This window comes from Nomascus leucogenys, chromosome X (assembly GCF_006542625.1).
Source record: "Nomascus leucogenys isolate Asia chromosome X, Asia_NLE_v1, whole genome shotgun sequence".
Classification (NCBI taxonomy): Eukaryota; Metazoa; Chordata; class Mammalia; order Primates; family Hylobatidae; genus Nomascus; species Nomascus leucogenys.
In genome coordinates this window covers 35,659,193-35,729,960 of record NC_044406.1, presented here as the reverse complement: position 1 = coordinate 35,729,960, position 70,768 = coordinate 35,659,193, and the positions used below count along the sequence as shown (strand labels likewise).

General features: G+C 38.5%; 1 long non-coding RNA gene across 1 annotated transcript; it reads right to left on the bottom strand.

Annotated features, from left to right (window-relative positions):
* Positions 1-54,478: 54,478 nt before the first annotated feature.
* LOC115833340 lies at positions 54,479-68,608 on the bottom strand. The gene is made up of 3 exons (XR_004028789.1): positions 68,598-68,608; positions 67,439-67,441; positions 54,479-54,578 (listed from the first exon to the last, which is right to left on the bottom strand). It is a non-coding gene; the product is annotated as an uncharacterized LOC115833340 (long non-coding RNA).
* Between the last annotated feature and the right edge of the window lie 2,160 nt (positions 68,609-70,768).

The following is a 70,768-nucleotide window of genomic DNA, read 5'->3' as shown; positions in this document are numbered from 1 at the left end:
CTTATACAATAAACGGTGCTGGGAAAACTGGCTAGCCATATGCAGAAAACTGAAACTGGACGCCTTCCTTACACCTTATACAAAAATTAACTCAAGATGGATTGAAGACTTAAACATAAAATCTAAAACCATAAAAACCCTAGAAGAAAACCTAGGCAATACCATTCAGGACATAGGCATGGGCAAAGAATTCATGACTCAAACACCAAAAGCAAAGGCAACAAAAGCCAAAATTGACAAATGAGATCTAATTTAAAGAGCTTCAGCACAGCAAAAGAAACTATCATCAGAGTGAACAGGCAACCTACAGAATGGGAGAAAATTTTTGCAATCTGTCCATCTGACAAATGGCTAATATCCAGAATCTACAAGGAATTTAAACAAATTTACAAGAAAAATAAAACAATCCCATCAAAAAGTGGGTGAAATATATTAACAGACACGTCTCAAAAGAAGACATTTATGCAGCTAACAAACATGAAACAAAGCTCATCATCACTGGTCATTGGAGAAATGCAAATCAAAACCACAATGAAATACCATCACATGCCAGTTAGAATGGTGATCATTAAAAAGTCAGGAAACAACAGATGCTGGAGAGGATGTAGAGAAATAGCAATGCTTTTACACTGTTGGTGGGAGTGTAAATTAGCTCAGCCATTGTAGAAAACAGTATGGCAATTCATCAAGGATCTTGAACCAGAAATACCATTTGACCCAGCAATCCCATTACTGGGTGTATACCCAAAGGATTATAAATCATTCTACTATAAAGACACATGCACACATATGTTTATTACAGCACTATTTACAATAGCAAAGACTTGAAACCAACCCAAATGCCCATCAATGATAGACTGGATAAAGAAAATGTGGCACATATACACCATGGAATACTATGCAGCCATAAAAAAGGATGAGTTCATGTCCTTTGTAGGGACATGAATGAAGCTGGAAACCATCATTCTCAGCAAACTAACACAAGAACAGAAAATGAAACACCGCGTGTTCTCACTTGTAAGCAGGAGTTGAACAATGAGAAAACGGGGATACAAGGAGGGGAACATCACACACCAGGGCCTTTGGGGGGATGAGAGCTAGAGGAGGGACAGCATTAGGAGAAATACCTAATGTAGATGACAGGTTAACGGGTGCAGGAAACCACCAGGCCATGTGTATACCTATGTAACAAACCTGCAGTTTCTTCACATGTATCCCAGAACTTAAATTATAACAACAACAACAACAAAGAACTATTGTGGCTATCCACACCACTCCTCCACATCCCTATGTGGCAAACTACCTCTAAGCTCTTATGGAACAAATGGACATCTAGTGTTTTAGAATAACCTTTTCAACTACTACACATCACCTGCTTGTACCTTACTTTGTTATCTATGTAACATTCTTTGTTTAATACCAACCTGGTGTCCAGTCATACTTAGCTTTGTTTATTTTGATGCATGTGTCTACTACTTTCCAGCCCTTAACCTTATCACAGTCCACTAAACTTGTGTTATACCGAATTTATTTCAAAAATGCTGACCTAAATAATCTAGTTTTCTCATGTGTGGTAGGCAAAATAATGCCTCTCTCTCCCACGTGACCTGAAGATGTCCACACCCTAATCCCTGGAACCTATAAACATGCTACCTTACATGGCAAAAGAGACTTTGCAGGTGTGTTAAAGTTATGTATTTTGAGATGGAAAGATTGCCCTGGGTTATCCCTGTGAGTTCAATCTAATCATAGGTATCAGGAGAAGCTTTCTTAACTGAAGTCGGAGAGATGGTACTGAAGAAGATGTAAGGAAGATTGGAAGCATGAAAGAGACTTAACTTGCATTTGTTAGCTTTGAAGATTGAGAAGAGGGGCACAATCCAAGGAATATAGGTGACCACTAGCAATTGGGAAAAGCCCTCGGCTGACAGCCAGCAAGGAAACAGAAACTTCAGTTATACAACCACATGAATTAGATTCTTTAAAATCCCAAATGAGCAAAGTAACAGATTCTCTCCCAGAGCTTCCATAAAAGAAAACACTCTTGCAAACAACTTGATATTAACCTAGCGAGGCCTGTGCTGGACTTCTGACGTCCAAAATTGTTACTTTAAGCCAATAAATTTGTGGTAATTTTCTATGGCAGCAATAGAAAACTGCTACATTATTTTACAGATAAGGAGACAGACCCAGTGAACAGGAATGACTTCCCCAGGGTTACATTACTTGACAAAAGCAGATCTGGGAGTAAAACATTTGAAATGTTTTCTACTTAATAGATATTGCTGTATTTCAACCACGGCAAATCTGTTTCACATATTGACTATTGCAATTCTCATCTAAGGTAATAATTTATGGTCATTTATAATGATAAAGGTCTTTAAACAGGAATTTAAATCAAGGATTGTAACACTGACTCTACAAATTGTTCAAACAATTTAAAGAACTAAGTTGAGCTAAACTTAACATGCAGCACTGAGCTTGCTGGAATTTGGTGGGAACCCCTCAAATTATGCCTGTTAATAGCCTCAATGCTAGGCAGAAATCAGGAATATGCTAATATTCCTGGTCTCAATTAGTTGTCATTTCATTGGCCAATTAGAAACAACTAAAGAGTCTTTTGAGTGTCCATAGAAATTCATACAGATGTGTGCTTCATGTGTTCAGGGACTACAGGACAACAAGATAATGCACAGATACATTCCTAAGGCAATACAGGCTTGTGCATAATGTCTCCATTTTTTTATGTAAACAATTGCAAATACATACATAAGTACACATTTAATGCTGCAAACATTGGCGTGGGAACACAAGAGCTGAGCTGATAATCAGGATTCATTGACTCAGTACATGCATGTGGGCACTCATTCATTCCCCAATACTGGTTCTACCCATGTACACATACTGTAAGCTTAGGGTTCCTTGCTCACATCAGCTGTGGGGTTTAAGCATTTCAGAGGGAATAAATGTTCAGCAATAGCATGGGAAGTTCTCTCAGAATGAAGACCAATCTCTAAATAAAAGTTTTCTTCCTTAGTAAAAAATAATTACATTTTTACTACCAGTCGTTAGGATCATTACTTGGCATTTTCTATTCAGGAAGGTAAAACTATAACACATAAAATGATTCAGGACATCAGGATTTAAATTCAGTGTGTCCAAGACCTACAAGTGGACATGTCCCTTCTAAATAGCATTACAACTCCTTAAAGACATTAACAAATGTTTAAATTAAAAAAAAAATAGCAAATTCCCATAGAAGTTATTGTTATCAGCAGATAAGCAGCCTAGGTAAGATCAGCCTCAGCAAGGCTTAGTTGGCAATCAGGAAGCTGATCTCACACATTCAAAAATAAAAGAGCTTTCCACTGCTTCTACACCTCTCTTTTTCTCAAGATATGATGGCAGAGCAACCTCAAACAATGGAACTAATTGGCATTGACCCCTGAGAGGTGGGCAAAAGAGAGCTGTATTACATAATTAACCTCATACTAGTGTAGACACATGGGTGGTTCAGCAGAGATTAACTTCTGGTCCCTAACAATAATAAAATTGAAGGTCATAGGGGCTTTTCCCAGGAATAAAGGCAGGGCTTTTCTGGTCTTTCTGTATCCAATGATTAAGAGATGACTATTCTAGCTTGGACTCAGGAGAATTGGCAATTATTAGAACAACGATGAGAGTAATTAACTTTCATTAAACTTTTTCTATGTGCCAGATACTGTACTAAGTACCTTACATAGATTATCTCATGTAATAATCACAATACTGTATGATGTAGATACTACTAGTATCCAGATTATACTGATAGTGAAACTGAGCCACAGAGAGGTCCAAACACTCACAACACGTAAACTGTTCAGAATTCAAAACCAGAAATTTGATTCCACTAAATATGTGCCTCTCAATCCAACCTCTCAACATATGATTATACTACAACTTTATAATGATACTGATTGATGGTGATGATGACAATAATAAATTTTTATCTTGGCACAAAACTCTTCAGTTTACAAAGGTTTTTTTTTTATTTGTTTTTGTTGCTTTATTGTTTTACTTTCTCAACAACCCTAGGGTTTAGGGGCTATTATCCTCATTCATTTCACAAATGAAAAAAAAAATGTTCAGGAAGGTTAAGTACTTTACCCGAAATCATATAGCTAGGCAAGGGCCAAGATAAACTTTGAACTCAAATTGTCTGCCTCCCTAACCTGCCTTCTTAACCACTATGCTCTCTGAGCTGAGAAATTTTTATCATTGTTACTCTTCTCTCCTGAAGCTGCACCACTGTGCTGCTTCCCATGTAGAAGTAAAATTGGGTAGATTTGGGATCAGCATATTTAAACTCAGAGAGCAAGACAATCTTTAAATGAGAGCGGCAGGAGGAAGACAAATGCCCAGGCAAACAGGGGCAAGTCCTCAGTGAAAGCCCACCTTCAAGTTGAAGACAATTTAAAGCACAGCTACAAGCCCCAGGTAAATTTATGGACCAGATAGCGAACTTGTCTTTTCATTTGGCACACTTTCCTCTAACTGATCCCCACCCTTTACCTATTTTATATATACCTATCTTTCCCCAATTTTTTTACACTGCCCTGCCCACTTTTCAGTGGTGCCTTTGTTTTAACTTTTTTTACATACTCACAAACCAGTCAGTACACACTCCCCTAATCTCAACCCATAAAATCCCCAGACCTAGCCACACTGGGAGAGAAACTACCCGACTTTGGGTGGGGTCCTCCCCTGCATCTCTTCTCTGCTGAGAGCTGTTCTGTCACTCAATGAAATTCGTCTCTGCCCTCCTCACCCTTCAATTGTCAGTGTATCCTCATTCTTCTTGGGTGTGGGACAAGAACTTGGAAACCACGAAACGTGGGTGTGAGCTATAACACAGGTGGGCTGGGGCATGCCAAGCTGTGGGCTGAGCTGGCATGCAAGCCAGGCATGACCCAGCTGGGCTGAGTGGATGGGCCATCTTCTGCAGCAGGTAGTGTGCCCAAGCGAGGCTCAGGCAGAGGTGTCACCAACCAGAGGTCCCCAGCTGGCAGGGTGACCAAGAAAAATCCTGTGTCACATCTATGTGCTTGTCCAGGATTCATCAGTGAGTGTGGACTTAAAACTTCTTTTACTTTTGTTTCCAAGCCTTCTTATCCTCAGACTTTTTCTGAAAACAGATAGAGCACCAGGTCTCTCTTAGCCAATTAAGAGCAAATGGCACAGCTGCACCAGAGGCCACCACTCGTCCCCCATCACTGTCAGGAGTTGAAAATGTCAGCTTTGTTCCATTCCAGTATTTTTTAATGGCATTTTTATTCTTTCTTTTATGGCACTTATATTTTCTTTATATACAATATTAGGGGTGTTGTTGCAAACTACAGAAATATTACTGTGTAGGATGGGCACTTTGCCCAGTCCTCAGAAATGTAATTCAGAACAATGTGGTTTCTGTCTATTCTTAGAAGTGGGGAGGATGTAGTGATTACAAGGCTTTTTTACCCCATTAAAGGAACCCATTTGCATAGAGCAAGTGGCTTTTTACCCCAGGTGGCTACCCCTCCTCTGCACCTAAGCTGTTTTTTTCTCTTTATTCCACCATGTCAGGAGTTCATATAGACTTGCAAATACAGGGAGCTTTTTAATGAGGTTTTTTTTTTTTCTCTTTGGGAGGCACCTTACCAGGTCCCAAATTTACAGGACTTCCTTTCTCTCCCTAGTTTGAGGAGGGTCTGGTTCCGCAGCTTCACCTTAGCACTCTTATTATGAAAAGGAAGCAATGGAGGAGAAGCCATGCTGGCTGCTGGCTGCAAATCTGGTGAGGGCAACCTGGGACTTAATTTAAATGAATCCGTGCACCCTGTAGAGGCACCTTTTTGTCCCAAACTCACTTCCAAGATTCATGTTTAAGCCTTAGTAAGGAAAACTAGATCTGAGGGATCCAAAGGCAGGCAACAACGGAAGTCAAAGGGCACAGAATAGGTGAGTATATTAGTTTGTTATCACGCTGCTAATAAAGACATAACCAAGACTGGGTAATTAATAAAGAAAAAGATGTTCAGTGGACTCACAGTTCCACATGGCTAAGGAGGTCTCATAATCATAGTAGAAGGTGAAGGAGAAGCAAAGGCATGTCTTGCGTGGTGGCAGGCAAGAGAGCATGTGCAGTGGAACTGTGCTTTTATAAAGCCATCAGTTCTCATGAGACTTATTTACTATCACAAGAACAGCATGGGAAAAACCTGCACCCATGATTCAATTACCTCCCACCAGGTCCCTCCCACAACACATGAGGATTTGGGGAGCTACAATTCAAGATGAGATTTAGGTGGTGACACAGACAAACCATATTAGGTGATACAGGGAATGAGCAAGACTAATTTCTGCTGATTGTGTTCCCACTTCATGGAGGAAGGCCACGATCATGTTCATGGCATAGATGAAGTCTAGGAAACTCAAAGGTTACTTGTAGAAGAGAGGATAGGCCAACGTGTAAGAGAGTGCAGATATTTCTGACTTATACCCCTCTGTGTTACATGGGCGAAGGCTGCATTGTCACCCATCGTTGGCACCTGCCAAGGTCGCTGGGACTCAGAGATACAAGGACAGAAGAAAAAAGGGAATGCCTTTTTTCTCTCCCTCGTACACCCTGCGTATTTTCTGGGAAGGGAAAGGAACTAAGGGACATCTTTTTTTTCCCTCTTTCCAGATGGGTAACCAGCCATCTTCAGTCTGTACTTCTCTCAAATGTATTCTGAATCACCAGGACACCTTTGGGGAAAAAAAAAAAGCACGTTGTTTTTCCTGTTTTATTCCTCCCTCTGTCCTATCTTTGTGAATGGATAATTGAGCCTCCATACCGCAGGACACTCCCCTCGAATGCATCCCCCAAACTGGGAAAGTTTAATTTTCCCAAACTTTAAAATGCTTGGCTTAAAATTGAAGTGGGAAGAAATTACAATTCTACACGAGCAATCTCCTGAGGAAGGTATGCAGATAACCTCTTTGTCTGCTCCCACTTCACAGGACTCCAGGGTCAATAGGACTCCATAGTTCAGGGGAAGGGAACCCAGAATCCTGACATAGCAGCAAACATGTAAACATTTTTACCAGTCAGGCTTCTGGCCTCTCTCTCCCTGTGCAAGCCAATTGAATGAATGGTATAAATCACTGCTTATATCTATTACAAAGTTTGATTAATGGCATAAAAGGATTTATGAGGCTAGTCGTAAGCTGTAGCCAATCTGGTGTCCTTTGTGTGTCATTCTATATGATTCTCTTACAAGGAGAAATACCTTAGGATAGAACACAGGCTTAGGACCCCATAAGCCCACTAGCAAACTGGTCAGTAACAAACTTTGCTGAAGGTCTCTGAAACAAAAAACTGGAAGAGGTTTCCCTCTTGTATGTCCTTGGGAACGTGACCTTGTCACCACATGGTAGCACTTTCTTTTGGTCTCTGTCACTTTACAATGGTGGCCCAGGTTCAATCCTGGCTTAGGAAATGAGTACTTTCTGGTTAATAACTGTGTGACTTTTGCCATTTGCTGATTTTTTCCCCTCCATAAACAGCATTTGGCTTCCTTTTTAAAATCTTCCTTTCTTTGAGCTATCTTTAAAGATTCTAGATTTTGTAAAAACTGCTTACCACCTCTTTTCAAGTACCTTGTACCCTCATGGTTAAGTTAAAACCTTAGATGAGACTTGTTGGTTTCACCTGTATGGTTACTTTTGGTAAAGTTCAAAAGCCAGAAATATGGGCCCCTTGACATGTCCAAAGTTGGGTAATAAGGAACTTAAAAGGATGTTTTAAAGAGTGCTATGGTTAAAAGTCAGCTTAATTAAAAGGGATAACTGAGCTATAGGTATATTTAAAAGGGCTTTATGTCTTTTATCTTCTTGGATCTTTTTTGCTGGAAAAAGTTTTTTTTCTTCTCAATCGACTGAATTATTTTTCCTCATTTTGTCTTGCCACTCTTAATGCACACATGAGATAACTTCTGATAGCCCGGGGCAGATTGAGAAAAACAGAAGGTGCCATAGGCCACATTTTGGAAAAAAAAAAACCCTCCGTTTTACTCATAGAACACCAAGAATTAAAAGTGGATAGATCCCTCTCAAAAATTGTTTTTGTTTTCCATCTAAACTTGCTTATTAGGCCCTGGAAACCACATGTTTTCCTAGCCCTGTTTCTTGAAGGTCTCCACCCTGAGGCCAGTAATCCAATTAAGAGATTGGCAAACGAAAAATCTCATAACTACTGGATCTTCTGCTGTCTGTTTCTGTAGTTGTATATTTGTTATGTATGTAATGTTAATATAAAAAAGCTCTAAGCTCTAATTAATTGGCTTAGAGAAAAATAGGTGATTAGATCAAACATTTTTAAAGGAAAAATAGAAGATGCAGTGCCTTTTAGTTCACATAACTTTAATCTTTGAGAAACAAAGCAGTTTTAAAGATTATTGGTAGGGGTGGAGCCAAAATGGCCTAATAGGAACAGTTCCAGTCTACAGCTCCCAGTGTGAGCGATGCAGAAGATGGGTGATTTCTGCATTTACAATTGAGGTACCAGGTTCATCTCACTGGGGAGTGTCAGAAAGTAGATGCAGGACAGTGGGTGCAGCACACCAAGTGTGAGCTGAAGCAAGACTAGGCATTGCCTCACCCAGGAAGTGCAAGGGGTCAGGGAATTCTCTTTCCTAGTCAAAGAAAGGGGTGACAGATGGCACCCAGAAAATCGGGTCACTCCCACCCTAATACTGCACATTTTCAATGGCCTTAGCAAATGGCACACCAGGAGATTACATCCCACACCTGGCTCAGAGGGTCCTATGCCCACGGAGCCTCACCCATTGCTAGCACAACAGTCTGAGATCAAACTGCAAGGCAGCAGCAAGGCTGGGGGAGGGGTGCACACCATTGCCAAGGCTTGAATAGGTAAATAAAACAGCTGGGAAGCTAGAATTGGGTGGAGCCCACCACAGCTCATGGAGGCCTACCTGCCTCTGTAGGCTCCACTTCTGGGGGCAGGACATGGCCAAACAAAAGGCAGCAGAAACCTCTGCAGACTTAAATGTCCATGTCTGACAGCTATGAAGAGAGTAGCAGTTCTCCCAGCATGCAACTGGAGATCTAAGAATGAACAGACTGCCTCCTCAAGTGGGTCCCTGAATCCCGAGTAGCCTAACTGGAAGGCACCCCACAGTAGGGACAGACTGACACGTCACATGGCTGGGTAATGCTCTGAGACAAAACTTCCAGAGGAACAATCAGGCATCAACATTTGCTGTTCACCAATATCCGCAGTTCTGCAGACTCTACTGCTGATACCCAGGCAAAGAGGGCCTGGAGTGGACCTCCAGCTCCAACAGACCTGCAGCTGAGGGTCCTGACTGTTAGAAGGAAAACTAACAAACAGAAAGGACATCCACACAAAAACCCCATATGTATGTCACCATCACCAAAAACCAAAGGTAGATAAAACCACAAAGATGGGGAAAAAACAGAGTAGAAAAACTGGAAACTCTAAATATCAGAGCGCCTCTCCTCCAAAGGAACGCAGCTCCTCACCAGCAATGGAACAAAGCTGTACAGAGAATGACTTTGGCAAGTTGAGAGAAGAAGCCTTCAGAAGATCAAGCTACTCCGAGCTAAAGGAGGAAGTTCGAACCCATGGCAAAGAAGTTAGAAAACTTGAAAAAAAAAAACAGATGAATGGCTAACTAGAATAACCAATGCAGAAAAGTCCTTAAAGGACTTGATGGAGCTGAAAACCATGGCACCAAAACTACGTGACCAATGCACAAGCCTCAGTAGCTGATTCATTCAACTGGAAGAAAGGGTATCAGTGAGTGAAGATCAAATGAATGAAATGAAGTGAGAGGAGAAGTTTAGAAAAAAAAGAATAAAAAGAAACAAACAATGACACCAAGAAATATGGGACTATGTGAAAAGGCCAAATGTATGTCTGATTGGTGTACCTGAAAGTGACGGGGAGAATGGAACCAAGTTGGAAAACACGCTACAGGGTATTATCCAGGAGAACATCCCCAATCTAGCAAGGCAGGCCAACATTCAGATTCAGGAAATACAGAGAACGCCACAATGATACTCCACAAGAAGAGCAACTCCAAGACACATAATTTTCAGATTCACCAAAGTTGAAAAGAAGGAAAAAATGTTAAGAGCAGCCAGAGAGAAAGGTCGGGTTACACACAAAGGGAAGCCCATCAGACTAACAGCTGATATCTCAGCAGAAACTCTACAAGCAAGAAGAGAGTGGGGGACAATATTCGACATTCTTAAAGAAAACAATTTTCAACCCAGAATTTCATATCCAGCCAAACTAAGCTTCATAAGTGAAGGAGAAATAAAATACTTTACAGACAAGCAAATGCTAAGTGATTTTGTCACCACCAGGCATGCCCTAAAAGAGCTCCTGAAGGAAGCACTAAACATGGAAAGGAACAACCAGTACCAGCCACTGCAAAAACATGCCAAATTGTAAAGACCATCGAGGCTAGGAAGAAACTGCATTAACTAACAAGCAAAATAATCAGCTAAAATCATAATGACAGGATCAAATTCACACATAACAATATTAACTTTAAATGTCAATGGGCTAAATGCTCCAATTAAAAGACACAGACTAGCAAACTGGATAGGGAGTCAAGACCCATCAGTGTGCTGTATTTAGGAAACCCATCTCACGTGCAGAGACACAAATAGACTCAAAATAAAGGGATGGAGGAAGATCTATCAAGCAAATGGAAAACAAAAAAAGGCAGGGGTTGCAATCCTAGTCTCTGATAAAATAGGCTTTAAACCAACAAAGATCAAAAAAGACAAGGCCATTACATAGTGGTAAAGGGATCAATTCAACAAGAGGAGCGAACTATCCTAAATATATATGCACCCAACACAGGAGCACCCAGATTCATAAAACAAGTCCTGAGTGACCTACAAAGGGACTTAAACTCCCACACAATAATAATGGGAGATTTTAACACCCCACTGTAAACATTAGACAGATCAATGAGACAGAAACTTAACAAGGATATCCAGGAATTCAACTCAGCTCTGCACAAAGTGGACCTAATAGACATCTACAGGACTCTCCACCCCAAATCAACAGATTATACATTTTTTTCAGCACCACACCACACCTATTCCAAAATTGACCACATAGTTGGAAGTAAAGCTCTCCTCAGCAAATGTAAAAGAACAGAAATTATAACAAACTGTCTCTCAGACCACAGTGCAATCAAACTAGAACTCAAGATTAAGAAACTCACTCAAAACCGCTCAACTACATGGAAACTGAACAACCTGCTCCTGAATGGCTAGTGGGTACGTAATGAAATGAAGGCAGAAATAAAGATGCTCTTTGAAACCAACGAGAACAAAGACACAACATACCAGAATCTCTGGGACACATTCAAAGCAGTGTGTAGAGGGAAATTTATAGCACTAAATGCCCACAAGAGAAAGCAGGAAAGATCCAAAATCGACACCCTAACATCACAATGAAAAGAACTAGAAAAGCAAGAGCAAACACATTCAAAAGCTAGCAGAAGGCTAGAAATAACTAAAATCAGAGCAGAACTGAAGAAAATAGAGACACAAAAAACCCCTCAAAAAATTAATGAATCCAGGAGCTGGTTTTTTGAAAAGATCAACAAAATTGATAGACTGCTAGCAAGACTAATAAAGAAGAAAAGAGAGAAGAATCAAATAGACGCAATAAAAAATGAAAAAGGAGATATCACCACCGATCCCACAGAAATACAATCTACCACCAGAGAATACTACAAACACCTCTACGCAAATAAACTAGAAAATCCAGAAGAAATGGATAAATTCCTCGACAAATACACCCTCCAAAGACTAAACTAGGAAGAAGTTGAATCTCTGAATAGACCAATAACAGGCTCCAAAACTGTGGCAATAATCAACAGCTTACCAACCAAAAAGAGTCCAGGACCTGATGGATTCACAGCCGAATTCTACCAGAGGTACAAGGAGGAACTGGTAACATTCCTTCTGAAACTATTCCAATAGATAGAAAAAGAGGGAATCCTCCCTAACACATTTTGTGAGGCCAGCATCATCCTGATACCAAAGCCTGGCAGAGACATAACCAAAAAAGAGAATTTCAGACCAATATCCTTGATGAACATTGATGCAAAAATCCTCAATAAAATACTGGCAAACCGAGTCCAGCAGCACATCAAAAAGCTTATCCACCATGATCAAGTGGGCTTCATCCCTGGCATGCAAGGCTGTTTCAACATACGCAAATCAATAAATGTAATCCAGCATATAAGCAGAACCAAAGACAAAAACCACATGATTATCTCAATAGATGCAGAAAAGGCCTTTGACAAAATTCAACAACCCTTCATGCTAAAAACTCTCAATAAATTAGGTATTGATGGGACGTATCTCAAAATAATAAGAGCTATCTATGACAAACCCACAGCCAATATCATACTGAATGGGCAAAAACTGAAAGCATTCCCTTTGAAATCTGGCACAAGACTGGGATGCCCTCTCTCACCACTCCTATTCAACATAGTGCTGGAAGTTCTGGCCAGGGCAATCAGGCAGGAGAAGGAAATAAAGGGTATTCAATTAGGAAAAGAGGAAGTCAAATTGTCCCTTTTTGCAGATGACATGATTGTATATCTAGAAAACCCCATTGTCTCAGCCCAAAATCTCCTTAAGCTGATTAGCAACTTCAGCAAAGTCTCAGGATACAAAATCAATGTACAAAAATCACAAGCATTCTTGTACACCAATGACAGACAAACAGAGAGCCAAATCATGAGTGAACTCCCATTCACAATTGCTTCAAAGAGAATAAAATACCTAGGAATCCAACTTACAAGGGATGTGAAGGACCTCTTCAAGGAGAACTACAAACCACTGTTCAGTGAAATAAAAGAGGATACAAACAAATGGAAGAACATTCCATGCTCATGGGTTGGAAGAATCAATATCATGAAAATGGCCATACTGCCCAAGGTCATTTATAGATTCAGTGCCATCCCCATCAAGCTACCAATGACTTTCTTCACAGAATTGGAAAAAACTACTTTAAAGTTCATATGGAACCAAAAAAGAGCCCACATCACCAAGTCAATCCGAAGCCAAAAGAACAAAGCTGGAGGCATCACACTACCTGACTTCAAACTATACTACAAGGCTACAGTAACCAAAACAGCATGGTACTGGTACCACAACTGAGACATAGATCAATGGATCAGAACAGAGCCCTCAGAAATAATGCTGCATATCTACAACTATCTGATCTTTGACAAACCTGGCAGAAACAAGTAATGGGATAAGGATTCCGTATTTAACAAATGGTGCTGGGAAAACTGGCTAGCCATATGTAGAAAGCTGAAACTGGATCCCTTCCTTACACCTTATACAAAAATTAATTCAAGATGGATTAAAGACTTACATGTTAGACCTAAAACCATTAAAATCCTACAAGAAAACCTAGGCAATACAAAATTCAGGACATAGGCATGGGCAAGGACTTCACGTTTAAAACACCAAAAGCAATGGCAACAAAAGCCAAAATTGACAAATGGGATCTAATTAAACTAAAGAGCTTCTGCACAGCAAAAGAAACTACCATCAGAGTGAACAGGCAACCTACAAAATGGGAGAAAATTTTCGCAACTTACTCATCTGACAAAGGGCTAATATCCAGAATCTACAATAAACTCAAACAAATTTACAAGAAAAAAACAACCCCATCAAAAAGTGGGCGAAGGACATGAACAGACACTTCTCAAAAGAAGACATTTATGCAGCCAAAAAACACATGAAAAAATGCTCATCATCACTGGCCATCAGAGAAATGCAAATCAAAACCACAATGAGATACCATCTCACACCAGTTAGAATGGCCACCATTAAAAAGTCAGGAAACAACAGGTGCTGGAGAGGATGTGGAGAAATAGGAACACTTTTACACTGTTGGTGGGACTGTAAACTAGTTCAACCATTGTGGAAGTCAGTGTGGAGATTCCTCAGGGATCTAGAAATAGAAATACCATTTGAGCCAGCCATCCCATTACTGGGTATATACCCAAAGGACTATAAATCATGCTGCTATAAAGACACATGCACATGTATGTTTATGGCGGCACTATTCACAATAGCAAAGAGTTGGAACCAACCCAAATGTCCAACAACGATAGACTGGATTAAGAAAATGTGGCACATATACACCATGGAATACTATGCAGCCATAAAAAAATGATGAGTTCATGTCCTTTGTAGGGACATGGATGAAACTGGAAACCATCATTGTCAGTAAACTATCACAAGGACAAAATACCAAACACCGCATGTTCTCACTCATAGGTGGGAATTGAACAATGAGAACTCATGGACACAGGAAGGGGAACATCACACTCTGGGGACTGTTGTGGGGGGAGGGGGGAGGGACAGCATTAGGAGATATATCTAATGCTAAATGACGAGTTAATGGGTGCAGCAAACCAACATGGCACGTGGATACATATGTGACAAACCTGCACATTGTGCACATGTACCCTAAAACCTAAAGTATAATAATAAAATAAAATAAAATAAAAATGATGCTGTGAGACTATCTAAGAAGAAAAAAAAATTTTGTATAAGGTGCAAGGAAGGGATCCAGTTTCAGCTTTCTACATATGGCTAGCCAGTTTTCCCAGCACCATTTATTAAATAGGGAATCTTTCCCCATTGCTTGTTTTTGTCACGTTTGTCAAAGATCAGATAGTTGTAGATATGCTGCATTATTTCTGAGGGCTCTGTTCTTTTCCATTGATCTATATCTCTGTTTTGGTACCCGTACCATGCTGTTTTGGTTACTGTAGCCTTGTAGTATAGTTTGAAGTCAGGTAGCGTGATGCCTTCAGCTTTGTTCTTTTGGCTTAGGATTGACTTGGCAATGTGGACTCCTTTTAGGTTCCATATGAACTTTAAAGTAATTTTTTCCAATTCTATGAAGAAAGTCATTGGTAGCTTGATGGGGATGGCATTGAATCTATAAATTACCTTGGGCAGTGTGGCCTTTTTCAGGACATCGATTCTTCCTTTCCATTAGCATGGAATGTTCTTCCATTTGGTTCTGTCCTCTTTTATTTCCTTGAGCAGTGGTTTGTAGTTCTCCGTGAAAGGTCCTTCGCATCCCTTGTAAGTTGGATTCCTAGGTATTTATTCTCTTTGTAACAATTGTCAATGGGAGTTCACTCATGATTTGGCTCTCTGTTTTTCTGTTATCAGCATATAGGAATGCTTGTGATTTTTTCCACATTGATTTTGTGTCCTGAGGCTTTGCTGAAGTTGCTTATGAGCTTAAGGAAATTTTGGGCTGAGAAGATGGGGTTTTCTAAATATACAGTCATGTCATCTGCAAACAGGGACAATTTGACTTCCTCTTTTCCTAATGGAATACCCTTTATTTCCTTCTCCTGCCTGACTGCCCTGGCCAGAACTTCCAACACTATGTTGAATAGGAGTGGTGAGAGAGGGCATCCTTATCTTGTGCCAGTTTTCAAAAGGAATGCTTCCCGTTTTTGCCCATTCAGTATGATATTCTTTGGCTGTGGGTTTGTCATACATAGCTCTTATTATTTTGAGGTACGTTCCATAAATACCTAGTTTATTGAGATTTTTTAGCATGAAGGGCTGTTGAATTTTTTCAAAGGCCCTTTCTGCATCTATTCAGATAATCATGTCGTTTTTGTTTTTGGTTCTGTTTATGTGATGGATTACATTTATTGATTTGTGTATGTTGAAGCAGCCTTGCATCCCAGTGATGAAGCCCGCTTGATCATCGCGAATAAGCTTTATGATATGCTGCTGGATTCAGTTTGCCAGTATTTTATTGAGGATTTTCACATCAAAGTTCATCAGGGATATTGATCTAAAATTCTCTTTTTTTGTTGTGTCTTTTCCAGACTTTGGTATCAGGATGATGCTGGCCTCATAAAATGAGTTAAGGTGGATTCCCTCTTTTTCTATTGATTGAAATAGTTTCAGAAGGAATGGTACCAGCTCCTCCTTTTACCTCTGGTAGAATTCAGCTGTGAATCCATGTGGTCCTGAAGTTTTTTTGGTTGGTAAGCTATTAATTATTGCCTCAATTTCAGAGCCTGTTATTGGTCTATTCAGAGATTCAACTTCTTCCTAGTTTAGTCTTGGGAGGGTGTATGTGTCCAGGAATTTATCCATTTCTTCTAGCTTTTCTAGTTTATTTGCATAGAGGAGTTTAGATGATTCTCTGATGGTAGTTTGTATTTCTTTGGGATCAATTGTGATATCCCCTTTAATATTTTTTATTGCATCTATTTGATTCTTCTCTCTTTTCTTCTTTGTTAGTCTTGCTAGAGGTCTATCAATTTTGTTGATCTTTTCAAAAAACCAGCTCCTGGATTCATTGATTTTTTGAAAGGTTTTTTGTGTCTCTATTTCCTTCAGTTCTGCTCTGATCTTAGTTATTTGTTGCCTTCTTCTAGCTTTTGAAGTTCTTTGCTCTTCTCGTGTTCTTTCAATTGTGATGTTAGCATGTCAATTTTAGATCTTTCCTGCTTTCTCTTGTAGGCATTTAGTGCTATAAATTTCCCACTACACACTACTTCAAATGTGTCCCAGAGATTCTAGTACATTGTGTCTTTGTTCTCATTGGTCTCAAAGAACATCTTTATTTCTGCCTTCATTCCATTATTTTCCCAGTAATCATTCAGGATGAAGTTGTTCAGTTTCCATGTAGTTGTGCTGTCTTGAGGGAGTTTCTTAATCCTGAGTTTTAATTTGATTGCACTGTGGTCTGAGAGACAGTTTCCTTTGATTTCTGTTCTTTTACATTGGCTGAGGAGTGCTTTAGTTCCAATTATGTGGTCGATTTTAGAATAAGTGTGATGTGGTGCTGAGAGGAATGTATATTCTGTTGATTTGGGGTGGAGAGTTTTGTAGATGTCTGTTAGGTCTGCTCAGTGCAGAGCTCAGTTTAAGTCCTGAATATCCTTCTTAACCTTCTGTCTCATTGATCTGTCTAATGATGACAGTCAGGTGTTAAAGTCTCCCATTATTATTTTGTTGGAGTCTAAGTCTCTTGGTAGGTCTTTAAAGACTTGCTTTATGAATCTGGCTGCTCCTGTATTTGGTGCATATATATTTAGGATAGTTAGCTCTTCTTGTTGAATTGATCCCTCTACCATTATGTAATGGACTTCTTTGTCTCTTTTGATCTTTGTTGCTTTAAAGTCTGTTTTATCAGAGACTAGGATTGAAACCCCTGCATTTTTTTGCTTTCCATTTGCTTGGTAGGTCTTCCTCCATCCCTTTATTTTAAGCCCATGTGTGTCTCTGCATGTGAGATGGGTCTCCTGAATATGGCACACTGATGGGTGTTGACTCTTTATCCAATTTGCCAGTCTGTCTTTTAAATGGGGCTTTTAGCCTGTTTACATTTGAGGTTAATATTGTTATGTGTGAATTTGATCCTGTCGTGATGTTAGCTGGTTGTTTTGTCCATTAATTGATGCAGTTTCTTCCTGGCATTGATGGTCTTTACAATTTGGCATGTTTTTGCAGTGGCTGGTACTGGTTGTTCATTTCTTTGTTTAGTGCTTCCTTCAGGAGCTCTTGTAAGGCAGGCCTGGTAATGACAAAATCTCTCAGCATTTGCTTGTCTGTAAAGGATTTTATTTATCCTTCACTTGTGAAGATTTGGCTGGATATGAAATTCTGGGTTGAAAGTTCTTTTCTTTAAAAAAGTTGAATATTGGCCCCCACTCTCTTCTGGCTTGTAGAGTTTTTGCCGAGAGATCAGCTGTTAGTCTGATGGGCTTCCCGTTGTGGGTATCCCAATATTTCTCTCTGTCTGTCCTTAACATTTTTTCGTTCATTTAAACCCTGGTGAATCTGACAATTGTGTGTCTTGGGGTGACTCTTCTTGAGGAGTATCTTTGTGGTGTTCCCTGTATTTTCTGAATTTGAATATTGGCCTGCCTTGCTAGATTGGGGAAGTTCTCCTGGATAATATCCCGAAGAGTGTTTTCCAACTTGGTTCCATTCTCCCCATCACTTTCAGGTACACGAATCAAATGCAGATTTGGTCTTTTCAAATAGTCCCATATTTCTTGGAGGCTTTGTTCATTTATTTTTACTCTTTTTTCTCTAACCTTGTCTTCTAGATTTATTTCATTAATTTGATCTTCAGTCAGTGATACTTTCTTCCACTTGTTTGAATCAGCTATTGAAGCTTTTTCATACATCACGAAGTTGTTGTGCAACGGTTTTCAGCTCCATCAGGTCATTTTAGGTCTTCTTTACACTGTTTATTCTACTTAGCCATTTGTCTAACCTTTTTTCAAGGTTTTTAGTTTCCTTGAGATGGGTTCAGACATGCTCCTTTAGCTTAGAGAAGTTTGTTATAACCGACCTTCTGAAGCCTACTTCTGTCAACTCGTCAAATTCATTCTTCATCCAGCTTTGTTCCATTGCTGGTGAGGAGCTACATTCCTTTGGAGGGGAAGACACGCTCTGGTTTTTAGAATTTTCAGCTTTTGTGATCTGGTTTCTCCCCATCTTTGTGGTTTCATCTACCTTTCATCTTTGATGTTGGTGACCTAGAGATGGGGTTTTTTGGTGTAGATGTCCGTTTTATTGATGTTGATGTTATTCCTTTCTGTTTGTTAGTTTTCCTTCTAACAGTCAGGTGCCTCAGTTGCAGGTCTGTTTGAGTTTGCTGGAGGTCCACTCCAGACCATTTGCCTGAGTATCACGAGCAAAGGCTGCAGAACAGCAAATATTGCAGAACAGTAAATATTTCTGCCTGATCCTTCCTCTGGAAGATTTGTCCCAGAGGGGCACCCACATGTATGAGGTGTCTGTCAGCCCCTACTTGGATGTGTTTCTCAGTTAGGCTACATGGGGGTTAGGGACTCACTTGAGGAGGTGGTCTGTCTGTTCTCAGAGCTCAAATGCTGTGCTGGGAGAACCACTGTTCTCTTCAGAGCAATCAGACAGGGACGTTTAAGTCTGCAGAAGTTTCTGCTGCCTTTTATTCAGCTATACCCTGCCCACAGAGGTGGGCTCTATAGAGGCAGTAGGCCTTGCTGAGCTGTGGTGTGCTTCTCCCAGTTAGAGCTTGCAGGCTGCTTTGTTTACCTACTAAAGCCTCCGCAATGGCAGATGCCCCTCCCCCAGCCACGCTGCAGCCTCACAGGTTGATCTCCAACTGCTGTGCTAGCAGTGAGCAAGGATCCGTGGGCATGGGACCCACCAAGCCAGGCTTGGGAGAAAATCTCCTGCTCTGCTGGTTGCTGAGACTGTGGGAAAATCACAGTATTTGCATGAGAGTGTCCCATTTTTCCAGGTACAGTTTGTCACAGCCTCCCTTGGCTAGGAAAGGGAAATCTTCTGACCCCTTGCACTTCTCAGTTGAGGCAACTCCCCACCCTGCTTCAGCTCACCCTCTGTGAGCTGCACCCACTGTCCAACCAGTCCCAATGAGATGAATCAGGTACCTCAGTTGGAAATGCAGAAATCACCTCTCTTCTGCATCAATCATGCTGGGAGCTGCAGACCGGAGCTGTTCCTATTTGGCCATCTAGCACTTACTCTCTGCATTGCTTCTTTATCCAGCTTGCCACTCAATACCTTTTAATTGGGGCATATAGCCCATTTTACATTCAATGTTAGCATTGATATGTATGGATTTGATCCTGTCATCATGATTTTAACTGGTTTTTCTGCAGACTTGATTATGTGGTTGCTGAATAGGAGATAGTTTCCCCATTGCCTGTTTTTGTCAGATTTGTCACAGATGAGATGGTTGTAGATGTGTGGTGTTATTTCTGAGGTCTTGGTTTTGCTCCATTGGTCTATATGTCTGTTTTTGTACCAGTACCATGCTGTTTTGATTACTGTATCTTTGTACTATAGTTTGAAGTTAGGTAGCATGATGCCTCCAGCTTTGTTCTTTTTGCTTAGTGTTGTCTTGATTATATGAGGACTTCTTTGGTTTCATATAAAATTTAAAACAGTTTTTCTAATTTTTTGAAGATTGTCAATGGTAGTTTGGTGGGAATAGCATTGAATCTATAAATTCATTTGAGCCATATGGCCATTTTCACAATACTGGTTCTTCCTATCCATGAGGATGGAACATTTTTCCATTTGTTTGTGTCCTCTCTTGTTTCCTTGAGCAGTGGTTTGTAGTTTTCCTTGAAGAAGTTTTTCACATCCTGTGTTAGCCATATTCCTGGATATTTTATTCCTTTATAGTGATTGTAAATTGGAGTTCATTCATCATTTGGCTCTGCTTGCCTATTGTTGGTGTAAAGGAATGCTTGTGATTTTTGCACATTGATTTTGTATCCTGAGACTTTCCTGAAATTGCTTATCAGTTCAAAAAGTTTTTGGGGTGAGATGATGTGGTTTTCTGAATATAAAATCATGTTGTCTGCAAACAGAGACAACTTGACTTCCTCCCTTCCTATTTGAATACGCTTTATTTCTTTCTCTTGCCTGATTGCCCTGGCCAGAACTTCCAATACTATGTTGAATAGGAGCTGTGAGAGGGGACATTCTTGTCTTGTGTTGGTTTTCAAAGGGAATGCTTCCAGCTTTTGCCCATTTAATATGATCTTGGCTGTGGGATTGTCAGTAAATGTTGCTGGGAAAACTGGCTATCCATATGCATAAAACTGAAACTGGACCCCTTCTTTTCACCTAATAAAAAAATTAACTCAAGATGGATTAAAGACTTAAATATAAACCTAAAACCATAAAAACCTTAGAAGAAAACCTAGGCAATACCATTCAGGATGTAGGCATGGGTAAAGACTTCATGACAAAATGCCAAAAGCAGTTGGTAACAAAAGCCAAAAGCAATGGCAACAAAAGCCACAATTGACAAATGGGATCTAATTAAATTAAAGAGCTTCTGCACAGCAAGAGAAATTATCATCTGAGTGAAGAGGCAACCTACAGAATGGGAGAAAAATTTTGCAATTTACCTATCTGACAAAGGCCTAATATTCAGAATTTACAAGAAACTTAAAAATATTCACAAGAAAAAAACAACCCCATCAAAACTGGGCAAAGGATATGAACAGATACTTCTCAAAAGAAGACATTTATGTGGCCAACAAACATATGAAGAAAAGCGTAACATCACTGATCACCAGAGAAATGCAAATCAAAACCACAATGAGATACCATTTCATGCCAGTCAGAATGAGGATTATTAAAAAGTCAGGAAACAATAGATGCTGGAGAGGATGTGGAGAACTAGGAACACTTATACACTGCTGGTAGGAATGTAAATTGGTTCAACCATTGTGGAAGAGAGTATGGTGTTTCCTCAAGGGTCTAGAACAAGAAATACCATTTCACCCAGCAATCCCATTATTGTTGTATCCATTATTATTATATTACAAAGGAATATAAATCATTCTACTATAAAGACACATGTACACATATGTTTATGGCAGCACTACATACAATAGCAAAGACATGGACCTAACCCAAATGCCCAGCAATGATAGACTGGATAAAGAAAATATGGTAGGTATACATTATGAAATAGTATGCAGCCATAAAAAAAGGATGAGATCATGTCCTTTGCAGGGACATGAATGAAGCTGGAAGCCATCTTCCTCAGCAAACTAACACAGGAACAGAAAACCAAACACCGCATGTTCTCACTCATAAATAGGAGTTGAACATTGAGAACACATGGACACAGAGAGGGGAACAACACACACTGGGGCCTGTTGGGGAGTGGAGAGTGAAGGGGAGGAACTTAGAGAACGGGTCAATAGGTGCAGCAAACCACCATGTCACAAACATACCTATGTAACAAACCTGCACCACCTGCATATGTATCTTGTTTTTTTTTAAGAAGAAATATAAAGGAAAAAAATTAACTCAAAAGTAATCTTAGATCTAAACGTAAAACCTAAAACTATAAAACTTCTAGAAGAGAACATAAGAGAAAAATCCCTGTGACCTGGACTTACTTAAAGATTCCTCTTTTTTTGTTTTTTTTTTTGAGACGGAGTCTTGCTTTGTCACCCAGGCTGGAGTACAGTGGCACAATCTTGGCTTACTGCAAGCTCCGCCTCCTGGGTTCACGCCATTCTCCTGCCTCAGTCTCCCAAGTAGCTGGGACTACAGGCACCCACCACTTCGCCTGGCTAATTTTTTGTATTTTTAGTAGAGACCGGGTTTCACCACATTAGCCAGGATGGTCTCGATCTCCTGACCTCGTGATCCACCCGCCTCGGCCTCCCAAAGTGCTGGGATTACAGGCGTGAGCCACTGCGCCTGGCCAAGATTTCTTAAATAATGACACCAAATTATAGTCCATAAAAGAACAGATTAATAAACAATTTTATCAAATTTGAAAAAAAATTGCTCAGCCTTTGCTTGTCGAAGAAGAACCTTATTTCTTCTTCACTTAAAAAGCTTAGTTTGAACCCCATAAAAAGTGGGCAAAGGATATGAACAGACACTTCTCAAAAGAAGACATTTATGCAACCAAAAGACACATGAGAAAATGCTCATCATCACTGGCCATCAAAGAAATGCAAATCAAAACCACAATGAGATACCATCTCACACCAGTTAGAATGGCCATCATTAAAAAGTCAGAAAACAACAGGTGCTGGAGAGAATGTGGAGAAATAGGAACACTTTTACATTGTTGGTGGGACTGTAAACTAGTTCAACCATTGTGGAAGACAGTGTGGCAATTCCTCAAGGATCTAGAACTGGAAATACCATTTGACCTAGCCATCCCATTACTGGATATAATGGAAGGAAGGAAACTGAAATTCTTGTCAGATAATTCTAGTATTTGATTCATTTCACTGTTAGCATCAGTTGGTTGTCTTTTCTCACTCAAGATTTAATTTTCCTGTTCTTGTTATCATGGGTGACTTTTTAAATTGTGTCATTGATATAAGTTAGGATAATCTAAATTTTATTTAATTTTTATTTTAACTGGAAGTCACTCTGTTTAAATTTGGCATGCAGGCACCAACCTACTTTTCTGGGGTGTGGTTTCAGCAGCAGTCTGACCTGGTATTTGTTATTTCATGATACCATCTGCCAATGATAAATGGAGAGTATTTCCAGGTCTAAGGGACTACAATGCATTATTCCTTTTGCAGTTGTTTCCAGCTATGTGGTATTATTGGGTATGGAAAGTCTTCACTCATTTTTAATTTAAAAAAATGATTTTAAGTATCTTTTTTATGTATCATTTGTGGTAATATGGATGAGCCTGGAGGACATTATATTAAGTGAAGTAAGCCAAACACAGAAAGAAAAATAGCACATGGTATCACTCACATTTGGTAGCTAAAAAAGTTGCGCTCACAGAAGTAGAGAGAATTGTGCTTGGTAAAGGCAGAGAAGGGTAGCGGGGAAAAGGAATAGTGAGAAGTTGCTTAACAGACAGAAAATTGCAGCTAGATAGGGGAATAAGTTCTAGTATTCTATAGCACAGTAGAGTGACTATAGTTAACAATAATTTGTTGTATGTCTCAAAATTGCTAGAAGAGGTTGGGCATCGTGGCTCATTCCTGCAGCCCCAACACATTTGGAAGGCCAAGATAGGAGAATCCTTTTAGCCTAGGAGTTTAAAACCAGCCTGGGCAACATAGTGAGACCTCATCTCTACAAAAAAAAAACATTTTAAATTAGCTCAGCATGGTGGCACATGCCTATGGCTCCAGCTATGTGGGAGGCTGAGGCAGAAGTATTGCTTGAGTCTGGGAGGTTGAGGCTGCAGTGAGCCATGATTTTGCCACGGTACTCTAGCCTGGGTGAGACAGTGAGACCCTTTCTCAAAAAAACAAAAAAAAAATCCAGAAGATTCTGAATTATCTCAATACAAAGATTGATAAATGTTTGAGGTAATGGATATTCCAATTACTCTAATTTGATCATTACATTGTATATATGTATCAAAATATTATCTGTACTCCATTAATATGTACAAGTATTATGCATCAATTAAAAATAGAAACGAATTATGGAGGAAAATTTATTTTAAATCTTTCTGTACCAGGAAATTAACTCTTTGTTTATAATATGTGTTGCAAATATTCTTCCAAGTTAATTTATTTTTCAACCTTATTTTTGATATCATTTGTGTTGCTTTGTGTTTTTCTAAAGGCTATGAAGTTGCAATAAGTTGAGTTTACCATGTTGTAATCTATACCAGAGGGCTTCTGCCATATAATATCTATAGTACAGATAACATTATTGGAAGCATTATGTAGAGCAACTACAAATAAATTCCTTTCAGCATAACATGTAAGAAACAGAATCCTTACAACTGGATCATCCTGAGGTTTATTGTCTTGTTTTATTCAGTCATATCTTCTGAGAATTTACCATAACAGTGGTTCTTAATTAGAATATTCTCAATTATTTCTTAATTAGAAGTATTTAGACTTCTGTGGATTTTTGTAATCCTTTGAAATTGCCTGCAAAAATCTTTGTGCTTTTGCATGTAGGATATGTGCATTTTTATAGAGAGAGGTTCCCCAGCATTCATCGGATTTTTTTTTTTGAGATGAAGTTTTGCTTTTGTCCCTCAGTCTGGAGTGCAATAGCGCAATCTCAGCTCACTGCAACCTCTGCCTCCAGGGTTCAAGCAATTCTCCTGCCTCAGCCTCCTGAGTAGCTGGGACTACAGGTGTGTACCACCACGCCCAGCTAATTTTTTGTATTTTAAGTAGAGACGGGGTTTCACCATGTTGGCCAGGCTGGTCTCGAACTCCTGACCTCAGGTCATCCACAGGCCTCGGCCTCCCAAAGTGCTGGGATTATAGGCTGAGCCACCGCACCTGGCCCAGATTCTTAAATGAATCCATGGACCCCAAAGGATTAAGATCAACTGCACAAAATAGCTATCTTTCTGACCACTTCAACTGTTAAGTGGAGCAATCTTGTGAAGTAAAAAGAAAAGAGAACTTAAATTCAAAATTGAATTATAGTTCCAACTCTGCCACATATAACTGCACCACTTCCACTCTTAAAGCCTCTGTTTGCACATTTGTTAATCATAGATAAAATCCTATAAGTTCCTTTCCAGTATAGTTAGAGTTACCTGGTTCTTTCTGTACTCACTGATGTAATACAAAATGATTCTGGCAAAAAAAAAAAAAAAAAAAATCTTTCACTGATTACAAAATTCTAACCTAAGACAAGAAGAATGTTTTATATTCTATAGTATGCTGTAGTTTATTGTTAGAGTCTCTTAGTCTTTTTATTGGCTTTTTCTTGAGTGGTTAATGGGATCAAGAATCTAACTCCCTGTATTAACTGCTCTTTAGTATCATACAAGATAAAATCTGCAGTTTATGAATTGCTTGATATTTGTCAGGTGTTGTGCTGAGTGTTGTTTACTATTTCTCATTTTCATGACAGCAATGCTAAGTAGGTATTATTTCTATTTTATTTGTCCAAAGTCACAGAGCTCATGAGTACCTGAACTAATATTTAAACCAGGGTTAGTCTAGCTCAAAAGCTATTTTTTTTTCAATTACATATTAATTTAGATAGGTGATGTCTTATCACTGATGAGTCAGTGTTTCTCATTTATTTCCCTGGAAAGAAAATAAAACCCAAATGCAAGATCAGATCAAGACCTTTAGACGTTCTAGGCCAAAAAATATTTGCTGTCTGCCCATTTCATTTCTACCCAATAATGTAGTTCAATGTTTTTTAAAAAAAAAAAAAAATTCACTTTAGCCAGGTGCGGTGGCTCACGCTTGTAATCCTGTAAACCCTGTCTCTACTAAAAAAATACAAAAAATTAGCCGGGTGTGGTGGCGGGTGCCTGTAATCCCAGCTACTCGGGAGGCTGAGGCAGGAGAATGGCGTGAACCCGGGAGGTGGAGCTTGCAGTGAGCGGAGATCGCGCCACTGCACTCCAGTCTGGGTGACAGAGCGATACTCCGTCTCAAAAAAAAAAAGATCACATTAAACTAAGTGTAAAGACATTCTGTTAGCAGTTCCTTTGCTGGGACTTTTTCCGCATTATGCTTCATTAATTATATAGGAAAAAAAGAGGATATAAAATATGTTTGCAGTATCAAAGGATTGGATTAAGAGTTGTTTTTTTCTTCCCTATTTTCCTGCCACTCAGTACAATGTTTGTCAAGAGGACTTGAAAGATAATTCTGGAAACCTTTTCAATGGCAAAGAGAGGGACCAGTATTGGGATAATGATGCATGTTTATATGAGATAATTATGAGTGGGAAGCCTCAAGATTCCTGTTTATGGAGGTGGAGACAATTATTGATGGGAACAGATTAGCAGGTGGTGAAACAAGGAATAAAATCTGCAATATAAGTTATTACACCCATCATTAAAAGTAAGAATAGAGTTGTATGTCGACATACTTGTTGGAAAGGTCAAATATTGTTTAAACTGGTTATGGCACACCTCAAGTAGTGTTACTTCATTCTCAAAGTTATCATTTGGCCCTAGTCTTCACCTCCAGTTGGTTTTTAATGCAAGAATAATCTTTCTAAAACCTACCTCTGATCATTTTACCTTCCTCCTTAAATTTTTTCAGTTGTCTCAATTTCTTAGCCTGGCATTCATAACTTTCCATAATTCCACCCTCTTTACACAACTTTATTTTCTACTCTTTTACATATATACTCCACTGTACCATGTATGTTGTCACACAATTCCCAGAACACATCACACTCATTTTCACACCCTGTAACTGTTTATGTTGCTATTTTCGCCTGGAAAGCCCTCCTTCTTTCTCTGCTTTGCTAATTGAATCATCTTTATTTCTGAAGACCTAACACAAGTCCTCCATTCTCTCTGAAGCCTCTTCTAACTCCTCCAATCCATATGGATATTTATCCTTCTCTGGAAACATTATACTAAATTTATCTTAAGAGAGTCTAATTTTCTATTTGTGAATTTTATTTCTACAATTGGACAGTAAGCTCCTTGGGGATAGAAAGTATCACTTGGTCTTTTTTATTTTCTCTCACAGCACTGTGAAGAGGCAGCAGCACCCTATATATCTGTGGATTGAAACAGTAACTTAGTCTATATGTCAAAAGATTAGGACTGGTTTATAAAGGAAAAGAGGAAATTAAAGATGATATCAGCATTCTTAAGCTGAGTAACAAATAGTAATGTGCCTATCTCCCAGAAAAGGGTACAGTCAGTATATATTGAGATAAGTGGTGGTTCCTTCCAAGTAGAAGATTCTTTGGGAATGGAAATCTCACTGGAGGAAGGCAGAGCCACTTCCCCCTTCTTTTTCTCTCAATTTCCCCTTCTTTGACCTCCTTGACTATGTCCCTTCTTTCTCATGTCCTGCAGACTCAATATAAATCCATACTTAGACCCAACAAGAGCAAAATGTAAAATATGTCTTCTGCAACATTTTAGCCATAGACCTCATAGCTCTTCTTTCCACTCTATTGGAAATAATCATTTTGTTCATTGCCTGATATAATTGTTAGTGCTCACTTTTCAACTACGTTCAGCAAAAGTTTCCCAAAGAGCAACATCATGTTGAGAATGTGAATACCACTCTGGGTAGATTTAATAAAAGCTGGCCTGGGATACCTTTTTCCGTTAGAACTTGGATCTATTCTTTCCTCTTATTCTCTCTGCAGGTGAGAAGCCAATATAAATGCACATGGGATGAATGTGACTGACATGACTCTCTTTTTTCTATTATGTGCTCATTTGTCAAAAAGACAATTGAGAATATGGACTGGAAAATATAGTTTTTTCTACTCAGATGTGAATCTTCTTAGCCAGTGAAGCTTTTTTTTTAATTGCAGGCACCAATGTTTTATTTCTTCTTTGGAGAAAAACTTTCCATTTTACTTTAGGCATTATTGACCCTATTTTCCATAGCCACCAGTAATAAATTAGCCTCAAGGTAGGGTTGCTAGATTTAGCAAATGAAAATATAAGACACCCAGTTAAATTGAATTTCTGATAAATAACAATTTTTTGTATATGTGTGCCTTATGCAAGATTTTGGAAGTACCCATACTAAAATGTATTGCTTGTTTATGTGAAATTTGAATTTTACCGAGTGTCCTGCATTTTATCTGGAAACCTTACCTTAAGTGTGAGTCCAGACTGCATCTCACAGCTCATATTCTTTTGTGTGTGAATACTGGAGAAGTTCCAAATACAATAAATAGTGGCATGAAGCAGGGATATGTTCACATAGATAAATATTGAGTTGGTGTATAAGCTTTCAGTACAAGACCAGAGAAGGAAAAAGATCAGATTTACCCAAGAAGCAACTGTCATCATGGGTAATGGCATAAGAGTCAATTAAAAGCTGGTAGATTTCTATTTTAAAATGTTCAATTTTTTACCACTTACATCTGACTTCTAAATTGCTTTTCTTTTACGTTATCTGTATTTGTCAGTTGGGAAATTGCAAGGATGTAAAGAATATAAGAAGCCTTATTATAATCATCTAATGACATACACGTGGGCCAAATTGGCCCTTTGTTAAGTCTTTGCTGCTCTTAGGCTAACAGCTATTCCATTGTATTCTTCCGGTGAGACATACAGGCAGAGCAGCTAAATGCATTCCTTCTGGAGTTTGGTGACATGGGGGAGGCTGAGAAGGAAATAGGGATAAAAGTATCCCTAGATTGAAGAGTCTGGAACGTAGCCATTTATTTTACAAAGCTGGAAAACAGGTCTTGCTGAGGCCCTTCTGAATCTGTGATACTCTTTAAGATCTTGTGAGTCAGGGAGGAAATAAAAAAGGTAGGGTGGGAATTTAAACAGCTTAGATAGAAGATTCTTCTCTTTTTTATTATTATACTTTAAGTTTTAGGGTACATGTGCACAACATGCAGGTTTGTTACCTATGTATACATGTGCCATGTTGGTGTGCTGCACCTATTAACTCGTCATTTAACATTAGGTATATCTCCTAATGCTATCCTTCCCCAATCCCCCCACCCCACAACAGGCCCCGGTGTGTGATGTTCCCCTTCCTGTGTCCATGTGTTCTCATTGCTCAATTCCCACCTATGAGTGAGAACCTGTGGTGTTTGGTTTTTTGTCCTTTCGATAGTTTGCTGAGAATGACGGTTTCCAGCTTCATCCATGTCCCTACAAAGGACATGAACTCATCATTTTTTATGGCTGCATAGTATTCCATGGTGTATATGTGCCACATTTTCTTAATCCAGTCCATCATTTTGGACGTTTGGTTTGGTTCCAAGTCTTTGCTATTGTGAACAGTGCCACAATAAACATACGTGTGCATGTGTCTTTATAGCAGCATGATTTATAACCCTTTGGGTATATACCCAGTAATGGGATGGCTGGGTCAAAAGGTATTTCTAGTTCTAGATCCCTGAGGAATCCCCACACTGACTTCCACCATGGTTCAACTAGTTTAGAGTCCTACCAACAGTGGAAAAGTGTTCCTATTTCTCCATATCCTCTCCAGCACCTGTTGTTTCCTGACTTTTTAAAGATGACCATTCTAACTGGTGTTAAGATGGTATCTCATTGTGGTTTTGATTTGCATTTCTTTGATGGCCAGTGATGATGAACATTTTTTCATGTGTCTTTTGGCTGCATAAATGTCTTCTTTTGAGAAGCGTCTGTTCATATCCTTCGCCCACTTGTTGATGTAAATTTGTTTGAGTTCATTGTAGATTCTGGATATAAGCCCTTTGTCAGATGAGTAGATTGCAAATATTTTCTCCTATTCTGTAGGTTGCCTGTTCACTCTGATGTTAGTTTCTTTTGCTGTGCAGAAGCTCTTTAGTTTAATTAGATCCCATTGGTCTATTTTGGCTTTTGTTGCCATTGCTTTTGGTGTTTTAGACAGGAAGTCCTTGCCCATGCCTATGTCCTGAATGGTATTGCCTTGGTTTCTTGTAGGGTTTTTATGGTTTTAGGTCTAACATGTAAGTCTTTAATCCACCTTGAATTAATTTTTGTATAAGGTGTAAGGAAGGCATCCAGTTTCAGCTTTCTACATATGGCTAGCCAGTTTTCCCAGCACCATTTATTAAATAGGGAATCCTTTCCCCATTTCTTGTTTTTGTCAGGCTTGTCAAAGATCAGATAGTTGTAGATATGTGGCATTATTTCTGAGGGCTCTATTCTGTTCCATTGGTCTATATCTCTGTTTTGGTACCAGGCTGTTTTGGTTACTGCAGCCTTGTAGTATAGTTTGAAGTCAGGTAGCGTGATGCCTTCAGCTTTGTTCTTTTGGCCTAAGATTGACTTGGCAATGTGGGCTCTTTTTTGGTTCCATAAGAACTTTAAAGTAGTTTTTTCCAATTCTGTGAAAAAAGTCACTGGTAGCCAGATGGGGATGGCATTGAATCTATAAATTACCTTGGGCAGTATGGCCATTTTCACGATATTGATTGTTCCTACCCATGAGCATGGAATGTTCTTCCATTTGTTTGTATCCTCTTTTATTTCATTGAGCAGTGGTTTGTAGTTCTCCTTGAAGAGGTCTTTCACTTCCCTTGTAAGTTGGATTCCTAGGTATTTTACTCTCTTTGAAGCAATTGTGAATGGGAGTTCACTCATGATTTGGCTCTCTGTTTGTCTGCCATTGGTGTACAAGAATGCTTGTGATTTTTGTACATTGATTTTGTATCCTGAGACTTTGCTGAAGTTGCTCATCAGCTTAAGGAGATTTTGGGCTGAGACAACGGGGTTTTCTAGATATACAATCATGTCATCTGCAAACAGGGACAATTTGACTTCCTCTTTTCCTAATTGAATACCCTTTATTTCCTTCTCCTGCCTGATTGCCCTGGCCAGAACTTCCAACACTATGTTGAATAGGAGTGGTGAGAGAGGGCATCCCTGTCTTGTGCCAGTTTTCAAAGGGAATGCTTCCAGTTTTTGTCCATTCAGTATGATATTGGCTGTGGGCTTGTCATAGATAGCTCTTATTATTTTGAGATACGTCCCATCAATACCTAATTTATTGAGAATTTTTAGCATGAAGGGTTGTTGAATTTTGTCAAAGGCCTTTTCTGCATTTATTGAGGTAATCATGTGGTTTTTCTCATTGGTTCTGTTTATATGCTGGATTACATTTATTGATTTTCGTATGTTGAACCAGCCTTGCATCGCAGGGATGAAGCCCACTTGATCATGGTGGATAAGCTTTTTGATGTGCTGCTGGATTTGGTTTGCCAGTATTTTATTGAGGATTTTGCATTGATGTTCATCAGGGATATTGATCTGAAATTCTCTTTTTTTGTTGTGTGTCTGCCAGGCTTTGGTATCAGGATGATACTGGCCTCATAAAATGAGTTAGGGAGGATTTCCTCTTTTTCTATTGATTGGAATAGTTTCAGAAGGAATGGTACCAGCTCCTCATTGTACCTCTGGTAGAATTCGGCTGTGAATCCATCTGGTCCTGGACTTTTTTTGGTTGGTAAGCTATTAACGATTGCCTCAATTTCAGAGGCTGCTATTGGTCTATTCAGAGATTCAACTTCTTCCTGGTTTATTCTTGGGAGGGTGTATGTGTCGAGGAATTTATCCATTTCTTCTAGATTTCCTAGTTTATTTGCGTAGAGATGTTTATAGTATTCTCTGATGGTAGTTTGTATTTCTGTGGGATCGGTGGTGATATCCCCTTTATCATTTTTTATTGCGTCTATTTTTTTCTTCTCTCTTTTCTTCTTTAATAGTCTTGCTAGCCGTCTGTCAATTTTGTTGATCTTCTCAAAAAACCAGCTCCTGGATTCATTGATTTTTTTGAAGGGATTTTTGTGTCTCTATTTCCTTCAGTTCTGCTCTGATTTTAGTTATTTCTTGTTTTCTGCTAGCTTTTGAATGTGTTTGCTCTTGCTTCTCTAGTTCTTTTAATTGTGATGTTAGAGTATCAATTTTAGACCTTTCCTGCTTTCTCTTGTGGGCATTTAGTACTATAAATTTCCCTGTACATACTGCTTTGAATGTGTCCCAGAGATTCTGGTACATTGTGTCTTTGTTCTCGTTAGTTTCAAAGAACATCTTTATATCTGCCTTCATTTAGTTATGTACCCAGTAGTCCTTCAGGAGGAGGTTGTTCAGTTTCCATGTAGTTGAGCAGTTTTGAGTGAGTTTCTTAATCCTGAGTTCTAGTTTGATTGCATGTGGTGTAAGTGACAGTTTGTTATAATTTCTGTTCTTTTACATTTGCTGAGGAGTGCTTTACTTCCAACTATGTGGTCAGTTTTGGAATAGGTGTGGTGCGGTGCTGAAAAGAATGTATATTCTGTTGATTTGGGGTGGAGAGTTCTGTAGATGTCTATTAGGTCTGCTTGGTACAGAGCTGAGTTCAGTTCCTGGATACCCTTGTTAACTTTCTGTCTCCTTGATCTGTCTAATGTTGACAGTGGGGTGTTGAAGTCTCCCATTATTATTGTGTGGGAGTCTAAGTCTCTTTGTAGGTCTCTAAAGACTTGTTTTATGAATCTGGGTGCTCCTGTATTGGGTGCATATATATTTAGGAGAGTTAGCTCTTCTCGTTGAATTGATCCCTTTACCGTTATGTAATGGCCTTGTCTCTTTTGATCTTTCTTGGTTTAAAATCTCTTTTATCAGAGACTAGGATTACCACCCCTGCCTTTTTTTTTGTTTTCCATTTGCTTGGTAGATCTTCCTCCATCCATTTATTTTGAGCCTATATGTGTCTCTGTATGTGAGATGGGTTTCCTGAATACAGCACACTGATGGGTCTTGAGTCTTTATACAATTTGCCAGTCTGTGTCTTTTAATTGGAGCATTTAGCCCATTTACATTTAAGGTAAACATTGTTATGTGTGAATTTGATCCTGTCATTATGATGTTAGCTGCTTATTTTGCTCATTAGTTGATGCAATTTCTTCCCAGCCTTGATGGTCTTTACAATTTGGCATGTTTTTGCAGTGGCTGGTACCGGATGTTCTTTTCCATGTTTAGTGCTTCCTTCAGGAGCTCTTTTAGGGCAGGCCTGGTGGTGACAAAATCTCTCAGCATTTGCTTGTCTGTAAAGTATTTTATTTCTCCTTCACTTATGAAGCTTAGTTTGGCTGGATATGAAATTCTGGGTTGAAAATTTTTTTCTTTAAGAATGTTGAATATTGGCCCCTACTCTCTTCTGGCTTGTAGAGTTTCTGCTGAGATATCAGCTGTTAGTCTGATGGGCTTCCCTTCGTGGGTAACCTAACCTTTCTCTGTGGCTGCCCTTCACATTTTTTCCTTCATTTCAACTTTGGTGAATCTGACAATTACGTGTCTTGGAGTTGCTCTTCTCAAGGAGTATCATTGTGGCATTCTCTGTATTTCCTGAATCTGAATATTGGCCTGCCTTGCTAGATTGGTGAAGTTCTCCTGGATAATATCTTGCAAAGTGTTTTCCAACTTGGTTCCATTCTCCCCATCACTTTCAGGTACACCAATCAGACATAAATTTGGTCTTTTCACATAGTCCCATATTTCTTGGAGTCTTTGTTCATTTCTTTTTATTCTTTTTTCTCTAAACTTCTCTTCTCGCTTCATTTCATTCATTTGATCTTCCATCACTGATACCTTTTCTTCCAGTTGATCAAATTGGCTACTGAGGCTTGTGCATTCATCATGTAGTTCTCATGCCATGGTTTTCGGCTCCATCAGGTCCTTTAAGGACTTCTCTGCACTGGTTTTTCTAGTTAGCCATTCATCTAATTTTTTTTCAAGGTTTTTAGCTTCTTTGCAATGGGTTCGAACTTCTTGCTTTAGCTCAGAGTAGTTTGATCATCTGAAGCCTTTTTCTCTCAATTTGTCAAAGTCATTCTCCATCCAGCTTTGTTCTGTTGCTGGTGAGGAACAGCATTCCTTTGGAGTAGGAGAGCACTCTGAGTTTTAGAATTTTCAGTTTCTCTGCTCTGTGTTTTCCTCATCTTTGTGATTTTACCTACCTATGGTCTTTGATGATGGTGACATACAGTTGGGGTTTTGGTGTGGATGTCCTTTCTGTTTGTGAGTTTTCCTTCTAACAGTCAGGATCCTCAGCTGCCAGTCTGTTGGAGTTTGCTGGAGGTCCAATCCAGACTCTCTTTGCCTGGGTATCATCAGCGGAGGCTGCAGAAGAGTGGATATTGGTGAACAGCAAATGCTGCTGCCTGATCATTCCTCTGTAAGTTTTGTCTCAAAGGAGTACCCAGCTGTGTGAGGTATCAGTCTGCCCCTATGGGGGGGTGCCTCCCAGTTAGGCTACTCGTGGGTCAGAGACCCTCTTAAGGAGGCAGTCTGTCCATTCTCAGATCTCCAGCTGCATGCTGGGAGAACCACTACTCTCTTCAAAGCTGTCAGACGGGGACATTTAAGTCTGCAGAGGTTTCTGCTGCCTTTTGTTTGGCTATGCCCTGCCCCCAGAGGTGGAGTCTACAGAGGCAGGCAGGCCTCCTTGAGCTGCGGTGGGCTCCAGCCAGTTCGAGCTTCCCGGCCGCCTTGTTTACCTACTCAAGCCTTTGCAATGGTGGGTGCCCCTCCCCCAGCCTCGCTGCTGCCTTGCGGTTTGATCTCAGACTGCTGTGCTAGCAATGAGCGAGGCTCCGTGGGTGTAGGACCCTCTGAGCCAGGTGCGGGATACAATCTCCTGGTGTGCCATTTGCTAAGACCACTGGAAAAGTGCAGTATTAGGGTGGGAGTGACCCAATTTTCCACGTGCTGTCTGTCACCCCTTTTCTTGTCCTGCAACCACTGTCCAACAATCCCCAGTGAGATGCACCTGGTACCTCAGTTGGAAATGCAGAAATCATTCATCTTCTGTGTCGCTCACACTGGGAGCTGCAGACTTGAGTTGTTCCTATTCAGCCATCTTGGCTCCACCGATAGAAGATTCTTCAAGTTACAGAATATCTCCTTCCTCTTCTCTCTCTCGGAAGAGCAGCCCTAGGACTAGAGTGACAAAGACTGACTTCCACATCACAACTGCCCCGTCTTTCCTGTGGTTGCAGCTGTTCTAAGCACTATTGCATTCTGGTAAAATTAGTATATCTAACACCTGCCTAACAGGCTGATTGAGAAGACTTGCCTCTCATATGAACTTTTGTTTGCATCTTCCTACCTATGGGGTTTTTGACCTGGCTACCTCTGTTCTTGAGGCTAAAGGCAAATGAAAACAATGTCAAAACTATCTGAAGAAATTATATTACAGTCAAATCTCATGAATTTAGACATTCTGATTAAAAATTAAATAATCTAGAACAAGGTTGGGACGGATTTATCTTCTGTACTATATATGATAAAAGTTTGCTAAGCAAACACACCATAAATAATTCTGCAAGAGTGAATATTTAACAAAATATAAAGAGCACACTGTTTTTCCAAGCCTTCAGAAGCACCCATCTAGAAACAGAATTGATGTACTGGGTGTAAATGCTCATCTGTCAGGTCCCAATATATCTGTATAAGCCAATTTTTTTTTAAAATCCAGTTTGGTTACTACGTTTTCTTGAAAGAATTACCCTTGCATTTATTTAAAATACTTCTCACTAGTTCAAATTTCTTTTTCCTCTTGTCATAAAATTACGGAGGTTCAACTGTTTCAAGCAATAGAAAAGTCTGTTTTGCTTTGTTAGTAAGAGCAGCTAGTTTTGAAGGTGCTTCAGCATTTTCCATGGTGCCCATACAACAATTCTCATAAGCACACTCCAGTATGACTCCATCTTTTTCATACAGACTTAGAGCATAACTTGGATGACATATTGACAAAAGAGAAATAATTGCTATAATCTCTTTTTAAAACTCCAGCTCCTCTGATAATCATAATTAACTTTAGTCGTCAGTGGCCAGGTGCTCATGCCTTAAACAACGGCTTAGAAAGGGACATCAAAAAGGATGCTTAGCATTGTCTCAGCTCCTAGCAGGAAGTGTATTGCCAGACTGGCTAATAGCTGCAATTTAATCCTTGAATCATCCTTCTAATTTGGTCAATAAGAATGATTCAAGAGAAAGTGTGTTAGGGCCTGAGAAGTCAGCCTTGATTTTACAAGTTATAATAAATGGCTCAAATAATATTTTAGATCACATTATTTTTGTTTTTAAAATCTGCATATTGAGTGAATTTGTTCTGTAAAAATTTGTTTCTGATTATGTTAAATGAAAAAATCAGAATTATGAATGCCACAGGGTGGCATTCTGGTCTAATAACAGCCCTGTGCACAGCATACAGTAAATCCCTTGTTCTGAGAAGTCAAAACCATACTTCAGTTTGCTCAACATTTTCCTGGAACTCCTTTTGCTGATTTATTTTCTGGGTTGAACACTTTTCTTTTTTCTTTTCTTTTCTTTCCTTTCCTTTTTCCCTTCCCTTCCCTTCCCTTCCCTTCCCTTCCTTCTTTTCATGATACCCCTAACCTACGGAAAGCCTAACACACTGGACCTGTGTGCAGGTGGAGGGGGAATCCAGAACGGGATCAAAGCATGCTATAATGAAAACTAAAATGACCATCTTTTTTTTTCATCTCTTAAAAATAGAAAAAAAGAGTGTAGGGTAAGAATTTGTGCAAAAAAGGACATGGGGAACAAGAAACAGTTCAACAGCCCTCAGGCAGAAATGTGTTTATTATGTTCAAAAGATCTGTGTGGCTGCAGCTGAATGAGTGAGGGAGAGAGTGATAAGCAGTATATATCTTTAATGTATGTTCATTTATGTGTAAATTATGTACATGTACTATAGTAAAATACATATTGTACATTATAAAATATTCACAAAAAATTATAAAAAGAAGAAATAAGCCCCCTCCACTGCGGTGCACACACCCTACAGTGGAGATCATTGCTCTAAACATTGGAAAAGAGCTACAACTTAACAGAATGCAGTTGCATGTGAAATTGCTACCAATCATATAAATATTTTCTTCTCAGCTTTAATGAGCACTCAGAATATAAAGGGGTTGTTATGATGCACAAATTTAGATCTCAAGAATATAAATATGGCTGTCATTTATTGAATGCCTGCTTCAGACTAGTCATAATACTAGGTACTGAACATTCCTTATTTTACTTAATCCTTGCAGCACTCCTGCATCAGGGCATTTTTCCAATTTTACAGATGAGAACTTTAAGTCTCAGAAGAACAAATGTTCCAGATTGCACAGCTAGTAAAATGGTTAGAACTAGAGCTACAAATTCTATGCCTCTTCTACCTCACCTCCTGGTAGACAAAGGAAATTATGTAAATATAATGAGTCGCTGAACAGTATTTGAACCTACATTGCTCTGATGCTGGAGTCTATACCTCTTCCTTGAAGCTGTGCAGGCTCTAATAAGTTTAACTGTTTAAGCCTCTTCTCTTCTTCTGCTGAGGGAATAGGGTTCTCCAGTGCAGGACCAATTCATGAGAAAACAGTCACCTTCCAATGTTTTCGGGGTAGTTTGCATTTTATTTTAAAAATTTGTATGTATGTATGTATGTATGTATGTTACACATGGGATCTTACTGTTTCCCATACGGAAATGCAGTGGCATGATTATAGCTCACTGCAGCCTCAAACTCCTAGACTCAAGGCAACCTCCTGTTACCAAGAAGACTGGAACTCCTTGGTCCTTGTCATTCTTTAAAGAAAGAATTTCACCAACTATTTATCTTTGCTTTTGTTGCATTTGCTTTTCGGTTCTTGATCATGAATTATTTGCCTAAGTCAGTGTCTAGGATAGATTTTGATGTTATCTGCTAAGAAATTTTGTGGTTTCAGGTCTTAGATTTAAGTCTTTGATCCATCTTGAGTTGATTTTTGTATAAGGAACGAGATGAGGATCCAGCTTCATTCTTCTACATGTGGCTTGCCAATTATCCAGCACCATTTGTTGAATAGGGTGTCGTTTCCTCATATTATGTTTTTGTTTACTTTGTCAAAAATCAGTTGGTTGTAAATACTTGGCTTTATTTCTGGGTTCTCTATTCTGTTCCATTGGTTTATGTGCCTTTTTTTTTAAACCAATACTATGCTGTTTTAGTAACTATAGCTGTGTAGTATAGTTTAAAGTCAGGTAATGCAATGCCTCCAGATTTGTTTTTTGTTTGTTTGTTTGTTTGGTCTTGCTTTGGCTATGCGGGGTCTGCTGTGGTTCCATATGAATTTTAGAATTGTTTTTTCTAGCTCTGTGAATAACAATGATGGTATTTTGATGGGAATTGCATGGAATTTGTAGATTGCATTTGGCTGTAGGATAATTTTTATAATATTGATTCTATCCATCCATGAGCATGGTATGTGTTTCCAATTGTTTCTGTTGTCTATGGTTTCAGCACTGTTTTATAGTTTTTCTTGTAGTGGTCTTTCACCTCCTTGGTTAGTTATATTCCTAAGTATTTTACTTTATTTTTTGCAGCTGTTATGAAAAGGGGTTGAGTTCTTTATTTGATTCTCAGTTTCATTGTTGTTGGTGTATAGCAGTGTTACTGATTTGTATACATTGATTTTGTATTCTGAAACTTTACTGAATTCATTTATCAAATCTAGAAGCTTTATGGATGACTCTTTAGGGTTTTTGAGATATACAATCATGTTAGTGGTCCACAGCAAGAGTTTGAGTTCCTCTTTACTTATTTGGATGTCCTTTATTTTTTTTTTCTCTTGTCTGATTGCTCTGGCTAGGACTTCTAGTTCAATATTTAATAGCAGTGGTGAAAGTAGGCATTCTTGTCTTGTTTTAGTTGTCAGGGAGAATGCTTTCATCTTTTTTCTGTTCAGTGTAATGTTGGCTGTGGGTTTGTCATAGATGGCTTTTCTTACCTTCAGGCATGTCCCTTGTATGCTGATTTTTCTGAGGGTTTTAATCATAAAGGATGCTTGATTTGATCAAATGCTTTTTCTGCATCTATTGAAATAATCATACAATTTTTGTTTTTAATTTTTTTGATGTATTACATTTATTGACTTATATATGTTAAACCATCCCTGCATCCCTGGTATTAAACCTACTTGATTGTGGTGGATTATCTTTTTGATATGCCTTTTGGATTCAAGTAGCCAGTATTTTGTTGAGGATTTTTGCATCTATGTTAATCAAGGATATTGGGCTGTAGTTTTCTTTATTTGTTATGTCCTTTCCTGATTTTGGTATTAGAATGATACTGGCTTCCTAGGATGACTTAAGGAGATGACCCTCTTTCTATATGTTTTGGAATAGTTTCCATAAGATTGGTATCAATTCTTCTTTGAATACCTGATAGAATTCAGCTGTGAACCCATCTGGTCCTGGAATTTTTTTGTAGGCAATTTTTAAATTACCTTTTTAATCTCTCTGCTTGCCAGTGGTCTGTTTAGAGTTTCTATTTCTTCCTGATTTAATCTAGAAGGGTTGAATATTTCTAGGAATTTATCCATCTCCTCTATATTTTCTAGTTTGTTTGCATAAAAATGTTCATAGTAGCCTTGAATGATCTTTTGTATTTCTGTGGCATCAGTTGTAATATTTCCTGTTTCATTTCTTATTGAGCTTATTAGGATCTTCGCTTTTGTTGGTTGATATCATTAATGGTCTGTCAAATTTGTTTATCTTTTTAAATAACTGGCTTTTTGTTTCATTTATATTCTGTATTAATATTTTTTGTTTCAATTTCATTTAGTTCTGCTCTAATTTTTGTTAATTTTTTTTCCCACTGGGTTTGGGTTTTCTTTGTTCTTGTTTCTTTAGTTCCTTGAGGTGTGACCTTAGATTGTCTCTCTGTACTCTTTCAGATTTTTTTATGTAGGCATTGCTATAAATTTTCCTTTTTAGCACCTCTTTTGTGCCATCTCAGAGGTTTTGATAGGTTATGTCATTATTATCATTCAGTTCAAAGAATTTTTAGTTCCCATCTTGATTTCATTGTTGACCCAAAAATTATTCATGAGCAGATTATTTAATTTCTATGTATTTGTATACTTTTGAGGTTCCTTTTGGAGTCAATTTCCAGTTTTATTCCACTGTTATCTGAGAGGGTGCTTGATAAAATTTTGATTTTCTTAAGTTTATTGAGACTTGTTTTGTGGCCTATCACATGGTCCATCTTGAAGAATGTTCCATGTGCTAATGAAGAGAATGTGTATTCTGCAATTGTTGGCTAGAATGTTCTGCAGTTGTTGGGTAGAATGTTCTCTTAAGTCTATATTTTCTCAGGTATAGTTTGAATCTATTGCTTCTTTGTTGACTTTCTGTCTTATCAACCTGTCTAGTGCTGTCAGTGGAGTATTGAAATCCCTCGCTATTATTGTGTGGCTCATTTTTCGGGCCTACTAATAATTTTTATATAAACTTGAGAGCTCCCATGTTAGGTGCATGTATAATTAAGATTTTAATTTTTTTGTTGGACTGATTCTTTTATCATTATATAATGTCTCTCTTTGTCTCTTTTAACAGCTGTTGTTTCAATGTCTCTTGTCTGCTATAAGAATAGCTATTCCTGCTTTTTCGTGTCCATTTTCATGGAGTATCTTTTTCCACCCCTTTACCTTAAGTTTCTGTGAGTTCTTGTATATTAGTTGAATCTCTTGGAAGACAGCAGATACTTGTTTGGGGATTTTTATCCATTCTGCCATTCTGTACCTTTTAAGTGAAGCATTTAGGCCATTTACATCTAATGTTCGTATTGAGATCTGAAGTACTATTTTATTCATCCTTCTAGTTCTTGCCTGAATACCCTTTTTTTCTTTGTGTTATTGTTTTAGAGGCACAGTAAGATTTATGGTTAAGAAGGGTTCTATTTTGGTGTATTTTGGGGTTTTGTTTCAAAATTTAGAACTCCTTTTAGCATTTCTTGTAGTGCTGCCTTGGTAGTGGTGAATTCTCTTAGCATTTGTTTGTCTGAAAAAGGCTTTAATTTCTCCTTCATTCATGAATATTAGTTTTGCTGGATACAAAATTATTGGCTGGCAATTATTTTGTTTCAGGAGGCTAAAGAGAAGACCCTAATTCCTTCTGCGTTGTAGGATTTCTGCTGAGAAATCTGCAGTTAATCTGATAGGTTTTCCTTCATAGGTTACCTGATGATTTTGCCTCACACCTTTTAGAATTCTTTCCTTTGTCTTGACTTTGTATAACCTGATGACTATGTACCAAGGTGATGATCCTTTTGCAATGAGTTTCCCAGGTGTTCTTTGAGCATCTTGTATTTGGATGTATAGATCTCCAGCAAGGCTGGGGAAGTTTTAGTTGATTATTTCCTCATTTGAGTTTTCCAAACTTTTAGATTTCTCTTCTTTCTCAGGCACACCAATTATTCTTAGGTTTGGCTACTTAATATAATCCAAAATTTCTTGGAGGCTTTGTTCTTTTTTTTTTCTTTGTCTTTATCTGATTGGCTTAATTGGAAAGCCTTGTCTTTGAGCTCTTAAGTTCTTTCTTCTATCGTTCTAGTCTATTGGTGACACTTTCCAGTGTCTTTTATTTACAGTTGTGATTGTTTTTTTCTTTATAATATCTATTTCTCTGGAGAATTTTTCATCCATATTCTGTATTGTTTTTTCAATTTATTTAAGTTGGTTTTCACCTTTCTCTGATATCTTCTTGAGCAGCTTAATAATCAACCTTTTGAATTCTTTATTTGACAATTCAGAGATTTCTTCTTGGTTTGGATATATTACTGGAGAGCTAGTGTGGTCTTTGGGGGGTGTTATGGAACCTTATTTTATCATATTAGCATGATTATTTTTCTGATATTTTTCTCATTTGGGTAGAGTATTTCAGTGGAAAATCTGGAACTGGAGGAATGCTCTTTTGTCCCACAGGGTGATCCCTTGATGTAGTGCTCTCCCCTTTCCCCTAAGGATGGGGTTGGACTGCACCAATTGTTATAGTTGTTCTGCTTTTAGCCACCCAGTGGGGTTACCGGGTTCTGGGCTGGTGCTGGGGCATGTCTGCAAGGAGTCCTGTGATGTGATCAATCTTCAGATTTCCCAGCCTTGGATACCAGCACCTGATCTGGTGGAGGTGGCAGGGGAGTAAAGCAGACTCTGTGAGAGTCCTTGGTTGTGATATATTTAGTGTGCTGGCTTTCTCAAATGCTGGTTATGCTAGCAGTAAACTTGTCACGTGGACAGACTCAGAACCTCTGGTTACCCAGGATGTTGCAGGCAGTGAAATGAGCTGTTGTTTTCTTGGAGCGGTGTTATTCTATCATGAGTTGTTGTAATATCCTGAGTTCATTGGCCTCTAGCCAGGAGGTGACACTTTCAAGACAGCACCAGCTGCAATAGTAGAAGGAGGATATAAGCTTGCTCTAATTTGGCCAGGATAAACACTTGGGTTTCTCAGACGATGGGCAGGGTCATAAAGCTCCCAAGGGTTTAAATCTTTTGTGATCAGCTACTAGGGCAGGTGGAGAAACACCATCAGGTTAAGGCAGGGTTAGGTGGGGCTGAGCTATCCTTGGGCGGGGCTTGCCATGACCACTGTGGGGGATGGGTGGTGGTTCTCAAGCCAATGCAGGTATGTTCCATGGCTGCCTCTGTCACCAGGGAAGTGGAGGAAAGCCAGGAGCAATAGGCCTCACCCAGCTCCCATGCAGTTGGCAAGGTCAGTCTCATTCCCACTGCCTATCTAATAGTGCCAAATTTACCTCCAGTTAACCTGTGCATGGGAGTCAGACCTTACCCCAGGCACTAAGCTTCCCCACTGAGAAAGCAAGCAGGGCTTTCAGGCCTCACCCCTCCCCATCTGCCCACACTGTCAGCCTTGGCTCCTGTGCTCCTTTCTGCAGCAGTTCCGGTTTGCCCCCCGGATTCTGCTGAAGAGTGTTTGTGCCCATTTGAAATTATAACAAAGTTCATTTGGAAGCTTCTTGTACCCTGTGACCCCTCCCAAATTCAGCTGGCTGCATTTCCTGAGGGATCTTGTGAGATTTAGTTAAGGATCGCTTCCCTGGGCTCAAGTTGGAGAATGGGAGTGCCTACAAGGCTCTTCCCACTGTTGGTTCTACTTTTATATTGCACAGAAATAATTTCAGCTCTAGTTAAGGTTAAATTCTTTTTCTGTAATTTGGATTTTCAGGTTGCCAAGTGGGTATGTCTGTTTGGAGGCAGGTTTTCTCCCCTTCACACTTTGGGCACTCACAGTTTTTCACTTGTCTCACAGAATTTGCAGTGGTCTGCCACTTCTTTCAAAGAGTCTGTGAATTCTTTTTTTTTTTCTGGTATGTTTCTCCAGTGGTTCTTGGTGCAAAAGTCTATAGTGTGAGTCTCCACATACTGTTTTGTCCATCCACGTGGGAGATGCACATTAGCCATCTCCTATCCATGTTCCTCCTCATCCAAAGTTATTATTTTTATACCTTGGTTTTCTTCCATTTGCAGATGAGGTTTGAAAGGTGAAATGATTCCTAAAGCCACAAGCTTTGCTGTTAGACACACTGTGGTATTGGACCCCAGTTCAGTAATTCGTCTTTCTACTTGCTCTTGCTTCTTATGACCAGGACCCATTATTTTTTGCCCTGGTCTCAATACTGGGGAGATTCTTGTCTTGTATTTTTAAGACTGACACATCACTTCATATCCACATTTCTCTGTGGCAAGATTTGCTTTCTTCTTCCAGTTAACGTATTCCTTAAGTTCCCTTGCCTACCAGCATAGTTGTCTACTGCCTGTTACCATGCTACTTTGACATCATGCTCTGTCTAGCTGCATATGCTTTATTCAATTGCTTTTTTCTGCACCTTTCTCCAATATCCTCTCCTAATTTGGAGGTGGCAGGGTGTGTGTGACTTTGTGTGTGTGTGTGTGTTTATGTGTGTGTGTATGTATAGTGGTGAGGATGAGGGGTGCAAATGTCAATATAATAAAGTGGTTCCCTAAACTTCCTGCAACAAGTACCTCTTTTATTACTTTCCATCTGTTCCCATGTTTTCTATATGTTGAAAGATTTTTCTCTGCCAAACTGCATTTATTAATCATTCAGTTTTTATATCTTAATGAAGAAGGATATACAAAATTTAAAGTTTCTTAATTCTTTTAACAAACATTATCGAGTACCTGTTAGGCACCAGACACTATGTTAGGTCCTGGAAAAAGAGAGAGAGATAACTTACTGCTTTTTAAAATGTTTTATTTGAAAGTAATTGTGGATTCACAGGAAGTGGCAAAATTAGTACAGAGAAGTCCATTACCCCTTTGCCAAATGTCTCCCCAAGGTCACACCTTAAATAACTGTAGTACAATATCAAAACCAGTAACTCAACATTGGTACAAGGTGTGTATTTCATTCTACATCATTTTACCACATGTGTAGACTTGTGTAACCACCATCACAATTAAGATATAGAGCTATTCCACCATCAAAAAAGGTCTCCCTCATGCTACCTTGTTATAGTCCCACAATCCCAACACCACCACCATCCCCAATCCCTGACAAACACTAATCTGTCTGCTGTCTTTAGAATTCTGTGATTTTCAGAATGTTATATAAATAGAATCATACAATATGTGACCTTTTGAGATTGGATTTTTTTTTCACTCAGCATTATAGTTTGAGATTGATCTAAGTTGTTACTTGCATCAGCAGTTTGTTCCTTTTTATTATTGAGTAATATTCCATGATACATGTGTACCACAGTTTATTTAACTATTCACCTATTAAGGAACATTTTGGTTGTTTCCCTTGGCTATTATAAATAAAGCTGCAATACATGATTATGTGTGGGTATTTGTGTAAATGTAAATGTTATTTATCTGGGGTAAATACCCAGGAGTACAATATGGTAAATATGGTAAGTGTATGGTTAGTATTTTTGTTTTTTAAGATGGAGTCTCGCTCTGTCGCCCAGGCTGGAGTGCAGTGGCACGATCTCGGCTCACTGCAAGCTCCGCCTCCTGGGTTCACGCCATTCTCCTGCCTCAGCCTCCCTAGTAGCTGGGACTACAGGTGTCCGCCACCACGCCCGGCTAATTTTTGTATTTTTAGTAGAGATGGGGTTTCACTGTGTTAGCTAGGATGGTCTCGATCTCCTGACCTCATGATCCACTCACCTCAGCCTCCCAAAGTGCTAGGATTACAGGCATGAGCCACCGTGCCCGGCCCTATGGTTAGTATTTAAAGAAACCACAAATTCATTTTCCCAAGTGGCTCTTTCATTTCACATTTCATCATCAATATATAAGATTCAGTTTCTCTGCATCTCTGCCAACATTTGATATTATCAACATTTTTTAAAATTTTAGCTGTTCTCATAGTTATGTAGTGCTATCTCATCATGGTCTTAATTGGCATTTCCTAACAGCTAGTGATGTTGAACAATTTTTCATGCATTTCTTTGCTACCATTATATCATATTCAATGAAATGTCTCTTCACGTCTTTTGCCCTGTTTGTTTGGAGAGACAGTTATGCTAATTTGTGATTGTTTACTTACTTTTGAATTTTAAGGGTTTTAAAATAGTAGTTTTTTTTTTTTTGCCTAAGTGTTCTGCAAATATTTCCTTCTAGTCTGTAATATTTTCATTCACTCAACAGGATGTTTCACAGAGCAAAAGTTTTAATTTTGATTAAGTCCAATTTATTGATTGTTCCTTGTATGGACTGTATTTTGGATGTTATCTCTAAGAAATCTTCACCATGTCCTAGGCCTTGAAGATTTTCTCCATGTTTTTTCCTGAATGTTTTCTAGGTTTATATTTTATATTTAAGTTTATTGTCCATTTTTGGTTAATTTTTGTATGAGTGTGAGGTTAAAGTCAAGGTTTTGTTTTGTTTTGTTTTGTTTTGCCTATGAATGTTCAATTGCTCTAACACAATTTGTTAAAAAAAGACTATTCTTCCTGAATTAGACTATCTAGATGTCTTTGTCACAAATCAGTTGATGATATTTGTGTGGGTCTATTTTTAAGTTATTTAGTCTGTTACACTGATCTATGTCTTTAACCATTCACCGATACCACACAGTCTTGATTACTGTAGCTATATAATCTGTTGAACTTGCATAGAGTGATTCTTCCCACTTTATTCTTCTTTTTCAAAATTCTTTTAGCTGATTTAAATACATATGCTAATATTCAAATACATATGTCTTTCCATTGGTGTTAGTTTCTTGATGCTGCCATAACAAACTACCACAAACTGGGTGGCTTAAACAACAGAAATTTATTGTCTCACAGTTCTGGAGGCTTGAAGTTTGAAATCAAGATGTCATCCAAGTTGACTGTTTCTGAGGGCTGTGTGGGAGACCCTTTTTCTTGCCTCTCTCTTAACTTCTGGTAGCCTCAGGCATTCCTTGGTGATATAGTTTGGATTTGTGTCCCTGCCCAAATCTCATGTTGAATTGTAATCCCCAAAGTTGGAGGAGAGGCCTGGTGGAAGGTGATTGGATCATGAGGGCAGACCTCCCCTTTGCTGTTCTCATGATAGCTAATGAGTTATCATGAAATCTGTTTGTTTAAAAGTGTGTAACATCTCCTCCTTTGCTCTCTTCCTCCTGCTTCTGCCATGTAAGATTTCCCAGCTTTCTCATTGCCTTCTGCCATGAGTGTAAGTTTCATGAGGCCTCCACAGCCATGCTTCATGTACAAGCTATGGAACCATAAGCCAATTGAACCTCATTTCTTTATAAATTACCCACTTTCAGGTAGTTCTCTATAACAATGCAATAATTGACTTGGCTAATACATTTGGCTTATAGATAACATTCTATCTTCGTGTCCAAATTTCCCATTTTTATAAGGACACCGGTCATATAGTTTTAACCCTAATCATTTCATTTTAACTTGATTACATCAGTAAAGATTCTATCTCTAAGCCAGGCCTGTAATCCCAGCACTTTGGGAGGCTGAGATGGGCAGACCACCTGAGGTCAGGAGTTCAAGACCAGCCTGGCCAATATGGTGAAACCCCGTCTGTACAAAAAATACAAAAATTAGCCAGGTGCAGTAGCATGCACCTGTAATCCCAGCTACTCAGGAGGCTGAGGCAGGAGAATCACTTGAACCTGGGAGGCAGAGGTTGCAGTGAGCCAAGATCATGCTGCTGCACTCCAGCCTGAGGGACAGAGAAATACTCTATCTCAAAAAAAAAAGAAAGAAAAAGAAAAGATTCTATCTCCAAATAAGGTTATATTCTGAGGTGGAGAGGGTTAGGACTGCAACATATCTGTTTTGAAGAGAGGGACACAATTCAGCCCATAACACTACGTAAATCTTAAAATAACCTTGTCTATGTCCACAAGAAATATCCCTAGGATTTTGATAGGGATTGCCTTAAACCTATATATCAATTTGAAAAAAAATTGACATCTTTACCACGTTGATTCTTCCAACTCATAAATATAATATGTCTCTCCATTTATCTAGGTTTTTGATTTATTTTTCTTTAATCAACCCTTCATCATTTGCAGTATTCAAATTCATTATTTTATTCAAAATATACCTAAGTATATATTTTTTCTAGGTGATTATAAATGCTATTGAATTTTCAATTATAAATCTCACATGTTTATTGCTAGTATATAGGAATAGAGTTGAGTTTTTAATGTTGATCTTTTGTCCTATGATTTTGCTGAACTCACTTATGAATTGTAATTTTTTGTAAATTGCTTGAATTTTCTATGTAAAGAATCATGTTTACTCCAAATTGGAACAGAATTATTTCTTGCTTCTCAATCTTTATACATGTTTCTTTCTTGCCTTATTGAAGTGGCTTGGACTTCCAGCACTACGTTGAATAAGAGTAGTGAGAGTTCTTACCTCGCTCCTTACCTTAGGGGGAAAGTATTCAAGTTTTTGCCACTAAGTACAAAGTTAACTGTAGAATTTTTGTGTCTACTCTTGACCAAGTTGAGATATTTTCTTCTATTTCTAACTTTCTGAGAATGTTTACCGTGAAGTGAGAGTCAAATGTTGCTAAATAACTTTTTCTGCATCATTTGATATGATTGTGGGTTTTTTCTTATCCTATTAATTTGGGAGAATACATTGATTGATTTTAAATATTGAGCCAGTCTTGCATTCCTGGATTAAATCCTCTTGATCATGATACCTAATTCTTCATATATATATATGTATATATACAACTTGATAAAATATAATAGAAATCTGCTAGGGATTTTGGCATCTACATTCTTGAGGGATATTGATCCTTTTATGTACTGTCTATGCTTTGGTATCAGGGTAATAACTGACAAAAGCTACAAAGTTTCATAGAATTAGTGCAATTCTTCCTTAAATATTTGATAGAATTCTCCCATAAAGCTTCTGAACTTGAAGACTAATTTTCTAGAGCTTCAAAATTCTTATGAATTCAATTACTTTAATACTTATAGGGCAATTCAAGTAATCTATTTCATATTGAATTTCATGTGGTACTTCATCCTTTCCAAGGAATTAGATCTTTTCTTGTAAGTTATCAAATTTGTGGGCAGAGTTGTTTATGCTATTTTTTGTTACCTTTTGATGCAAGTTCTCTAGTGATATATCTTGTTTCATTCCAGATATTGTTAATTTGCGCCTTCTCTGTTTTTGTCAGTCTTGCTTGATGTTTCTCAATTTTATAGATCTATTCCAAGAACCAACTTTTCATTGATTTTCCCTCTTCTTTTAGATTTCATTTATTTTTGCTCTTATCCTTATTATTTCTTTCCTTCAGCTTCATTTGGGTTTATTTTTCTCTCCTTTTTCTATCTTTAGCAGACATCCTCTGACACCTTCCTGGTATGGGGAAATGGAGCATAGCTTTGTTACTGCTAGGTGGAGTGGAGGTCCAGGTTTTCTATTAGGCCTTTGTTGATGCTACCGTGGTAGGAAGCAAAAGGGTGCCTCATTTCTGTTTTCCAATTGACCTCTGATGACCTCAATTGCAAGAAGACTTGTTATCCTTGGAAAGTGATGAAAGTCCAAGCTCCGCACTGGGAGGGAGTCTTTAACACCAATGGGGATAAAGTTTAGGCTTCCAACATAATTATTCTGGAAAAGGGGACAGTTTGTCAGTTTGGGCGCTTCATTAGAGCCTGGTGAAGGAGGAAGTCTACGCTCGTCATTACACCTTTGCTAAAGTGAGAAAGGAACCACACTTTTTTCCCTCTGATGTTTAGCTGGAATAAAGTACATGATCAAGAGTTTTCTATTTTGCTAGGATGCCCTTTTCCTGGTCCTTCGGCTAGGGAGAACAGGCTTCTATTTAGACTTTTTTTTTTTTTTTTTTTTTGGTCTATACTCATTGGTGTTTTCGGTTGCCAGTTTCTCCCACACCAAATCTGGGATATGTGAGGCAACAAACAAACAAAAAAACTGAAGAAACAAGAAAACAAACAAAAAACAAAACCCAAGGAACTTACTGACATGTTCTTCCTTGGGTCCCGAGGTCCCCAACTGATCCTCCTTTTTCTCCATTTTTTAGAGTCTACTTATGTTTCTTTTATAAATCATGTCCAGGCTTTTTAGTGGTACTTAATGAAACAAATAAAAAATATGTCTACTCCATTATTCTGAAGGTTAATATCCTTTTCTATTGCTTCTCATATCTGTCTCCTTTTTCAGATTAAGTGCTGTAATGGAAGGCTATACCTGGGACAATGAGGGAAGGAAGGACTGGAGGATTATTAGTGATTGGGGGAGTGGAGAATATAGTCTCAGGAGTTCCCAGCAGGGTGCCCCAAGAAGGCTTAAATAAGAAGAGTTGGGCCTTGAGAGATAAATAGAACATTTCCGGAGGGCATAATAGAATATAGGCCAGCATGTTTGAGAATCTGCTCATAGTTCAGATACCCTGGAAATCAAAGCCCAAAGGGGTATAAACATAAGGGAGGACTCATAGGTTGTTTAGAATGAAGAGTATTATCACAATGGGCTAATATAATTCCAATCAAAATCAAACAACACAGATCTTGGCATTTATTTGTTAATGCATGCATCAAATTTTTAAGTCAAATAATACAGCAGGACTTATGATGTAAAGCAATAGCTGCCATGCCCATTTCCTCTCACTACTGGCAACCATCTTTATTTCAGATGACGTTATTATGACTATGTAAATATTGTTCACTGCAGAGACTGGAAGTGCCATAGGATTATCTTTATTTCTCCACGGGTCCAATGTTACAATTCAAAAGATAATTTTCTCAGTTTCAAGGTCAAATGGATTATCTTTTCTTATACTCCATTAATAGCTCAAAATCATGCTACATTTTAGTTTGCTTAGTATTTAGACCTTAACACTCTTGTAAAAAAAAAATATTTTTTAAACAAAGAACCTTTCCTGTAGTTTCTAGCTTCTCTGTTTTTGTTGTTGAGAGAAGCAACATATGCCCTTTTCACCATATCACTAAAATTTTCTGGCTTTGTTACTCATTCTATTGATTGATGGGAATCCAGTCAAATATCCTTTTTGGAGACATTCTTCTTGGAGCTTACTGCCTTCCTGTTCTAATTTGTAGTGATTACTTTCTAGGCCTGCTGAACAGCTGTCATCCTGGGATTTATTTACATTGCCCCACAGAGTAAATTCCACAAGTAAATTCACATACGTTGCCTTTTCTTGGTTCACACCTCATTTCACTGTACTAAAACCTTAAGTTGCTTCCTTAGAAGAAATGCTTAGGACACAAAATTTTTTAGTTCCTGCATATATAAAAATATCTTTCTTTTGCCTTTACATTTGATTGTTAATTTAGTTGGGTAGATACATCTCAGTTCAAAATCAAGGTACTGATGCATCATCTTCCAGTGTTATTGATGGAACTTCTGATGTAAATGTGATTTTTTTTTTTTTACTTCGTAGGTGGCTTTTTTCTGGAAATGTTTCAGGTTTTCTCTTTGTTTTTGGTATTCTAGAATTTTGTAAACTTGAAATGAGTCTTTTATTTCTATTGGGTCCCTTTAATTTAAAAATTAGATTTTTTTTACTCATGGATACCTTTCGTAAGTTTACTTTGTAATTTCCCCCTTCTTCTGTTCTCTCTTCAACATCCATTAGTCAAATTCTGGAATTCCTGAATTGTCTCATTTTCTCTTATTATATATTTCTGCCATTTGAATGTACTTTTAGGAGATATTCTTAATTTCATGCTTCAGGTTTTTAAAGTATAATAATAATAAAATTTAAAAAAGAAAGTCAAGAATATTTTTGAAATCCCGTTTTAATTTCTATAATCTCTTTCTCATTATTTGATTAGGTTTTCATAACATCCTTTTTATTCCATAAATATATTAATCTCTGTGAGAATATTAATTTAGAATATTTAAGTTATCTTTCTTCTCCTTTTTTCTTTATTTATTTTGATTTTTTTCTAGTATACCTTGCCTTTTTTCATATGTCTGGTGATCTTGGTCTAGGTTAATCATTCTAAGAGCATTTACTTTGCTGTTATATAGGATGCACAGACTAAAATCAACTCTTAGCTTGATTTCAGAATGAGGAGGGCTTTACTTTGGGAAGCTAACTGCCACACTAGAGGCTCTATCTCTTCCCAGGCAACATATTAAAATATAAGGAAGAGCCAGGAGTGGAGAGCAATGGCTTTGCCTTGAAGAAAGGTGGGTGACTGCAATCTGAACAGGTCCTGACAGCATTAGTGAGTGTGAGCTATGGTTAGTTATCTTGAGACAGAGAAACCACTGATCTGGCAGCCTAATATTAGAGCCCCTTTGAGTGGGCAGTCATTCAACAATTATGTACTGTGGACCAATGATATACTAGTCTGTGTTTTAATGCTAAGGTTTTGTCCTCAGGGAGCTGTCAAATGATGGAGACATATGGCAAATATGTAAACAGGTATATTTGCAAATATATCTTTGAGGTGTGACATGAAAAATAAATCAGATGAGAAGAAAGCAAATGCCAGAGATTGGGGAGGTTTGATGTGGTGGTGATGTGATACTTTACATAAAACTAATCAGATAAGAATTCTAGGTTAAGCAAACAAGTGATGAAAGCTTGTTAGTGAGAACTATACCTAACTGCTGTCATCAGACTTTACTACAAAATGAAGAAAAAAACAGGTTCTGTACCTTCCACTCTCAGAAAATGACTTTGTATATAAGGGGAATTGAACAAACCTAGAAAAACTTCTCTGACCTACCCAAGAGTGGATGAGACATAAAGCAAACTGCCTTCTTTGCCAGGAATATTGCGTCTGAAACAGTGTGTATAGTGCTCTTGAAGCCAAATCTAATCTAGTGAGCCATGCACTTCTTTAAATGATGGAAGCCGTCCTAAATAAGTACAGTGATTAATTATGTCTGTTAAACCATGATTAGTATTTGCTCAAATAGATCTTTAACAAAAAAGGAATTTTTTCTTAATTTAAAGAACATCTTGACTTTTTTGGCCAAAAATCCTCACCAATTGCTAAGAAGAAATATTAAAGTGATGTTTATGCATACCCTCATGTGGGCTCAATATAGAGATATATCCAAAATTACATATTGCCATTATTTCCAGGTCTCTAAAGTGAGTTTTTTTAATAGAGCATTTGACTGGAAAATAGGTATTCCCTAAACTTCTACTAATATTCTTATGCAAAAGTGAGTAAAAGGTCAAAAGCCAGCTACGCTTTGCTTGTAAAGAGATACATCACAGAGAACAAAATGATAAAGGCAGGAATAAAAAAGAATACTCAAAGATGTAATAGACACATTCAATCAGAAGGTAATATTTATGGAATGCAAAATAAACTTCAGGGAAAAATATTAAATCGTGCAAAAATGTTATTTCTTATTGATAAAAGATACTATTATCCACCAGGGAGCTACATCACTCATGAATTATGTACTGTGCAGCAGAGCTCTGAAATACATAAAGCAAAACTGCTAGAAATAGTTGATAAAAACAGAATAATCACTGTTAGTTTGAATGTTAGTTGGTGCAAATGATTTTGAGGGCATGTCAATCAGATGTCTAGGTCACATTATAGTAAAAACCAAGCTCCAAATGTCAGTGGCTTAGTGAAATGGAAGTGTCTTACTAATGCTACATGTACAAGATAAATCACCAGGGGACTCTGCTTCATGTCCTCATTCCATGTTTTCTTATTATGCCTGTATCTCAACAGAGTGTATTGAAGTCCACTGCTGCAACAGAAGAGCATCTTGCATTGAAATTAAATGCTTCATCTCAGAAATGACAGATGTTGTGCTCCCAAACCCATTGGCAGGAAATAGTCACATAGCCTCAGCCACTTGCAATGGGGACAAGGATGTATAATTCTTTTATGTATCTAAAAGGAGAGGAGAAACACACACCAGGGCAGATTAGCAGTCTCTACCATGAAGGATAATTTGACATTATCTACCAAAATTTAAATTACGCATGCCTACAATTCTATGAGTCTATCCTTGAGAAATACTAAACAAGTAGATAAAGATATATTTACAGGGATATCCATTGCGTTATTGATTATAACAGAAAAAAACTTGAAACAACCTAAAAGTAATCAATAAGAAATGCTTAAGTAAATTATGGTACATACATAAAAGGAATACTGTGTTGTTACTAAAAGGGAATGAAGTATGTTTAAATGTGCTAAAGTGTAAAAATATACATGGCTCATGATTAAATGATAAAAATCAATTTGCAGGACATGGTGAAGAGCATAATTCAACTTGTGCTAAACACCAACAACTTAAAGACAGAAGATCTAGAAAAATGTTTGCGAGGATACACAGCAAACCATTAATAATGGCCTACCACTGAGATTGGGAGATGAATTCTTTTTCCTTATATTTTTATTAGACAAGCCTATTTTTGCAAACCTATGTAAATAAAATAATACTTCGACTGTTCTCACTTTCTGTCACCTTATTTGCCTTATTTTTCTTCATGGCATTTGTCACTGTGTGACAATATATTATAATAGGATTATTTATTAATTGTTGTCCCCACCATTGAACTGTAAGCGTAATAAAGGAATGGTCTTTGTTTTCCTAGAATAGCACCTGATATGAAGTAAGTATTCAATGAATATTGGTTTAATGAATGAAAAATGAATGATCCTAACTGGCTCAACAGTTCATGTTATGTCTAAATATATAAATACTATATTGATTTGAAAAAGAATAATGAAGAACTAGAGAGGCAGGTATGAAGTGATACCCAAGAAATATTAATTTAAAAAAGGAAAATAATGAACAGTATGTGCAGCATGATAATATACGTGATTTTCAAATAAGATATCCCTTGAAAAAGGATTTATTCATTTATTCAACATAAATTGTTGAGCTCTTATTATGTATAAAGCAGTTTTTTAGATGCTGTGATGTGTCAGTGAACAAAACAAAGTTCCTCTTCTCATGAGCTTACATTTTATCATGACTGGGGAGAAGAGTGATATATAGAAATTCCTCAGAAAGATATTTAAGAAATAGTGACTAATGCTTGGAAATATGACTGGGCAGTTGGAAGGAATTTGGTAACTTTTCATTTCTACTATTTTATACTATTCCATTGTTTTCCAAGAACATGCATTACTTCTTTTTCCTTTAACTTTTCCTTTAAATTCCGGGTACATGTGTAGGATATGCAGGTTTGTTACCTACGTAAACATGTGTCATGGTGGTTTGTGGCACAAGTCATCCCATCACCTAGTTATTAAGCTCAGCATTCATTAGCTATTCTTCCTGATGCTCTCCCTCCCCCTACCACCAACCTGACAGGTCCCAATGTGTGTTGTTTCCCCCTCCATGTGTCCTTGTGTTCTCATCACTCAGCTACCACTTGTAAGTGAGAATATGTTTGGTTTTCTGTTTCGGAATTAGTTTGCTGAGGATAGTAGCTTCCAGCTCCATCCGCGTCCCTGCAAAGGACATGATCTTTTTCCCTTTTATGGCTGCATAGTATTCCATGCTATATATGTACCACATTTTCTTTATCCAGTCTATCCTTGATGGGCATTTAGGTTGATTCCATGCCTTTGCTATTGTGAATAGTGCTGCAATTAACATACGTGTGCATGTATCTTTATAATCGAATGCTTTACATTTCTTTGGGTATATACCCAGTAATAAGATTGTTGGGTCAAATGGTATTTCTGCCTCTAGGTCTTTGAGGAAATACCACACTGTCTTCTGCAATGGTTGAACTAATTTATGTGACAACCAACAGTGTAAAAGCGTTCCTTTTTCTCCACAACCTCACCAGCATCTGTTGTTTCATGACTTTTAATAATAGCTATTCTGACTGGTATGAGACAATATCTCATTGTGGTTTTGATTTGCATTTCTCTAATGATCAGTGATGTTGACCTTTGTTTCATATATATTTGGCTGCGTGTATATCTTCTTTTCAGAAGTATCTGTTCAAGTGTCTTTTTCAAATTAATATAGTATTTCTATATGTAGATAGATGTAACATGAACTATTGAGCCATTTAGGGTCATTCATTTATTCATTCATTTAACAAATATTCACTAAATACCTACTTCATATCAGCTGCTATTCTGGGCAACTTTGCCCACTTTTTAACGGGGTTATTTTTATCTTATAGATTTGTTTAAGTTTCTTATAGATGCTGCGTATTAGGCCTTTGTCAGATAGAAAGATTGCAAAAATGTTCTCCCCTTCTGTAGGTTGTCTGTTCACTGTGATGATAGTCCCTTTTGCTGTGCAGAAGCTCTTTAGTTTGATTAGATTCCAATTGTCAATCTTTGCTTTTGTTGCAATTGCTTTTGAAGTTTTGTCATAAAATCTTTGCCCATGCTTATGTCCTGAATGATATTGCCTAGATTTTCTTCTAGGGTTTTTATGCTTTTGGGTTTTACAATTAAGTCTTGAATTTATCTTGAGTTAATTTTTATATGGTGTAAGGAAGGAGTTCAGTTTCAATTTTCTGCATATGGCTAGCCAGCTCTCCCAGTAGCATTTATTAAATAGGGAGTCCTTTCCTTATTACTTATTTTTGTCAGATTTGTCAAAGATCAGATGTTTGTACGTGTGCAAACATCTGAGTTCTTATTCTGAGTTCTCTATTCTGTTCCGTTGGTCTATGTGTCTGTCCTTGTACCAGTACCATGCTGTATTGGTTACTGTAGCCTTGTAGTAGAGTATAGTTGGAATTCAGGTAGCATGAAGCCTCCAACTTTGTTCTTTTTGCTTAGGATCATCTTGGCTATTCAGGCTCTTCTTTGGTTCTATATGAATTTTAAAATATTTTTTTCTAATACTGTGAAGAATGTCAATAGTAGTTTAATGGAAATAGTACTGAATCTAAAAATTACTTTTGTCAGTATGGCCATTTTTATATTGACTCTTCCTATCCATGAGCATGGGATGTTTCTCCATTTGTTTGTGTTCTGATTTATTTGAGCAGGAGTTTGTAGTTCTCCTTGAGGAGGTCTTTCACTTCCTTTACTAGCTGCATTCCTTGGTATTTTATTCTTTTTGTAGCAACTGTGAATGGAAATTCATTCATAATTTGGCACATTCATAATTTGGCTGTGAGTTTGTCATATATGGCTCTAAATATTTTGAGATATGTTCCTTCAATACCTAGTTTATTGAGGGTGTTTAACATGAAGGGATGTTGAATTTTATTGAAGGCCTTCTTTGCATCTATTGAGATAGATGCAAACAGCTTGCCTGCTGTTTGTGTATAGGAATGCTAGCGATTTTTGAACATTGATTTCACATCCTGAGACTTTGCTGAAATTGCTTAACAGCTTAAGAAGCTTTTCAGCTGACACAGTGGGATTTTCTAATTAAAGGATCATGTCATCTGCAAACAAAGATAATTTGACTTCTCTTTTCCTATTTGATTACCCTTTATTTCTTTCTCTTGCCTGATTGCCCTGGCCAGAACGTGCAATACTATGTTGAATAAGAGTGGTGAGAGAGGGCATCCTGTCTTGTGCCAGTTTTCGAGGTGAATGCTTCCAGCTTTTGCCCATTTAGTATGATACTGGCTGTGAGTTTGTCATATATGGCTCTTAATATTTTGAGATATGTTCCTTCAATACCTAGTTTATTGAGGGTGTTTAACATGAAGGGATATTGAATTTTATTGAAGGCCTTTTTGCATCTATTGAGATAATCATATTTTTTTTGTCTTTAGTTCTGTTTATGGGATGAATCACATTTACTGATTTGCATATGTTGAATCAATCTTGCATCCTGTGGATGAAGCCAAATTGATTATGGTGGATAAGCTCTTTGGTGTACTGCTGGATTTGGTTTGCCAGTATTTTATTGAAGATTTTTTCATTGGTGTTCATCAAGGATATTGGCCTGAAGTGTTTTTTTTTTCTCTCTCTCTCTCTCTGCCAGGTCTTTTTATCAGGATGATGCTGGCCTCATAGGGAGGAGTCCTTCCTTTTCAATTTTTTGGAATAGTTTAAGTAGAAATGGTACCAGCTCTTCTTTGTGCCTCTGGTAGAACTCACCTGTTAATCCATCTTGTTCTGGACTTTGATAGATAGGCTATTTATCACTGCCTCAATTTCAGAACTCATTATTGGTCTATTAAGGGATTCAATTTCTTTCTGGTTCAGTCTTGGGAGGGTGTATATATCCAGGAATTTATCCATTTCTGCTAGATTTTCTAGTTTATGTGCATAAACTTGTTTATAGTATTCTGATGGTTGTTTTAATTTCTGTGGGATTAATGGTGATATCCCCCTTATCATTTCTGATTGTGTTTATTTGATTATTTTCTGTTTTATTCTCTACTAGCCTAGCTAGTTGTCTATCTATTTTATTATTTCTTTAAAAAAACAGCTCCTGGATTTGTTGACTTTTTTGAAGGGATTTTTTGTGTATCTCTTTCAGTTCAGCTCTTATCTTTGTTATTTCTTGTCTTCTGTCTGCTTTGGGTTTGTTTTCTCTTAGTTCTCTAGTTCTTTTAGTTGAGATCTTAGGGTGTTAGCTTGAGATCTTTTTAGCTTTTGATGTGGACATTTAGTTCTATAAATTTCCCTCATCACTTCTTTAGCTGTGTCTCACACATTTTGATACTTTGTCTCTTTGTTCTCATTAGTTTCACAGAGTTTCTTGATTTCTGCCTTGATTTTGTTATTCACCCAAGAGTCATTCAGGAGAAGCTTGTTCTATTTCCATGTAGTTGTGTGGTTTTGAGTGAATTTCTTAATCTTGAGTTATAATTTGATTGCACTGTGGTTTGAGAGACTGTTTGTTATTATTTCAGTACTTTTGCATTGCTGATGGATACTTTATTTCTGATTATATGGTAAGTTTTAGAGTAAGTACCATGTGGCAATGAGAAGAATGTATATTCTGTTGAACTTCGGTGAAGAGTTCTGTAAATATCTATCACATTGACTTGATCAAAAGCTGAGTTGTGGTCCTGATATCTTCGTTAATTTTGTCTTGATGATTTGTCTAATATTGTCAGTGGGGGCTGGGTGCAGTGGCTCATGCATGTAATCCCAGTAGTTTGGGAGGCCAAGGCAGGTGTATCACCTGAGGACAGGAGTTCGAGACCAGCCTGGCTAACATAGCGAAACCCCATATCTACTAAAAATACAAAATTAGCCAGGTGTGGTGGCATGCATCTGTAATCCCAGCTACTCTGGAGGCTGAGGCAGGAGAGTCAATTGAACCTGGGAGGCAGAGGTTGCAGTGTACCAAGACCATGCCACTGCACTCCAGCCTGGGCAACAAAGTGAGGCTCCATCTCAAAAAATAAATAAAATAATAATAATAATAATAATAATATAATATTGTCAATGGCGTGTTAAAATCTCCCAATATTATTGTGTGGGAGTCTCAGTCTCTTTATAGGTCTCTAAGAACTTGTTTTATGAATCTAGGTGCTCCTGTATTGGGTGAATATATATTTTGTATGGTTAGCTCTTCTTGTTGAATTGAACCCTTTACCAATATGTGATGTCCTTCTTTGTCTTTTTTGATCTTTGTTGCTTTAAAGTCTGTTTTGTCAGAAACTAGGATTGCAACCCCTGCTTTCTTCTATTTTGCCTTTCTTGCTAAATTTTCCTCCATCCCTTTATTTTGAGCCTATGTGTGGCTTTGGACATGCGATGTGTCTCTTGAAGACAGCATACCAGTGGGTCTTGGCTCTTTATTCAGCTTGCCTATTCTGTGTCTTTTCATTGGGGCATTTAGCCCATTTACACTTAAGGCTAGTATTGTTATGTGTGAATTTTATCCTGTCATCATGACGTTACCTTGTTATTTTGCAGATTTATTTATGTGGTTGCTTCATAGTGTCACTTCTCTGTGTATTTCAGTGTGTTTTTGTAGTGGCTGGCAATAGATTTTCCTTTCCATATTTAGTGCTTCCTTCAGAACCTTTTTCAAGGCCGGTCTGGTGGTAATAAACTCTCTCAGCATTTGCTTGTCTGAAACGGAACTTATTTCTCCTTTGCTTATGAGCTTAGTTTGGCTGGATATGAAATTCTTTGAGTTGGAAATTATTTTCTTTAAGAATGTTGAATATTGACCCCCAATCTTTTCTGGCTTGTACGGTTTCTGCTGAGATGTCCACTATTAGTCTGATGGGTCTCCCTTTGTTGGTGACCTGGCCTTTCTCTCTGGCTGCCCTTAACACATTTTCTTTCATTTTGAACTTGGAGAATCTGGTAATTATATGTCTTGAGGTTGATGGAGTATCTTGCTGGGGTTCTCTGCATTTCCTGAATTTGAATGTTGGCCTGTCTTGCTTGGTTGGGGAAGTGCTCCTGTATGATATCCTGAAGTACATTTTCCAACTTGATTCCTTTCTATCTCTTTCAGGTACCCAATCAGTAGTAGCTCTCTTTACATAATTTCACATTTCTCAGAGGTTTTGTTTATTTCTTTTCATTCTTTTTCTTCTATTCTTGTCTGCCGTCTTATTTCAGAAAGATAGCCTTTGAGCTCTGAAATTCTTTCCTCTGCTTGGTTTATTTCACTATTGATACTTGTGATTGCATTGTAAAGTTCTTTTATTGTGTTTTTCAGCTCTATCAGGTTGGTTATGTTTCTCTCAAAACTAGCTATTCTGGCTATCAGCTCCTCTGTTGTTTTATCATGATTCTTAGCTTCTTTGCATTGGATTACAACATACTTCTTTATCTCAGTGAAGTTTGTTATTACCTACTTTCTGGAGCCTATTTTTCTGCCAATTCAGCCATCTCAGCCTCAGCCCAGTTCTGTGCCCTTGATGGGGAGGTGTTGCAGTCATTTGGAGGAGAAGAGGAACTCTGGCTTTTTGAGTTTTCAGTGTTTTTGTATTGATTCTTTCTCATCTTTGTGGGCTTATCTGCCTTTGATCTGTGAGGTTGCTGACCTTTGAATGAGGTTTTGGTGAGGTCTTTTTGTTGATGCTGTTGTTTTCTGTTTGTTTGTTTTTCCATTAACAGTCAGACCACCCTACCATAGGGCTGCTGCAGTTTGCTGAGGTTCTGCTCTAGACTCTAGTTGCCTCGGTTTTTTATGTACCTGAAGGTTTCACCAGTGAGGGCTGAGAAACAGCAAAGATGGCAACCACCTCCTTCCTCTGGAACCTTCATCCCAGGTGAATACTGACCTGTTGCTCCTGAATGTACCTGTAGGAGGTGGCTGGAAACCCCTGTTAGGAGGTCTCACCCAATCAGGAGAAATGGGATCAGGGACCCACTTAAAAAAGCAGTCTGGCTGCTTTTTGGTAGAGCAAGTGTGTTGCGTTCAAAGTGACCCTTCCTTGACTGAACCATTTGTGGTCTCCAAAGCCAGCAGCCTGGAACATCTGATTCTACTGAACTGCAGAGATAACAGCTGCTCCTCCGTCCAGAAGCTCCATCTCAGGGAGAGATCAGGGCTCTATCCATAGAACCCTGGCTGGAGTGGCTGAAGCCCCTGCAGTGACTAGAAATGGATTGGTGTTCCACTTAAAGAAGCAGTCTGGCCACAGTCTGGCAAGATGGATCATGCTGTACTGTATTATAGTTGACACTTTCTTTTCTGGATTGTTTGTATTCTCCAAAGCTGGAAGGCTGAAATTGCTGAGTCTAACAAACTACAGAGATGGTGGTCACTCCTCCCCCGGGAACTCAGACCCATTTCAGGCAGATTCCTGCCTGTTGCTAGAATTCCAAGCCAGTAGGTCTAACTTGTGAGGTGCCACGGAAGTGGAGCCCACAGAATGATGCTGCTTGGCTCACTGGATTCAGCCCTCTTTCCAGGGATATGTACAAACATATTTCCTGCCTTGCTGGGATTCCAGGGCTGGAGTATAGAGAACACCCAAGTCTGTGTGTATGCCTGAGCAGCTGCTCTACTGAGACTCCACACAACCCTGTGTATCAGACCCAAGGCCCTGGTGGCATCGTCTCATGAGGGGATCTCCCGATCCATGGGTTGCAAAGACCCATGAGAGAAGCATGGTTTCTCAGGTGGGGTTACATAGTCACCAATTTCCTTGGCTGGCAATGGGAGTTGCTTTGGCTTCATGCCACTCCAGGGTGGGCTGTCACTCCCACCACCCTCACTATTCTTTGTTCTCCATGGGTGGAATTCTTTGCCTGGTCAGTCTCAATGTAAGAACCTGGATATTTCAGCAGAAGGTTCTGGATTCACTTGCCCATTTTCATTCCTCTCCGTAAGTGCCATGGACTGCAGCTGCTTCTAATCGGCCCTTTTGGACCTGAATCCATGCATTATTTTTAAAGTAATCTTTAAAGTATGTTAGAAAGCCAGTGGAAATTTAATAAAATAATTATGAGTAATAATAATGACAGAAATGAAAGCAGATAGCATAAGTCTGTAGGGGATTAGGTCAGAACTTTTTTTCTAGTGGGAGGGTTCAGGGGAGTGGGAGTGGAGTGAAAATGAGGGATTTAGATATAGGACATCTATGAAAGGTTAAGGAGTCAAAGCTTTTAGGGAAGGCAGCGCTGAAGTAGTTGCCGTGAAATTCACATCTGGCAGGAAGCCAGACAAGTATATTAAGGCAGCAGATAATGACACAGAATGATCGAATCAGGCCAGTGTTTCTGTAGCCAGATGTGTGAGATCCTCAGGAAGGGAATGGTTGTTCTTTGATTTCTGGAAGACTGTGACTTCAGTCTCACTCTTCCTGTTCTGAGCTGGGGTACGTGTTGTTGGCACACTGCTTGTCCATCACAAATTTCTGAGTAAAAATAAAAGAGAAAGCAATGTGTAGAGGAAAAGAGAAGCAATAGCACAAGTGATATGAAACCCTGGAACTTGGAGAAAAAGGAAGATAAAAGAAAGAAAAAGAATGCTGAACATGTGAAAGATAAAGCAAACACCTTGAGTAATTAAGCCAAACCCATGCATAATTGTGGCTAAAACCTGGATCCTTCCCTAGAGTGTACCTTTGTCATCTAGGAAGTATTGGAGTCATGTTTCTCTTAGAAGGATAAACTGTTTTCCATGAAACTAATTTATGTGCAGTGACATAAGTGATTTCTTTGTATACTGGGTTACCTCCTAGGCAGCATTATTTACTAAGTCTCTTGTTTCTTGGACATGATTTACATAGAGAGAATTCCCACAAGAGCAAAATAAAATTTTTCTTATCCTACCCCCTTAGCTATTTTATTTTGTAGGCACAGAGAAAAATTTTGCATATTCACTCACTTAACATATCTATGAAAATATCTTAAGATGTTATTTAATGTGTGGCTCTCTGAAAGTAATATAATAGAAAAATTGAGAATTACTAAACCACACTCTGACATGAGAACTATATGAAGCTTACTGTAACGTTAGCTTAAGCATGCTTACACACAAAAATAAGATTTTTGCATAAAATTCTCCTCATCTGAAATGGATAGATCAGATTTACCTCAGTTTTCTTGTTATATATGTATTATTCTTTATATATATATACTTTAAGTTATAGGGTACATGTGCACAACGTGCAGGTTTGATACATAGGTATACATGTGCCATGTTGGTTTGCTGCACCCATCAACTCATCATTTACATTAGGTATTTCTCCTAATGCTATCCCTCCCCCAGGCCCCCACCCCATGACAAGCACAGGTGTGTGATGTTCCCTGCCCTGTGTACAAGTGATCTCATTATTCACTTCCCACCTATGAGTGAAAACATGCAGTGTTTCGTTCTCTGTCCTTGTGATAGTTTGCTTAGAATGATGATTCTCAGCTTAATCCATGTCCCTGCAAAAAATATGAACTCATCCTTTTTATGGCTACATAGAATTCCATTGTGTATATATGTCACATTTTCTTAATCCAGTCTATCATTGATGGACATTTGGGTTGGTTTCAAGTCTTTGCTACTGTGAATAGTGCCACAATAAACATACGTGTGCATGTGTCTTTTTAGTAGAATGATTTATAATCCTTTGGGTATATACCCAATAATGGGATTGATGGGTCTAATGGTATTTCTAGTTCTAGATCCTTGAGGAATCACCACACTGTCTTCCACAATGGTTGAACTAATTTACTCTCCCAGCAACAGTGTAAAAGCATTCCTATTTCTCCACATCCTCTCCAGCATCTCTTGTTTCCTGATTTTTTAATGATTGCCATTCTAACTGGCGTGAGGTGGTATCTCATTGTGGTTTTCATTTGCATTTCTCTGATGACCAGTGATGATGAGCATTTTTTCATGTGTCTGTTGGCTGCATAAATGTCTTCTTTTGAGAAGTGTCTGTTCATATCCTTTGCCCACTTTTTGATGAGGTTGTTTGTTTTTTTTCTTGTAAATTTGTTAAAGTTCTTTGTAGATTCTACATATTAGCCCTTTGTCAGATGGGTAGATTGCAAAAATTTTCTCACATTCTGTAGGTTGCCTGTTCACTCTGATGGTAGTTTCTTTAGCCGTGCACAGGCTCTTTAATTAGATCTCATTTGTCTATTTTGGCTTTTGTTGCCATTGCCCATGTGTATGTCCTGAAAGGTATTGCCTAGGTTTTCTTCTAGGGTTTTTATGGTTTTAGGTCTAACATGTAAGTCTTTAATCCATCTTGAATTAATTTTTCTATAAGGTGTAAGGAAGGGATCCAGTTTCAGTTTTCTACATATGGCTAGCCAGTTTTCCTGGCATCATTTATGAAATAGGGAATCCTTTCCCTATATCTTATTTTTGCCAGGTTTGTCAAAGATCAGATGGTTGTAGATGTGTGGTGCTATTTCTGAGGCCTCTGTTCTGTTCCATTGGTCTATATCTATTTGGGTAGCAGTATCATGCTGTTTTGGTGACTGTAGACTTGTAGTATAGTTTCAAGTAAGGTAGTGTGATGCCATGGCTATGCAGGCTCTTTTTTGATTCCATATGAACTTTAAAGTAGTTTTTTCCAATTCTGTGAAGAAAGTCATTGGTAGCTTGATGGGGATGGCACTGAATCTATAAATTACCTTGGGCAGTGTGGCCATTTTCACAATACTGATCTTCCTTTCCATGAGCATGGAATGTTCTTCCATTTGTTTGTGTCCTCTTTTATTTCATTGAGCAGTAGTTTGTAGTTCTCCTTGAAGAGGTACTTCTCATCCCTTGTAAGTTGAATTCCTAGGTATTTTATTCTCTTTGAAGCAATTGCGAATGGGAGTTCATTCATGATTTGGCTCTCTGTTTGTCTGTTATTGGTGTATAAGAATGCTTGTGATTTTTGTACATTGATTTTGTATCCTGGGACTTTGCTGAAGTTGCCTATCAGCTTAAGGAGATTTTGGGCTGAGATGATGGGGTTTTCTAGATATACAATCATGTCATCTGCAAACTGGGACAATTTGACTTCCTCTTTTCCTAATTGAATACCCTTTCTTTCTCTTGCCTGATTGCCCTGGCCAGAACTTCTAATAGTATGTTGATTAGGAGTGGTGAGAGAGGGCATCCCTGTCTTGTGTCAGTTTTCAAAGGCAATGCTTCCTGTTTTTGCCCATTCAGTATGATATCGGCTGGCTGTGGGTTTGGCCTAAATAGGTCTTATTATTTTGAGGTATGTTCCATAAATATCTAGTTTATTAAGAGTTTTTAACATGAAGTGCTGTTGAATTTTGTCGAAGGCCTTTCCTGCATCTATTGAGATAATCATGTGGTTTTTATCATTCGTTCTGTTTATGTGATGGATTACATTTATTGATTTGCATATGTTGAACCAGCCTTGCATCCCAGGGATGAAGCTGACAAGCTCGTGGTGCATAAGCTTTTTGATGTGCTGCTGGATTCATTTTGCCAGTATTTTATTGAGGATTTTCCAATCAATGTTCATCAGGGATATTGGTCTAAAATTCTTTTTTAAATTTTTTATTATTGTACTTTAAGTTTTAGGGTACATGTGCACAATGTGCAGGTTTGTTACATATGTATCCATGTGCCATGCTGGTGTGCTGCACCCATTAACTCATCATTTAGCATTAGGTGTATCTCCTAATGCTATCCCTCCCCCCTCCTCCAACCCCACAACATCCCCGGAGTGTGATGTTCCCCTTCCTGTGTCCATGTGTCCTCGTTGTTCAATTCCCACCTATGAGTGAGAACATGTGGTGTTTGGTTTCTTGTCCTTGCGATAGTTTACTGAGAATGATGATTTCCTGTTTCATCCATGTCCCTACAAAGGACAGGAACTCATCATTTTTTATGGCTGCATAGTATTCCATGCTGTATATGTGCCACATTTTCTTAATCCAGTCTATCGTTGTTGGACATTTGGGTTGGTTCCAAGTCTTCGCTATTGTGAATAGTGCCACAATAAACATACCTGTGCATGTGTTTTTTTATTGTGTCCCTGACAGGCTTAGGTATCAGGATTATGTTGGCCTTATAAAATGATTTAGGGAGGATGCCCTCTTTTTCTATTGATTGGAATAGTTTCAGAAGGAATGGTACCAGCTCCTCCTTGTACTTCTGGTAGAATTTGGCTGTGAATCCATCTGGTCCTGGACTTTTTTTGGTTGATAGGCTATTAATTATTGCCTCAATTTCAGAGACTGTTATTGATCAATTCAGGGATTCAACTTCTTCCTGGTTCAGTCTCTGGAGGATGTATCTGTCCAGGAATTTATCCATTTCTTCTAGATTTTCTAGTTTATTTGCATAGAGGTGTTTATAGTATTCTCTGTTGGTAGTTTGTATGTCTGTGGGATTGGTGGTGATACCCCCATTATCATTTTTATTGTGTTTATTTGATTCTTCTCTCTTTTCTTCTTTATTAGTCTTGTTAGTGGTCTATCAATTTTATTAGTCTTTTCCAAAAACCAGCTCCTGGATTCATTAATTTTTTGAAAAGTTTTTTGTGTTTCTATGTCCTTCAGTTCTGTTCTGATCTTAGTTATTTCTTGCCTTTTGCTAGCTTTTGAATTTGTTTGCTCTTGCTTCTCTAGTCCTTTTAATTGTGATGTTAGGGTGTTGATTTTAGATCTTTCCTGCTTTCTTTTGTGAGCATTTCATGCTATAAATTTCCCTCTACACACTGCTTTGAATGTGTCCCAGAGATTCTGGTACGTTTTGTCTTTGTTCTCATTGGTTTCAAAGAACATCTTTATTTCTGCCTTCATTTCATTATTTACCCAGGAGTCCTTCAGGAGCAAGTTGTTCAGTTTCCATGTAGTTGTGTGGTTTTGACTGAGTTTCTTAGTTCTGAGTTCTAATTTGATTGCACTGTGGTGTGAGTGACAGTTTGTTGTGATTTCTCTTCTTTTACATTTGCCGAGAGTGCCTTACTTCCAATTATTTGGCCAATTTTAGAATAAGTGCAATGTGGTGCTGAAAATGTATATTCTTTTGATTTGGGGTGGAGAGTTCTATAGATGTCTATTAGGTCTGCGTGTTGCAGAGCTGAGTTCAGGCATGGATATCCTTGTTAAACTTCTGTCTCATTGATCTGTCTAATATTGACAGTGGGGTGTTAAAGTCTCCCATTATTATTGTGTGGGAGTCTAAGTCTCTTTGTAGGTCTCTAAGGACTTGCTTTATGAATCTGGGTGCTCCTGTATTGGGTGCACATATATTTAAGCTAGTTAGCTCTTCTTGTTCAATTGATCCCTTTACCATTATGTAATGGCCTTCGTTGTCTCTTTCGATCTTTGTTGGCTTAAAGTCTTTTTTTATCAGAGACTAGAATTGCAACCCCTGCTTTTTTTTGCTTTCCATTTGTTTGGTAGATCTTCCCGCATCCCTTTATTTTGAGACCATGTGTGTCTCTGCATGTGAGATGGGTCTCCTGAATACAGCACACTGATGGGTTTTGATTCTTTATCCAATTTGCCAGTCTGTGTCTTTTAATTGGGGCATTTAGCCCTTTTACATTTAAGGTTGTGTGTGAATTTGATCCTGTCATTATTATATTTGCTCATTATTTTGACCCTTAATTGATGCAGTTTCTTCATAGCACCGATGTTCTTCACAATTTGACATGTTTTTGCAGTGGCTGGTACTGGTTGTTTCTTTCCATGTTTAGTGATTCCTTCAGGAGCTCTTGTTAGGCAGGCCTGGTGGTGACAAAATCTCTCAGCATTTGCTTGTCTGTAAAGGAGTTTATCTGTCCTTCACTTATGAAGCTTAGTTTGGCTGGATATAAAATCCAGGATTGAAAATTATTTTCTTTAAAAATGTTGAATATTGGTCCGCACTCTCTTCTGGCTTGTAGGGTTTCTGCCAAGTGCTGCTGTTATTCTGATGGGTTTCCCTTTGTGTCTTTGTGGGTAACTCGACCTTTCTGTCTGGATGCCCTTAACACTTTTTCCTTCATTTCAACCTTGGTGAACTTGATGATTATGTGTCTTGGGTTTGTTCTCCTCGAGGAGTATCTTTGTGGTGTTCTGTGTATTTTCTGAATTTGAATGTTGGCCTGCCTTGTTAGGTTGGGGAAGTTCTCCTGGATAATATCCTGAAGAGTGTTTTCCAACTTGATTCCATTCTCCCCATCACTTTCAGGTGCACCAATAAAACTTATATTTGGTGTTTTCACATAGTCCCATATTTTCTAGGAGGCTTTGTTTGTTTCTTTTTACTCTTTTTTCTCTAACCTTGTCATCTCACTTTATTTCATTAATTTGACCTTCAATCACTGATTGAAAATCATGCCACGGTTTTCCACTCCATCAGGTCATTTATGGTCTTATCTACCCTGTTTTTTCTATTTAGCCATTCATCTCATCTTTTTTCAACATTTTCAGCTTCCTTGTGATGGGTTCAAACATGCTCCTTTAGCTCATAGAAGTTTGTTATTACTGACCTTCTGAAGCCTACTTCTGTCAACTTGTCAAAGTCATTCTCCATCCACCTTTGTTCCATTGCTGGTGAGGAGTTGCAATCCTTTGGAGGAGAAGAGGTGCTATGATTTTTAGAATTTTCAGCTTTTCTGCTCTAGTTTCTCCTCATCTTTGTGGTTTTATCTACCTTTGTTCTTTGATGTTGGTCACCTAAAGATGGGGTTTCGTTATAGATGAACTTTTTGTTGATGTTGAAGCTATTCCTTTGTGTTTGTTAGTTTTCTTTCTGTCAGGTCCCTCAGCTGCAAGTGTGTTGGAGTTTGCTGGAGTTCCACTCCAGACCCTGTTTGCCTAGGTATCACTAGCGGAGGCTGCAGAACAGCAAATATTGCAGAACAGCAAATATTGCTGCCTGATCCTTCCTCTGGAAGCTTCTTCCCAGAAGGGCACCTGCCTATATGAGGTGTCGGTCAGCCCCTACTGGGACGTGTCTCTCAGTTAGGTTACACTGGGGTCAGGGACCCACTTGTGGAGGCAGTCTGTCCATTCTTAGAACTCAAATGCCATGTGGGAGAACCACTGCTCTCTTCAGAGCTGTCAGACAGGGATGTTTATGCCTGCAGAAGTTGTCTGCTGCCTTTTGTTCAGCTATGCCCTGCCCACAGAGCTGGAGTCTAAAGGCAGTAGGCCTTGTTGAGCTGTGGTGGGCTCCACCCAGTTCAAGCTTCCCAGCTGCTTTGTTTACTTACTCAAGCCTCAGCAATGGCGGATGCTCCACCCCCAGCCAGGCTGCCACCTCGCAGATCGATCTCAGACTGCTGTGCTAGCAGTGAGCAAGACTCCGTGGGCATGGGACCCACCGAGCCAGGCACAGGAGAGAATCACCTTGTCTGCCGGTTGCTAAGACCTTGGGAATGTGCAGTATTTGGGTGGGGAGTGTCCCATATTTTCAGGTAGTCTGTCACGGCTTCCCTTGGCTAGGAAAGGGAACTCCCATGACCCCTTGTGCTTCCTGTGTGAGGCAACACCCTGCCCTGCTTCAGCTCACTCTCCGTGGGCTGCACCCACTGTCCAACCAGTCTCAATGAGCTGAACCAGGTACCTCAGTTGGAAATGTGGAAATCACCTGTCTTTTGCGTTGATCACGCTGGGAGCTGCAGACCAGAGCTGTTTCTATTCGGCCATCCTGGAATGCCCCCCTACCCCCATATGTGTTATTCTTGTCTGACTTTACTTCAAGGCTATACTAATCTCATCAAATTAGTAGTGTTACTTATTTTCTTGTATTCTGAAACAGAATGAGATTGGAATTAACTGTTTTTTGTAAACTGTGTTGACCTTTCTTACCAAAATGGGCCTGGTGTCTTTCTCAGGGAAGTGTAAGTAATCTGTGTAGCTACCTACAGTGTAGCTCTTTTTTTTTTTTTTTATTTAACTCCTTTTGCAAATAATTTAAAGATATTTGTTAAAGAACATTTTTTCCTAATATGAATCACATACAAATGAATTAAGTAGACCCCATTGCTTTCTGAATTTTGGTGTCTAGGCAAGGAGTAAACTTTTTTGATTCAATCCCCACTTGCTCTGATTCTAGGGTATAGAAGTAGAGTTCCTCTGGAGAATGGGGTTTCACTTACTCTGTGTAAGCTTTTACTGTGCATGCTGTGAATCATATTTTGCATGTTCATCCACTAAATACATTCTAACCTGGGCATTGTACCTTATGGAAATACCTCAGTTTCTAGCTTTTTAAACACTTTTTTATTTGTAGTATTATATTTATTTTGTTATTTGCATAGGAATTTGGAAAGATGGAAATTAAATACATAACTGATATTGTCATCTGGAAGCAGAAGTCTCATAAGTATCTACAGTTTGTTTTATGTGCTTACATAGAGTTCATACTATGTTACGTGTTGTGCTACCATATATAGATATGTGTTATGATATGTTTTATTATTAATGTTATATTAGCACTTCAAATAGTATTCATATTTAGTTTTTTCTCTTTTTATTATTATTATTATTATTATTATTATTATTATTATGTTGAGATGGAGTTTCACTCTTGTTGCCCAAGCTGGAGTGCAATGTTGTGATTTCTGTTCACTGCAACTTCCACCTCCTGAGTTCAAGAGATTCTTGTGTCTCAGCCTCTTGAGTAACTGGAATTACAGGCATGCACCACCATTACATCCAGCTAATTTTTGTATTTTTAGTAGAGACAGGGTTTCACTATGTTGGCCAGGCTGGTCTCAAACTCCCAACCTCAGTCGACCTGCCCACCTCAGCCTCCCAAAGTGCTGGGATTACAGGCATGAGCCACAGCACCTGGCCTCTCTTTTTTATTTGTACAGATTTATGGCACACATGTAAAATCTTATTACATGTATTTGGTTTTAAATAACCAGAAGGCTAGGTGTCTGCACTTCAAATTGACTAATTTAATATGCCCTAATATGTGTGGGCATACACACACACACACACACACACATGCACACAAAGTTGAGACTTCACCTATTACCTACCCCTTTAGCACACTAGGAAATTTATACACTCAGAAATATACTGTTGACTCAATGGTAGACTACAAGAAACCTGCCACTTCAAAAGGTTTCATAGTGCCTCAAGGTGCGTAACTCTCTGTAGCAATCTATAGAGCCATGGAGTTCATAGCTTGGTGCCTACATTCACCAAGAATTGTTATGAGTCTGTTATTTCGTGGTACTGAGTGAACTGAGGCATTTG